Genomic DNA, 62,183 nt, shown 5'->3' with positions numbered 1-62,183 from the left:
TCTAATCTTTTCAAAGAATCTGAAGTCTCTGGAAATATGGAGTTCTTACAAGGACTAACAGGCAGAATAACCCCAACTATGGTGGAGAATCTGGATGCTAGCTTTACACAAGAGGAAGTGAAAAGAGCCCTTGATGAGATGCACCCTACCAAGGCACCTGGCCCAGATGGTATGGCTCCTTTATTCTATCAGAACTTCTGGTCAGTAGTTGGTCAAGATGTTACAGATGCTGTCCTTTGTGCACTTAATTCTGGCCATTTCCCTGCTGTGATAAATCATACCTTCATTACTCTTGTCCCAAAGAAAAACAAACCTGAATTTGTCTCGGATTATAGGCCTATCAGCCTCTGCAATGTGATTTATAAGCTTATATCCAAGGTGCTAGCTAATAGACTCAAAAGGATACTGCCCTCTATCATTTCCTCCTCTCAAACAGCTTTTGTTCCTGGCAGATTAATCACTGACAATGTGTTAGTGGCTTATGAGGTGATACATTTTCTGAGAAGGAAGAGAAGTGGAAGAGATGGTTTTATGTCTTTGAAGTTGGACATGAGTAAAGCTTATGACAGAATTGAATGGACTTTCCTTGAAGAAGTGATGAAGAAGATGGGTTTTAGTCAAAAATGGCTGAATCTGATCTTGCTGTGTGTAAAGTCAGTATCATTTTCTATTTTAGTGAATGGAAAGCCAACAGGTCATATTGTTCCTTCTCGTGGGTTGAGGCAATGGGATCCTATCTCACCCTATCTTTTCTTGCTTTGCACAGAAGGTCTTATTTCTTTGTTGGATCAGGCAAACACTTACCAACAAATTGAAGATATCCGAGTATGCAGAGGAGCCCCTAAGTTAAATCATCTATTGTTTACAGATGATAGTGTCATTTTTTGTAAAGCAAACTTACAAACCTGTTTAAATCTTCAGCATAGGTTGGGAATATATGAGCAAGCTTCAGGTCAAAAGATCAACCGTGAGAAAACTTCTATGGTATTCAGTCATAATGTACCAGTTTCTCAAAGGGAGGCAATTATGCAGTTTTGGGGTGTTCAACATTACCATCAATATGAAAAGTATCTAGGCCTTCCTCCTATGGTTGGAAGAGGGAAATATAGAGCTTTTTCAGCTTTGAAGCACAGAGTTTGGTCTAAGTTGCAAGGGTGGAAAGAAAAACTGCTGTCTCAAGGAGGGAAAGAAGTTCTGTTGAAGGCAGTGGCCCTTTCAATTCCTACCTACACTATGAGCTGTTTTAAACTACCTAAGTCCCTATGTTCTGAGCTAGAGGGTATGATGGCAAATTTTTGGTGGGGTCAAAGGAAGGAAGAAAGGAAGCTGTGCTGGGTGAGTTGGCATAAAATGTGTAGTCCTAAAACTGAATGAGGTATGGGATTTCGCAATTTACAGATTTTTAACAAGGCTCTCCTTGCAAAACAAGGTTGGAGAATTTTGTCAAATGAAGTTCACTTCTCCATAAGGTTTTTAAGGCAAGATATTTTCCTACATCTAGTTTTCAGAACTCTTCTTTAGGGAGTGCCCCTTCCTATGTTTGGAGAGGTATTTGGGAAACAAAGAACAGTTTGATTCAAGGATGCAGGTGGCGTGTGGGAAATGGCTTATCTATAAAACTATGGTCTGATTACTGGCTGCCAAATCACAAGCTCATATCTCATCAACCTGGTTTTGAACACCTAAGGGATTATACAGTGGCTTACCTGATGCATGATGATCAAAGAAGCTGGGACATTAACAAGGTCAGAAGCCTACTACCAGTTAATATGGCCACTGAGGTTCTTAGCATCAAAATTCCTTCAGAAAATGTGGCAGATAAACTTGTGTGGAATTATGAGAAGAGTGGTATCTATAGTGTCAAGAGTGCATACTCTTTTTTCACTAAAGTGGAGCAAAATAGACAGGAAGCTGAGAGCTCAACAGCTGCAGATCAGAAGCTGATATGGAAGAATATTTGGAAGCTTCATGTTCCTCACAGAATTAAAGTTTTTGCATGGAGGGTGTGCAAGAATATACTCCCTACTCTCAGCAATTTGAAAAATCGAAAATTACTTGTGGATGACAGCTGCATTTGGTGCCAAGAAGAAATGAAAGATGTTAATCATGCTTTGGTTTACTGCCCTTTAATTATAGATTGTTGGATGCATCTCTTTCCTTCCCTCAAAACATCTATTCAGAGACAGGACTTTTTACAACTTGTTCTGTCTGTTATCAGAGGACAATCTGAGGGTGAATTGGAGAAGCTATTTCTAATGGCATGGGGCTTCTGGTATAGGAGGAATCAGTGGATGTATGATGACAATTTTTTGACACCAAACCAAGTCATAGAGCATGCTTTATCTTTATTCCAGGAGCATAAGGCAACTGCAGCAGGGCTGAAACTTCGTTTGAGGTATCAATGCAGATGGAAACCACCTCCTTCGGGCATGCTAAAGCTTAATGTAGATGGGGCACTCTTTAGTGATCAATTCAGGTCAGGTATTGGAGTGGTTTTACGAGATGACAGAGGACAAGTCTTGTTTGCAGCTAGTAAACCAGAAGAAGCACTTGCTGATCCTATGGAAATTGAATTAATTGCTATGTTAAGGGGCCTGCAATTGTGTATTCCCTTAGGCATATCAGATTTACAGATTGAAACAGATGCTTTACTTGTTGTTCAGGAGCTGCAAAAACAGGATTACTCTTCAACTTTGTGGAGTACTCTTGTAAATGATATAAAGCTTATTCTTAACAGATTCCCATCATGGAAAGTGCAACATAAAGGGAGGGAAGCAAATGGAGTGGCTCATTCTTTGGCAAGATATGCTTGGAATCTTAATGATATAGTTGTTTGGTGGGATTCGGTCCCACAATGTATTTCCCAAGCTATATGGGCAGATTTATCTTTGTAATGTTTGTTTCTTGCTTATTTGAATAAAGTGCTTTCGTGGTTATCAAAAATAAATAAATAAATAAATAAAATGTAAAATATTTGTTTTTGTTAAATATCAATCTAAACGTAGCCTTATATTTCTCTCTCTTTATTAATTGTTTCTCTCTCCCACCTTTCATCTATTTTTTTATTATTTTTCTCTCCACCTTTTCTCATTTATTTTATTTTTAAAATGAAAGATAAATGATATTTATAATCTTAAAATGTATAAGTTTTGCATCTTTTTTAAAAAAAAATAGATAAATTTAGAATTTATATAAAAAATATTTTTTAATAGTAGACCTCACTTTTTAAAAAAAAAAAAGTCTTGCACACTCTCTTAAAAATTAAAATTAAAATTAAAAAAATTATAGATAAATCATTAGAAATGCTTTTACATATGTTCCAATTCAAACCAAATTATGATCCCATAAAAGAATAATTCTCTTATATTTTTTTATTCATTCAATATATAACAACAACCTGTTCATCTTGTTAAACATTGCTTTTAAAAAACTAAAAAATTAAAAAAAAAATTGTAAAAAATCTATGTTCGAGTTTTTAGTTTTCCACTAGTTTCGCTTAGATTCCTGAATGAGCTCAACTCATCTCAATTGAAATCTATTTTGGACCTATTCTAACATCCAAATACAACTCTCAAATAACATCACTCAATTCAAAACATCTTTACATGTGAGACTCAATAATTTTTTTAAACTCAACATCTCTTTATCACGTGGGATCCATAACATTTTTCAACTTTTTATAAATACATCTAAACTCATTTTAGGTGAACTCTATAAAATTTACTCCATTATCTCAACTCACTACTATGAATTCAATTCAACTCAATATTCAAATAGAACAAAAAAAAGAGAGATAGAGGAATTGAAGGAGGAGATAGAAAAAATCAAATCAAATCCAAATATGTATTAATTTCTTTTCTTTTCTTCAATACCAGTCTAAGTTTCGTCATCTAATCATTTACTTCGGTTCTTGTGATAAGAAACACATGCCAAAATATTTTTCATGAAACTCAAAACAAAACGTATCTTAAAGACTGATGTAGTAATTCGTGAGATTTGATATTTGTTTTAGCTAATCTCAAGGACTAAAAGATGTTTTAAAATGTTCTATAAGGTAAAATGCATTTATTAAAATGATCATTATTCTATCTAAACTTCATTATTCATTAACAGAACAAAAATGCTTGGGACATGTGTTTTAAAATTAATATATATATATATATATATAATTTGTGACGCCCCCAAATTTCATTTGGGATTGGACGGACATTTGAAGCGTCGAGACATGTAACACAAGGTTACCTGCCCCCGTTCATGACATATAAGATGCAATGTTCCTAACATGCATCTAACATTATGCAATATTCGCAGCGGATAAATTATTTCTTTAGCAATACTATGCACCAAATTGAAAATATCCCAAATGCTTAAAATATACTTGATATATAAAGACTCATTGAACAACTAAGATCATAACACTAGTCCAAAATGATTATGATTCAAAAAGTACTGGAGATGCAACTCCATCGTACAAGTAGTAATTTACATTAACTACTATATTAACATTGACGTCGCATCGTCGCTCAGTCAACTGTGTTTAGTTGGTCAGCTCCTGATTCTCCTTCAGGTCCTGTAACAAGATCTACCATTCGGGAGGAATGGTAGTTGGGACTACCACAGTGAGATTTGATTACAAATCTCAGCAAGTTAACAAAAAACTTCCACACAGGCTAATGATGCATGGATGACAGTAAAAGCATAAATGCATAATCAAATTCATAAGTAATTAAAGCATAACTTGACATACAACATAGCATAATTGACATAACTTAAATTGAAACATGAACTGAACTTGACTTGACATGAACTTGATTTGAAATTTGACTTATCATGAACTTATTCTGAAACTTGAATTAACGTGAAAAATACATACTCCACAGTTGTTGTGGCCCCATGTATTCTACGTGTAAATACATACTCCACAGTTGTTGTGGCCCCATGTATTCTACGCAAACTTGACTTAACATGAAAAATACATACTCCACAGTTGTTGTGGCCCCATGTATTCTACGTGTAAATACATACTCCACAGTTGTTGTGGCCCCATGTATTCTACACATCACAATGCTGTTAAATACATACTCCACAGTTGTTGTGACCCCATGTATTCTACGTGTAAATACATACTCCACAGTTGTTGTGGGCCCATGTATTCTACACAAACTTGACTTGAACATAACTTGAAATACATGACCAACTTGAGATAAAAACATTTCATAACATGGTATAACATATAATAGACAACATATTTAATATGACATACTTGCAACAGTGAATATTACATGACTTGATATACATGTAATAGATGGCATACTTAGCATGACGTACTTGTAATGTATAGTAATACATAACAGAATATATTATGTAACAGATAAAAATTGATGACAGAATAAATTCTGTATAATAGATAATTACGTAATAACTTGGCATGGCATGACATATATGATAACACACATACATACACTGTAGTTCCTTTACTTAGCACACATACACAGTAGACTGCTAGTAAGTTAAAAGCTAACTTACCTCGATCTCCGCGTTTCTTATAAAACCTTAAGCGCGATCACGAGGAACTGTAATTAGTGATTCTAAAAGTTAGCACTAAATCACTAATAATTTGAAATATGGAAAAATACTAACTTAAAGAGTAAAATTTCCATTTTACTTTCTACATGTAGGAAAATGATCGTTTTACCCATAACTTAAGGATTTTGCATACTAATTCCAAAAGTTACCAAAATTTACATGCCTCATGTAAATTTTATCCTCAACTCAAATATCAATTTAGAAAAATTTAAAATTAATCACAACCATTAAAACTCCATAGGGCCGAAATTCTCATATGCTATTTTTATTGATTTTTGTTTCCAACTTGTTTTGATCAACCTTTTGATCTATGACTTATAAATATGTGATCTTCAAACCAAACCATCACATGGTTTAAAAAGATGTCCTAAAACATATATAAGCTTCTAATTCAAGATCACATGGTTAAAAATTAACCAAAACATAAATTTAGCCAAGAACATCCACACTTTGGCTTATCTGAATATCTCTTTACATAAAAGTTCATATCTTTGAAACTAACATCAAATATCTTCAAAATAATAATATAACATGTATATAAGATGATTAGGATCCTCCAATAAAATTATCAAAGTCATTAGAATATGTTTAGACCACCAAAGAGTTAAACTTTCTCAAAACAAAAATTGTTTTTCCTCTTCCAGTTTCTAAGTTTCTAAATCTAAGAAAATCTTTCATCAAAACCTTTAATCATGCAAAAATCCTCAACCAATAGTCATATATACATGTTAACAATACTCTATAAAAATTTCGGACCAATATCTATCCATTAGCTTGGTCAAAAACTCCAAACTATAACATATTCTCCAGTTTATCTCCCAGAATGACCTTTCTATAGTTTACACAATATTTGACTGACCAAATGATCTTCAAATGGGGCAAATAAGATATCCATGTAAACTATACTAAAAAAGGAACAATTTATATGAATGAGACTTTATGCTAAAACACTTACAACAGTTTCGAAATGGGCGTGCAAAAGAACTCCTAAAAGCTGTCCGAGAGAAAGTGTTTGATATTCTTTTAAAGGAACGTGTAAATGAAAATAAGTTCGTAGGTGATGGATAGAGATGCTTATGGACGAGATAAGGGAGATGATAAAGCTGGAGTTGAGAGTTGAGTGTGGTTTTCTCCTACCCAAAATATCTATAAAAGATTATCTCAAAATATTCTATCCAATAATATCTATAAAAATCAGCTCAATATATTTTCCAAATGTGGAGTAGACTTGGAAGAGTAAGGTGGCTAAAATCTTTCCATGTGTATTTTAAATCTCTATTCTTAAGATATTTTCCAAATGTGTATTTTGCTTAGGTGTCATGATCTCACACCTTGATTTCCTTCACAATTCCATCTAATGGTTTCTCTTTGTGCCAAGTATCTAATACTATTCATTATGTGTGGTTAAGATATTGCCAAGTGTCCAAATAAAATATCGTTAACCTAATTTGGACATTTCACATTGTGATTTTGAAAACACTGCGCTTAGTACATTTACCAAGGTTACTATTCACTCCAAAAATAAACGTAATAAACTTAGTACTGAAAAATCCTAAATATTCAATTAAGCCTAGTGGTGTAGACTATAATGTATTCTGACACTTTTAACTATCTCAAATAATTAAAATCGCATTTCTGGCACCATAGTGAGTGATAATACTAACTATGTTGACAGGCTAAAATTTATGCGATTAGTCGATTCGTGTAAACTTACAGAGTTTTCACGAGGTTCCTAAAGTCAATAGAAATTCCTTAATTCAATTTCTAGCGGGCTGTTACATAATTACAATTGAAACATTGTTATTTTTTAAAATTGACTAAAATTATAAAAACATAAAAAATTAAGAAACTTAACATTAAGAAACTAAAAACAAAACATAAAACAAATAACCTAATTTTTTTTTTTTTATAAAAATATAAACAAACTGAAACAATTTTCACAAAACACAATACTAAATACGTTAAAAAAAGGAAAATTTGTGGTTTAATGATAATTTTACAAGCTAAAAATAGAAAATAAAAACCTTTTAAAAATCTCAAATAAACAAAACTTAATTTTAGATATTTTTCATGGGTAATAATACTCTTACGCCTCCTTTATTATTGTTTTACTACCACGTTTCTATTTTCCTTATGCTATTTGAATAAGGATTAAATATTTCAAAATATCATCTTCTTATATAATTTAGAAAAAAATAAATTCAATCAATCAATATAATCATATAAATTAATTAAAAATAAATTCAATTTTATAAAAACTAACTCAAAAAGAAAATGTCAAAATAAAATTGAATTTATTTTTAATTAAATTATATGATTACATTAGTTTATTAAATTTATCTTCTTTTAGACTATAGAAGAATGTCATTTTCTGAGCGTTTTAATCCAGATTTAAAGAGAAAAATGAAAAAAATAAAAAAAAAAGTTAAATATTAAAACAATAGTAAAGGATGTATAAAAATATAATTAATTAATTATTTATTTATTAAAGGCGACGCACCAGCCACAGGACAACCACGAAATGGTCGTAGCTGACAGCAGTCATATGACACACGAGCCTGAATTATTCACCTCTGGTCCTCTACATTAAACTCACAACGAATGTTCCGTCCGGGAACTTCCACCATAATAGTTATGTCATCATATATGGGGATGACGTTTTTGCAACATTTCAAAGTTTTTTTCTTTAGCCTTACTGGATTGAATCGTTTATCTTCCTTCTCCAGCATTTAGCGGCAAAGCTATCCCTTCCCCAGCAGAGAACAGATTTAGAGTCGATTAACTATAACAAATACAGATTCGAGCATTTAAGTTGCTGGAAGTCTCTAGTTAAAGAAGACCATGTAAAGGGTTTGAAGATCGCGAAGCTTTGGATCCTTTTGACTATTCTGTTTATGAGAAAGCACGTTATGTCCATTGGCATCCTATTGTTTGTAATCTCTGGCAAAGAGTAGAGAAAGAGATCCTAAATTTGCAGTACATGTTTCTTAGTACTTCTGAACCTCCTCCCTACAAGAATTGTCTGCAGCTAAAAAGGGATCCTTGTTATCTGGAGATGTTTTCCACATGTTGCACATAAACCATGCAAGGCAGAGATTGGAAATAAGCTAGCCATTCAATCATATCATATTTTCCTCGAGAATATTTCTGGGTTATTCCCAACTGGATTTGTCAGTGTGAATGGAAGTTATATGACAAAGTAAAGGTCATAGCTCCTCATGGTGGCAACATTTAAAATTTTGCACCCATTCATTCAAGTATGTTCCAATTTTACAACAATGGTTAATACAATTTTGCTGAGCAAGCAAAAAAGCCACGATCAAGGATTCAGAAAGGGAGGCCAATGAGATTAAATACTCAGTGAGCAGAGACATTGGATCCACACCATACTAAATAGATGAAAGATCTTCATATATGTTCTTGATACCTGGCCTGTCCGAAACTGATCGTATACATCGCAAAGCTATTCCAAGAACCTCCTTCATTCCCTTCTCAGCTGCCGGATTCCCCATTTCTGGAGTCATTGCAGGATCAAAACAATCTGAGCCACGACCTTCGGCTACCCTTAACTGCACCCAATCTGTCAAATCAACCCCTCCATCTTCACCAGAGATAACATCACCAGCACACCTTCCTGTTAAAAGTTCCAACAGTATCACTCCAAAGGCATAAACATCAGACTTGAAGGACGGCAGTGGTTTCTTGGATGCAGCCAACTCTGGTGCACGATAACCCAATACACCAGCATCAAGAATCTGTTCAATGGTGCCAGCTTGGGTCATTAGGCGGTGGAGGCAGTAATCAGCAATGCGTGCATTCAGATCAGGCCCATCTAACAGAATGTTTGTTGCTTTAATGTTGCCATGTGGTACAGCACGATCAAAGTGGAGATAATTTAGGCCCCGTGCAACATCAACTGCTATTTTGAGCCTTTGGACCCAGGTTAATTGTGGACCTTTTCTTCCTGGCCGATCTGAACATAAAGATACATCAGAAATCTTAAAAAAAAAAAACTAAATAAGCATGAAAAATAAAAAGCATGAAAAGCCAAAATTGCTCTGAAAGTTTAATGAACAAGTCATGTGACCTTAGCTACAACCTATAAGGTGCAATCGATTGACCAACAATGCTGATGTTCTAATATAATGGTTTTGGACAATGGTTATACAAGAATTTAATGAGCATTCATGCCATTCAGCCACACTAAGAATATCTTTTACGTAGTGGAAAACAACTAGTTCAGCCCAATACGATATACAATTAATTAACTAAATCAGTGAACTTAGTAAGAAACAAATCATGGGATGAGTCTAGTCGATCTTTTAAGAATACCCTGCCAATTGTTGTGCCACACTGCTATATGACACACCATGAATCAAATTTAGCACATGCCGAAATCATGCTAGTGTGCCAGTCAATTAAGATCGCATCTCACTTGAAACAGGAAATATTACTGAGCTCGTACATATTGTATCAACGGGTAGAGTTAAGTTTTCCACCCAGAAGAAAACTAAAGGCATATACGCACAGGACTAACATAATTTTCCCTTTTGAGGTGTTTTAGGTGTAAGTTTTCTAACACTAATTTGATAATGATGTGTAATTGCAAAAGGGAAAAAAAAACTTCTGCACTCGAGGCAGATCTCCTTAAATATTTAAAAAACCCCACCACAAATTCTTGGATGAGAAAGGATACAGACAGCGCTTTTGGACATGATCTCTACCTTCAATCTAATCTATAGTTCACTAGCTTAACAAACTTGATATTTTTGTAATTACTTCATCTTTATTTATTTCACCAGATCATGAAACCAAGTGCAAGATTATTTTTAGGACTCAGACAAGGTCCACTACAAAGCGTTCCGATGTGTACACCAAAGTCTATGTTTAGATATATAGATTATAAGGAGATCATGGGCTTTGTGCACACCCCTCATTGTAACCGTTCTAAAGATAGCTCCACCTTTTGCAGATCATAATGTCCATGACTAAATACATCCCACGACAACTGTAGAATCAAAACAAGGTAAAGGAGAAAATGTTACCATAAAGAAAGCTTGCAAGACTTCCAGGCGAGACATAATCTGAAAGAATGAGCTTTTCATGTTGTGTGGGCCCCCAATAGTACCCTCTCAAACCCACCACATTCGGATGCCTGATGTTTGCAAATTTTTTAGCCTCCTTAGCAAACTCCTTTCTCTGTTTTGCTACTCCTTCTCTCAACCACTTAACTGTCAAGAACACCCCATTATCCAGAGTTGCCCTATACGAAGTCCCATGGCTGCTTCTCCCCAATACTTCTGCTGGGGCCCTGGACAGCTCCTCAGGTGTCAGTGTGATGGTATCATCGAGAAAATGAAGCTCACCAACCAATCGATCTGGTGACCTCACATCTAACCTTGCAAAGTGCTCAGCAATGAACGAATCCCCAGACTCTGGTGACCAAGAGAAGTGGCTAGCCTTTGATGGGGAGAAGCCAGTTACAGCAGCCATTTTCTCATCGGGACTGATTATCCCAGATGTCGATCCTTTCCGTGAAGCCACAAGATCCTCAGCTGAAACTACCAAAGCACCACCACTCTCTGCTCCAGTAAGAGCGGAGGGGTTTGGTTGACCTTGCCGGCGAATGTCTTTATCTATTTTGTGTTCTGGTGGAGGTCTCCTTGATATACGAATGTAATGTATGAACATAACAAGAAGGATAAGAATGAAAACAGCAACCACACATGCAACTATAATTATCACTTTGACAAAAGTGTTCATTGATCTCCTCTTGTGATTTTCATCTGGATGATTGGCTCCTCCAGAAGAACCTCTAGGAAAACTTAACTTATTATTTCCAGGGTAGAAAGAAGAACTTGGGAACTTTCTCAGGTTTTCAGGGACAAACCCTGAAAGATCATTATATGAAGCATTAAAGCTTACAAGGCTGTTAGGCAAGTTGTTTGGTAAAGAACCTGTAAAGTGATTCTGTGATATATCCAATGAGCGTATTGAGCTCATGTCAGCCATCGAAGTTGGCAGAGAACCAGAAAAGTTATTTCCAGCAATATTGAGTACTTGAAGTCCAGTCAATGACCCAAATTGATCGGGAAAATAGCCACTAAACTGGTTACGAGAAAGATCAAGAATCTGAAGATTGCTTTCTCCAGGGGAAGGAGGAGAAAACTTAATATCACCACTCAGTAAATTATTTTCAAGATGAATCTCCTGCAGAGTGGGCATTGTCAACAGATCAGCTAGTAGATGACCATTTAGCTGGTTGGAACTGAGATCAATAACTCTAAGCTTTGGATAATGTGTGATAACAGTTGGAAGAGAGCTCATAAGAGAATTATGGGAAAGGTTGAGATAATTTAAACGCAAAAATTGAGGGGTAAACTCAGGGATTGGCCCTGTCAATTGGTTCTGACTGAGATCAAGGAATTCAATGTTCCCCCATTTTACCATCCTGGTTAAATTTCCTTCAAATTTGTTATTTGATAGATCAAGTACCGCACAGCTTCCAGTCAGCACAGGAAGCTCGCCTGTGAGCCCATTTGAGGAGAGATTAAGAAAGTGCAGTGTTGTCGACGTAATCATACTTATCAGCCCTGAAAGATGAACATGACTGTGAGAGACTCAATAGTTTATATCACATAATAGCAGTGCAGACAAGAACCATTCAAGCGAACATAAAATGTATTATGAATTTCAGTCTGAAAAAACTAAATTAGCTGTTATAAGTACCTGACAAATTATTTGCACTCAAATCCAGTTCAGTTAATACCAAAGAATCTCCTTTCAACAGACCATTAGGAATGAACCCTGAGAATCCGTTGTTGCTGAGCTTCAGGACTTGGAGATCATAGACAAAATTAAATCCAGGCAATTCCCCAGAGAGCTGATTGTAGCTCAGATCCAGCACCTTCAAGTTTTCAAAGACCTGTGGCTCACCTCCACTCACCAGTGATCCCTTGAACTGATTGTGGCTAAGATTCAAATACTTGATAGTCTCAGAAATTTGCGGTAAAAATTTTTGCTGCTGTGAACTAGAACTAACTAGCATGTTACCACTGAAATCAACGTGGGTTGCACTTGATAGAAGCAAAAATTCCACATCCAACTGACCATTGAGCATATTTCCATGCAAGTCAAGCAGCTCAAGACTATTAATTAGCTCAAAACCTTTAGGTATTCCCTTGTTAAAGCCATTTGAAGATAGATTTAGAGATACGAGGTTGTTTAATTTTGTAAACGCTGATGGCAGTGAACCAGAAAAGGAATTACGGCTCAAGTCCATAGACTGGATTGAGGTAAGACCAAATATAGAATCTGGAATCGAGCCAGAAAAGTTGTTCCCAGCCAATGAGAGGTTCCTTAGGCTTGCTAACCTGCCAATCCCCGTTGGCAAAGACAAGGAAAACAGATTATTAGATATGTCTAGAAACTCAAGGCTTTTCAAGTCTGCAATATTATTCGGAATCGTGCCCGTCATGGAATTGTTTGTCATGGAGAGTCTCACAAGCTTCGTGAGATTTGAAAATACACTCAAGTCCGCATCAGCTGAGAGACCCAAGTTATTAAGAGCAACCCCAGCAACATTTCCTCCATTACATGTAATTCCGTACCAAGAACTAGGGCAGCCATCAAAATCAATAGACTCCTCATTCCATGAATTCAGGACATAACCAGTGGGATCATGCTTGATTCCCTTCTTGAATTCGAGCAGCGCCAAAATGTCCTGTGAAGGAAGCTGCCCCATGGCAGAGAGAAAAAACAGGGATGCAACTAAAAGCTTGATGAGCTTCATGCTAATCCTATCAATGGCTTCACCTAGGCACGGAGAGAAGCTCTAGAACATAAGAAAGCTTTTCAGCTACCAACTCACATATTTCAAACAGACCCAATTGATTTCCAGACCACTTACTGAAAAAAGAAAACAGAACCCACGACACAGCAGCTCGTTCTTCAATATTATGAGAAACAGCCTACAGAAAGTAAAGAAAATGGCTCTTTTAAGCGCTTAAAGACGCAAGTTTTTTTTTTAAAAAAAAAAAAAAAACCGACTAAGCTTCGGAAAAGACAATAGACTTGCAACAACCTTTCTTCAGAAGCATGAGTAATCTCCACTTAGGCAAACAAAACCAAGAACTTAGGATAAACATTGGAATCAAAATCCCTAAACGTATTCACCAACCGCATCTTACCTATGATTATGAAGAAAAAGAAAGTGTTTTCCATTTTTTTAAACCGTATTATACTTCTTGAACAAAATAATTCTGTTTTTCACTTTTAGCTCACAAAAAATTAAATGTTTGGAGACCATAGCCTCAAAAGATTGATCCTTTTTTCCGGAGGTCAGAAATACAATACTCATTTAGCAAAGAACAATTTTTAAGGGCACAAAGCAGGACCAAAGCATTGAATGACTGAAACGCACTACGCAAACTGAGACATTTTCAGAGATCTAACAAGAGCAAATGCAGGATTTTCTTACCAATATCCCCGCTTGATGAACAATGTAGCTTAAGTAACTATTCCAAAGATTCAATATTTGAAGCAACAAAAACAATTCCTTGCACGGCTCAGAGCTTGGAACATTCTGACGATGATATCAACTTCCAAATGGATTACAGCTACAAAAACCAAACCCATGAATATACAAGAAATGCGTCTCCAGCAGATTGACAAAGAGACTGCATTAAAGCCAAGGGACCCAGAGATTTTTTGGCCATAAAAGTTCTACTGGAAAGTACTTTAAGCTCCAAAAACAGTCCAAAGCCCTAATCTTTCTTTAATGGAGATAACAAACAAACCACTCTTAAAGAAAATGCCTTTGTCACTTTTCACTATTCTCTGTTGAAAATGCATGTGAAACTGAGGACCCCAAAAACAAACAAACCCCATTCTAGTTTGTTTGCATTGGGTGAATATGGGAAAAGAAGAATAATTATAAAACAGAAATGATTTGTGCAGTAAATCATTCTTTTGAGGGATCTGAAAGTGTCAGCTAGTGAGAACAGTAAGCGGGAAAATCTTAGTCTTTTTGGTATAATTTAGTTCGAGTCGCGTGGGATTTACCCGCCAAATTAAAAATTAGAGAGAATCTCTCTCACTGTCTCACACACACTTTCCTAGTGGACGTCAAAGGATTTTATCAAATCCGCTTTTAAGATTTGCGCTTTTCTAGAAGTGAACAATAAAAAATAAAAAACTGTATTAGGGCGTGGGGAAAAGTGTGGTGGTCAGTGACAACAAGGACATCGGCCCCACATATGCCCCTCTGACCAGGGTCCTTCGTTTCATTTCTCCTCAAGTACCAATAAGGCATTGATGCAGAGGTGAAGTTGGTGGAGGCATAATGAAAGGATGTGGGAGTAAGGTGCCCATTTGGGAACAACCTGTCATTTTATGACACGTGTGATAGTGTACCACAGTTTGTAGTAAACAGTCCATATCTTGGTGGCCAACGAAACAGATGGGAGAAAATACTGCATAAGATAAGGGTGGGTGCCCTAACGTGGGTTGTAGTTTTCTGTTTTGTTTAGGGCTCATCATAATGTACGAGTTATCCTAAAGAAAGTTTTTGGGTCTTCCTTTCTACTTCATAATCAACCACTTTTTGACCTTTTTGTTTTCTTTTTAACTTTTGTCAAATAGTTATCATAAATTCTTAATCACCACTTCTATACCGTTACCACCAATGACCAAAGTACACGAGCACCACAACACATTTGCCATTTGGTAGGAACTGGGAATTTAGAAAAAAAAAATAGGCGCAGAAGTAAATACCATTAGAATATATGAGAAGTTCTTAAGCTATAAATATCTTATGAAAGTAAATTTTTAAAAATTCGTTTCATAGTCTTCTTAAATCTTTCATGCATCCCTCCCCAATTAACAGAAATTATACAAATCTTTCTTTTGACCCTTCTAAAATAAGATTGGGTTTTGATTCTGACGAAGTCGAAAGTCAACTCTAACTTTCGATTCCGATCATTAAAAGAGAGAAGAAAATCAAATAAAAGATAAAAAAAAAATGAATAGAAGAAAAAATAGCATCTTTCAACTTGTACTATGTTGGAATAGTATCGACACATTCACAAACAAAAATTTTAACATCTTACAAAATAGTCTCCCAATAAAAGCCACAATAACAAACGAAGAAATAGAACTTTACACAAAAATTATAACAAAGAGTTGTTCTTTTCCTTTCCCTAAAATTCTCCATTACATTTTATGTACAAAGAAATTAACTAAAAAAAATTGAAACCCAAAGAATAGAAAATTTCTAAAGATTGTAGCTTTTAAACAATAAAAGTATTGGAAGACAAGGAAGCCATGAACGAACGTATGTACATACGTACTACTTCTGCTTGCATGGATGCTTGCTTTATGGACTAGCACTTTTGCTTTCTTTAGTGTTCGACTGCCGTTCTTTGTAGTGCTGGCCTCGGTACTCGTGTGGGACGAGAACTTTTACTTTACTTTTGCTTGTCTAGTGCTATCCTGGAGGTGAGCACTTTTATTTTTCATGGTGCTTGCTCGAGGTATGAGCACCTGACATTGCTCGTTGAGGTAAGTAATTTTATGCTACATCCAAGTTGTTCACTAAAGCCTAGGCACTTTTTGTTGATAATTTATATTTTCTTGTAGATTTTCCTCACAATAGTTAGTTTAGAAAAGTCATTGTGCTCACAATGCTCTCCTGAAGGCTAGCACTCTTGTTATCTGCGATGCTAGCCTAGGTGGCAAGCACTTTTACTGTCCATTATGCTTGCACGTGCAATGGCAAATTGTGTTTTTTCCTTTAATAGTTAGTTTAGGAAAGTCCTACTCCCCGCGGTGCTTGGATGTTGGCTAGCATTTACGCATTCCAGGGTTCTCACCTAGATGACAAGCACTTTTGATCTAGGGGTGCTTGTCTAGGTATTAGCACTTTTGTTCTATGTTGCGCTCACTCGAATGGCAAGCACTTTGTCTTTCCATGAATTTTGTCGAGGTGGTGAGTTTTATACTCTTTCTCGTTGCTTGCTGAGTTGACAATCACTTTTTCTCTTGCGTGTGCTTGCTTAGGTAGCGAGCACATTTGCTCTATTGCCCAGATGACTAACACAAGAGGTGGAGTGAATTGAGTTATATTAAAAAAATAACAATTATAAATCAAATATACAATATAAAATATAAACAAAATACGAAATAGTAATAAATATAAAGGGTAAGGATAAGAGAGGAGCAAACTCAATATGTTAACGAGGTTCGGCCCCACTGCCTACGTCCTCGTCTCAAGCTACCCCTCGTGAATTCCCAAATTTACTATTCAACCTCTTTCAGGTGGAGATAGAAACCTATTATACCTTTGAACAATACTGTTACAAAGGATCCATGTAAAACACTCTCTACACTTGCAATCACCTTACACGTGGTGATTCAACTATTCCCTGTGTAGAACACTTTCTACACGCATAAGGGTTATACACATCCTTTTACTGATATAAGAGTTGATAGTGGGTAAGTAATCAGAAAACACTCATCAATGAGTGGAATAAGAACAATACAGCGCAAACTATATCTCTCAAAATGAACAAGAATTAAGGCTCAATATTTAGAGAAGAGAGAATGAAAGTTTTGAATGAATGTTGTATGCTCTTGGTGTTATGAATGTGAAACTCTCAAATGATCTATTTATAGGCATATAAGACTTCATATTCAAATTTAAAAAGATTCGCATGTCAAAAATAATATCATTCACTTTTTCAAAAAATTCAAATAAAAGATTCTTCTTTTTCAATTGTCAAAGACAACATCATTCATTTTTCAAATATTTCAAATCTAATCTTTTACTTTTGACATATGATAAAATGAGCACACTTTATTCTTCAAAAAATTCAAACCTAATTTTTTACTTTTTGCATATGAAAAAAAGAGCACACTTTACTTTTTAAAATTTTCAAACAAAATCATCTACCTTTTGCATAAGTAAAAAAAAATATTAATCACTTTTCAAAATATTCAAATAAAACATGCACATATGAAAGATGACAATCAATCATTTTTAATATTTTCAAAATTCAACCCTTTAATCAAGGTATGCACATGTGAAAGATGACAATCAATCATCTTTCAAAATTTTCAAATTTAATTTTCAAAATATTCATGCACATGTGGAAAATGTATTTTAATGCTTTATGATAAAATATTAATTTTGAGCCTTAATCCTAATTTCGAATTTTTAAGAGATTTACAGCATTACTCTATGACTTTAATGTGAACTTGTTCCCTTCTTACTCATGCTTGTTTCCTTGATGTGCTTGACTCCATTGTGTAGATAACTTGAACTTGAGATTTCTTTATTCTTTGAATTCATTTGTTATCATCAAAATCCATGTGTAGATATATAATTACACAAAATTTGAAACCTTGGGTTCAACAATCTCCCCTTTTTTATGATGACAAATACTTGATAGAACCTGAAGCCTGTATTAATACATAAACTCCCCCTGAGAATGTGCGTTAGTTTTTCAAGCAAAAGTATAAATATAATTCTAAACATATATAACAAGTTTAGCAATTCAAATAATGTTAATGTTCTAGTCTAACACTTCTCCCCCTTTTGACATCATTAAAAAGGATCCGCAGCAAGTAAATAGACTAAAGAAAACGGTGCGTTAGTAGAAACTGTAGATAGTTGAAAAAATGGATCCGTCCGTGACCCGACAAGTGTGGCTGAAGATTTGAAAAAAAACACCTGATGTTGTTGACAAACGAGATTGAAGGCTCCGACTTTTAAAAAAATGTCATTTTCACCGATCGGTAAAAAAAAATCACATTACTCTTTGACTTGGATGATAGCTCTTCTTGTTCTTTATGCCATCTCTATAAAATCAGTTTTAAAGTTCATCCAATCCGCATCAACTTTTCTTCTCATCTCTATAACTCATCTGCATTCCTTCAACATTCTAACTTTAAGCCTTCTATTCTTTTCTCAATGGCTCATTCTTCTAACATTTCTCTACATCCATCCATGAAGCATTTTGCACCTAAACCTTCTATCTTTTCTACAGCTGTCATCAGTGCCATGTTGCAGCAAGAAAATAATTTAGCTAATAAGTCAGATTTCGATACTATCTATGACTTGGTGAGTCTTAGGACTCGCCACTCTTCCTCTATTGTTGCTTTTTCCCAATGGCTACAAGTCAGAAATCATGAAGTTGAAAAGCTCAAAGAACAAATTGTTGTAATTTAACGAATTGTTCAAGAGTCTCACATAAGGGAAGGAATCATTCGGCAGAAAAATAAATAGTTGAAATCTTTATTAGATTTTTCATTCCACTTACCGGTTCCCATGGATAAGAATGACATGATATTGTATGAAGAAAATGAGCGTCTCAAATATGAGGTTAAGAATCTCAAGTTTATGTAAAAGTATTTAAAAAATCTATCTCTATTTTTATTGACTCTGGTCTATCTTTTAAGAAATATTCATAGCATGCATCATACCTATTTCTCTTCTGATCATACATAATCTATTTTCTGGTAAAGGTTTTGTAAAAATATCTGCTAACTGATCGTGTGTATTTGTGAACTCTAATACTATATTGCTTTTCTACACATGATCTCGAAGAAAATGATATCTTATTTCAATATATTTAATTCGAGAATGTTGTATTGGGTTTTTTGAAAGATTTATAACACTTGTATTATCATATTTGATTGGAATGTGATTATACATGAGTTTAAAATTTTCAAGTTGTTGCTTCATATAGAGAACTTGAGCACAACAACTACCCGCAGTAACATATTCTGCCTCAACAGTAGATAATGCAACAGAATTTTATTTTTTACTAAACCAAGAAACTAGTGCATGACCTAAGAAATGACATGCTCCACTAGTGCTTTTTCGATATATTTTACAACCAGCAAAATTTGCATCTGTGTAACTGATTAGATCGAAAAATGTGTGCTTAGGGTACCATAACCCTATGTTAATTGTACCACTAAGATATCTAAGAATGCGCTTAACTGCAATTAAATATGATTTTTTTGGAGATGATTGAAAGCGTACACATAAGCACACACTAAACATAATATTTGGTCTACTGGCTGTTAAATATAATAAGATACCAATCATACCTCGATATATCTTCGAGTAAACTGGCTTACCGGATTCATCTTTATCAAGTTTAGTTGATGAGCTCATTGGTGTTCCAATTTCCTTAGCACCTTTCATCCCAAACTTTTTCAGTAATTCCTTAATATATTTTGATTGATTGATGAATGTTCCACTTTTTGCTTGCTTAATTTGCAATCCGAGAAAGAATGTAAGTTCTCCCATCATACTCATATCAAATTCTTCCTGCATAGTCTTAGCAAAAACTTGACACATATTTTCATTAGTAGTACCGAATATTATATCATCAACATAAATCTAAATAAAAAAATATCATCTTTTTCATATTTAATGAAAAGAGTTGTGTTGATTTTTCCTTTTGAAAATTTTTTTTCAATCAAAAAACCATTGAGTCTCTTGTACCAAGCTCTAGGAGCTTGTTTGAGTCCATATAGTGCTTTTGTGAGTTTGAAAACATGATTTGGAGAAATATGATTTTCAAAACCTGAAGGTTGCTCAACATATACCTCTTCATTTATAAAACTATTTAAGAAAATACTTTTAACATCCATTTGAAAAAATTTAAAATTTTTATAACAAGCATATGCAAGTAGCATTCGACTAGCTTCTAATCTTGTGACTGGTGCATATGTCTCATCATAATCGATTCCTTCTTCTTGATTAAAATATTGGGTTACAAGTCGAGCTTAATTTCTAATAATGATTCCGGACTCATCTTTTTTGTTTTTAAAAACCCATTTTGTTCCAATAATAGTATGATTTTTGGGTTTATGAATAAGTGTCCAAACATAATTTCTTTCAAATTGATTCAACTCTTCTTCCATAACTAGAATCCAAGATTTATCAAGAAGTGCTTCATCAATATTTTTGGATTCAATCTGAGATAGAAAAACAGTATGATTGCAAATATTTCTAAGAGATGATCGAGTACTTACACCTCATGAAGGTTTTTCCAAAATTTGTTCCATGTTTGAAAGTTTGGAAATAAGTTCCATGTTGGCATGACCTAATCTTCTATGCCATGGCCAACTAGTTTCATTTTGAGCTGAAAAGCAAATAACATCTTGCGAAGTAATTTCTTCAAAATCAATTGTATAAACATTGTTGCTTCTAAAAGTAATAAAACAAATATTACAATCATGATCATCTAAAATAATGCACTTATCTATTTTGAAAGTAACTGTAAATCGTTTATCACATAATTGACTTATGTTCAAAAGATTATGTTTTAGACCTTCAACAAGTAGAACATCTTCAATTATGAGAGAAAATTCATTACCAATTTTACCTATTCCCACGATCTTCCCTTTCGAGTTGTCTCCAAATGTCACGTGTCCTTCTTCTTTAGATCTAAGATAAAAAAACTTAGTCTTGTCTTCCGTCATGTGTCTTGAACATCCACTATCTAAAAAAAATTTAGTTTTTCTTGTGGATGACTTCATGCATACATATAAAAATAATTAAAATGATTTTTCTTGATACCTAAATTCTTTGGGTCATTTATTTATTAGTATTAGAAGAAACAAGATTTTTAGGTACCCATATGGCCCTAATAGTCATTGTATGATTTCTTCTAATGGGACAAGTATGATAATTATGACCATTTCTATTACAGAAATTGCAAATAGTACGTGACATATATGAAGAACTTGAATGATTATAATAATATCTTTTTTTGACTGAATTATTTTTATGAAAAGAATTTTGAATATTAGTATTTGATCTAGAAGCATTATCAAAGAAATTTTTATAAGGTTTGTATTTTTGTTTTGACATATATCTCAAACCTGTCTTGTCAAAAACACATCTTTGACTACCAAGAAATTTTTTAAAATTTTTTTTTCCATTCGTAAAGTTTTTAACAATATTTTCTAAATCGGTTTTCTTCTTCTTTAACTCAAGATTTTCATCTTTCAAAACGATACTTTCTTTTTTTAAAATATCAATTTCGTTTGTTAAAGAAGAATTTTTCTTTTTCAAAGCAATAAACTTGATACCTAATTTTTCAAATTCCTCATATACCTCTTCTAAAATATTTTACAATTTTTCATATGAAAGATCTTCAATATTATCAAGATTTGTTACCTCAATGTCATATTTAGTCATAAGATAAAGATTTACTGATTCTCCATTGCTTGCTTCACTATCTGAACTACTTGAATCATCATCTCATGTATATTTCATTACTTTTTTGTCCTTGTTTCGATCTTTCTTTAGCAGAGGACAATCTGGCTTGATATGACCAGACTTATTATATCTATAACAAATTAAAGTGTCATTTTTACTTGAATCTTTCTTGGAAAACTTTTTGAAAGATTTCCTCGGAGGATTTTTAGTTTTCTTTAAGAACCTTTAAATTCTTCTTGTTATCATCGTAACTTTTTCATCTTTGTCTTCGTTTTCCTCATCTTCATCACTTCCACTTTCATGAGGAACAGTTTTAAGTGCCAATCTCTTTTTTGGCTTTCCTTCTTCTTCTCCTCTTTTCAATGTGTACTCGTGAATGATAAGTCACCCGATAAGTTCATTCACTTCGAGTTTCTTGAGGTCTCTAACTTCAAGAATCGCTGTCACTTTTGATTCCCAACGTTTTGGTAGAGAGTTAAGAATTTTTCTTACTATCTTCACCTTGGAATAAATTTTGTTAAGAGCTATCAAGCTGTTTATGATGTTAGTAAAATGAGTGTGCATACTAGAAATAGATTCATCATCATTCATCTTAAACATTTCATATTCATGAGTAAGAATATAAATTTTTGATTCCTTAACTTGCGAAATTCCTCATAAGTAACTTTCAAGTTATCCCAATTTTTTTTGCCGTAGCGCAAGCCATTATTCTATTAAATTCATTTCCATTGAAAGCATTAAATAATAAATTCATAACAGTTAAATTCAAAGTATAAAATCTATCGTCTTCACGATCAAACTCTTCTTCTTCCTTTTTGACCTTTATTCCATCAACCACTTTTGTTGGAATATAAGGTCCATTTACATATATTTCCAGATTTTTCGACCTTGAGCCTGAAAGAATATTCTCATTCTAACTTTCTAAAATGAGTAATTATCTCCACAAAAGAGTGGAGGCCAACTGCTAAATTGATCTTCACCAAATGAAGCTGCAATGTTAGCCATAAGATCTTAACTCAAAAGATAGTTAATCTTATAATAGAGCTCTTAGCTCTGATACCAATTGTTGCCAGATGACTAGCATAAGAGGGGGGTGAATTGAGTTGTATTAAAAAAATATAACAATTATAAATCAAATATACAATATAAAATATAAACAAAATATGAAATAGTAATAAATATAAAGAGTAAGGATAAGAGAGAAGCAAGCTCAGTATGTTAATGATGTTCGGCCCCACTACCTACGTCCTTGCCTCAAGTTACCCCTTGAGAATTTTTCAATTCACTACTCAACCTCATTCAGGTGGAAATAGAAACTTATTACACCTTTGAACAACACCGTTACAAAGGATCCGTGTAGAACACCCTTTACACTTACAATCACCTTACACGTGGTGATTCAACTATTCCCTGTGTAGAATACTTTTTACACGCACAAGGGTTATACACACAATTTTACTGATACAAGAGCTGATAGTGGGTAGGTTATCAGAAAATACTCCTCAATGAGTAGAATAAGAACAATACATCGCAAACTATATCTTTCAAAATGAACAAGAATTAAGGCTCAATGCTTAGAGAAGAGAAAATGAAAGTTTTGAATGAATGTTGTATGCTCTTGGTGTTATGAATGTGAAGCTCTCAAATGATCTATTTATAGACATATAAGACTTTATATTCAAATTTAAAAAGATTCACATGTCAAAAACAATATCATTCACTTTTTCAAAAAATTCAAATAAAAGTTTCTCATTTTTCAATTGTCAAAGACAACATCATTCATTTTTCAAATACTTCAAATCTAATCTTTTACTTTTGACATATGACAAAATGAGCACACTTTACTCTTCAAAAAATTCAAACCTAATCTTTTACTTTTTGCATATGACAAAAGAAGTACATTTTACTTTTTAAAATTTTCAAACAAAATCATCTATCTTTTGCATAAGTAAAAAAAACATCAATCACTTTTGAAAATATTCAAATAAAATATGCACATGTGAAATATGACAATCAATCATTTTTAATATTTTTAAAGTTCAACCCTTTAATTAAGGTATGCACATGTGAAAGATGATAATCAATCATCTTTCAAAATTTTCAAAATATTCATGCACATGTGGAAAATGTATTTTAATGCTTTATGATAAAATATTAATTTTGAATCTTAATCCTAATTTCAAATTTTTAAGAGATTTACAACATTACTCTATGACTTTAATGTGAACTTTTTTCCTTCTTGCTTATACTTGTTTTCTTGATGTGCTTGACTCTATTGTGTAGACAACTTGAGCTTAAGACTTCTTTATTCTTTGAATTCATTTGTTATCATCAAAATCCATGTGTAGATATATAATTATACAAAACTTGAAACCTTGGGTTCAACATGCTCTCTATGACGCTCGCTCGGGCCAAGTACTTTCCCTTTCCATGATACTAGTGGAGGTGTTTGCCTCCATCTTTTAGATTAAAAAAACCGTAGAGAGAGAGAGAGAGAGAGAGAGAGAGAGAGAGAGAGAGAGAGAGAGGGAAACAAGAAAGAAAATATAAGTCTAACCCGAAGCAAATGCCAAAATTTATGCCCTAAATCTACCCCGTCTCTCAAACCAACAATCAGGTGCAGATGACCACACCAAGACGCACACCATCATACCGAGATAAGCTTTAAGCATGACTCCATAATACCTCTTCTTTTCTCCATGCCAACGAAATCGTAGCATCCAAAACTAGTCGTTGAATGAGTGAATGAAAGCTTTGATCAAGGTAAATCTATTGACATTCAAATTTTTATGGTGAAAATGAAAGAAGAAAGAGAAATGTTAGGGACGTGTTCCACTCCTAGCCATAGCCCGCTACTTGGAACTTGCAAAGATGGTGGCCAGTGTGCCTAATGCACATTTGATGCCTAAGTGAGTGATATGTAGAATGTGATACCACTAAGATAGTGATCAAGAAGGATTATGTTACACGCACATGTTGTCGTCTTATTTTATATATAGACGTAGGTAGTTAATGATAGATGCTAAGGACGATCATCTCATTGGGTCTTATCTCCATGTTCTTTTAATTTGATGCTCATTCCTAGAATGTTGGATTCATTCCAACTTCCTGGATCAATTATCCATTCTTAACTCCTATGGTAATTATGAGATCGAGTCGTATAGGTCGTAAAGACTCCAACGACCCAATCCTCACCACTTGCTAAGTTGGGCCTCCTCCTTACCAAATGCAATTCAAGCTCTTCTAATTATCCTACTAATTTCTTTTGCGTGAGTGCAAGGGAAATAAATTGTTGACGATGCTACCTTGCTGGTCAATTGACCCTTCCCCAATATGAGCTATAACGGCTAAATCTTGGCAAACGTAGTGATCATTTAGTAGGCACTTGACCGACACCCTCAATGGGAGGGAGTCTAGTAAACACCCCGCTTGGCGATTTATTTTCCCAGGCATCGGATATTTCAGACATCAATGACTTTTTGTGACACGCGTCCCTCTTACTTACATCTCCAGATTGTGCAATGATGATGATATCAGTCCCCTTTGATCTTCTTTACTTGATCGCGTAACCGTTGCTCCATTACTCCTTCATAGTCATCCTTCTGCCATCATTCATTTTCTACTCTTCACATTAGCTTATTCTTCCACTTGTATTTCTTCTTCTTCCCTTATCGTGAAACCCTAGACTTATTAAATAATGGCCTAACAAAGTTCTTCAAGACTTTGCGAAAGGACTCATGGTGCCTCAAAGGGCGAGGAGGTCAAATGACCCCGCGACCCCTGTAAACACCATATGCGAGCGCTAAGTCTTGCGGTGCCAAAAGGGGTGTGGAAGGTAGATGACACGCGACTCCTCCAAAAACCCTAGGTGAGCCCAAAGGCTCACATTGAAAAAGGGCGCGCAGGACACGAGATCCTGCGACCCATCTCCAAACTCCACAGGGGCAGATAAAAAGCCCATGTAGCAAACACTTAATGAACTGAGCAAGACACAAATAAACACAAATGCAAATCACAAAGCATTCATACATTGTCTCAAATACGTGCAAATGCAAACAACAAAAGCATTCGTACATTGTTTGATACACAATCCAAGTAGTACAAGAGATAACAGATACAAAAATCCTTTAAATGGGGAATAACGGATCCGACATCTTTGGAGGGGGTGGCCAAAAAGGCATCATGCATGGTGTTGCACCCCACTGTATAGACGAATTGGTGAAAATCAGATCAGGCTTGATTGACTCAAGACTCAACTTCTTTAGATTGACATGGGGGTTCACCAGTAGGAAAGGTCTGAGCCTCGCCATGCCAGCCCTATAGTCATAACCAAAGGCAAGGTCACAACAGACCTGGTTGCCCCAATTTGCGGCGACACAAGTTCTTTCTTAGAAGCTGCTAGCACCGATTTTAGTTCCAATATTTGTTAATCTCGCCTTTTAACCTTCTTGTTGACATGCAAGCGGGAGTCATCCAGCTTCTACTGGTTCACATTCACCCACTCCCGATCCTTCTTCATGGTGGAATGCCTCTGGGAAAGCTCCTCCAAAGCCCCCCGCACTTAAAAGAGCTCAAGTTCAGCACGCTGCTGACATTCTCTAGCATTCACCGCTACCTCTGAAAGCTTAATGCAGTGTTGCTTGGCAGCTGCAACTCCTCTTGGGAGGAATTGAATTCCTTTCGGAGACTAGTTGACTGAGCTTGGACAGAATCACTCTCCTCCCTCAAAGCGTTAGCTTAAAGCTATTCTGGACATTGACTTTCCTTGCCACGAAGGTTAGACGCCTCCTCATGGAGGATTTCCACATCACCCACTAGTGAGTGGGCATTATTGTCTACTTGCTAAAGGAGGATCCCTACTTTAGCCCTCTCAGCTTTCTACTGTTTGAACTCTTTTTTAGCCCATAATGAAAAAACACGTCTTGATCGAACCTATTCTTCAAGCTCAATGCAACCTGCCACAATCCAGGCAGCCAGATCATCTACGCCTTGCAGCAATCGGCGCACATAAGTAAAAAAGGAAAAAAAAAAAAAAGACAAAGAGAGAGGCAGGAAGATGACAAGTCATACCGGAAAGAGAAAACCTCACAATTCGCTAACCATGTCCTCGACAGACCCCTTATTAGAGGGGTGGGAAGGACCTGCATGCCCCTCCACTTGAGACCCTAGCACTGGGCCATGTTGAGGCCCAAGGAAAAAAGAGCTTGGGGTGGATGAAAGGAAGTCTTAAGCCATATGCGAAAGTGCAAGCTAGCAAGACTACCTTCTCGACAAAGCCTTCGTCATCAATAGCACCCTGAATAGACAATTCCTCATCTTGCTAAGATCCCATAAAAATTCCTCATCTTGCTAAGATCCTTGGTGGTGAGAACAGAGCGCTAATCAACGCCCTCAAAATAAGGAACTTCTCTCTGAATAGACAATTTTGGGGCATCCTGAGTGGAAAGTCATGAAGAGCTTTGCTAGGCCATTATCGAAGGAGGCTATGATTTTGGCAACAAGGGAAGAAGAAGAGATGTTGGGGGAAGAATAAGATAATGTGAAGAGGGAAAAGGAATGATGGCAGAAGGATGACTATGAAGGAGTAATGGAGCAACAGTTACATGATTGAGTAAAAAATATCAAATGGGACTGACAGCATCACCATATCATGCATATGGTGATGTAATGGAAATGAGATATGGGCTAAGTGAGAGGGACATGTGTCACGGACAGTCACTAACGTTTGAAATGTTTGATGCCTGAGAAAATGAATCGCCAAGCAGGGTGTTTACTAGACTTTTGCCCATAGATGGCGTCGGTCAGGTGCCTATTAAATGATCACCACGTTTGTACATATTTAGCTGTTATATCTCACATTGGGGAAGGTCATTAAACCTGCACGGTAGCATTGTCATCAATTTAATTCCCTTGCGCCCATGCAAAGGGAATTAACGGAATAACTGGAGGGACTTGAGTTGCCCTCGGTAAAAGGTGGGCCATCCATAGAGGCCCAACCCAGAGAATGGTGAGGATTAGGTCATTGGAGTCTTAACGACCTACACAATTCCATCTTGTAATCACTAGAGCAGTTAGGATGGATAATTGATCAAAAAAGTTGGGGCGAATCCAACATTCTCAAGATGAGCATCAAATCAAGAGAACATGGAGATAAGACTCAATGGGATGATCATCCTTAGTATCTATCATTAACTACCTATGTCTATATATACAGTAAGTCGACATCATGCACAGGTAACATAATTCTTCTTAATCACTATCTTGGTAATAACCCATTCCACATATCACTGACTTAAGCATTGAAGGTGTATCATGCATATCGGGCCATCATCTTTGTTAGTTACAGGTAGAAGGTGCTGGCTGGCAGTGGAACACATCTTTAATAAGAAAAAAAAAAAGAGATTACCATAAGTACGGTCTACAGCTAAAAGTGATAAATGCGGTGGTTGGATGGGCTAGCAGTGCGAGTGGTTGTGATGGTAGTTGAGAGAGAGGAAGAAGAGTGTTAAAGACATTTTTGAGAGAGTGGGAGAGAGTTTTGAACTATATGTTAATTCCATCAATAAATCAACACGACGCAACCAACATTTGATGTTTGTAGCCATGATTCCTGGCTCAAATTAGCTGCTATGCGATTATTGGAGAAAGAAGTAAGAGTGTGAGGATTTGTTGGACGATAAAGCTGGTCACACAATTTTGCTAAAAGTTTGTTCATTCCAAATCTTAGAAGACCAAATATTTTTTAAGTGCAAAACTTTGACTTTATAAAAGATTTATAAGCCAGCATATTCACATGCACTTTTGTACTGTGTGTGTGTAAAGTACTCCTGATGCACAAATTGTCTGAAATATAATAGGACATATTGTGATATCTCATTTAGGTAAGTGAAAAAGGATTAGTGATGTATAGGATTTCACATAATTTGAGAATAAGAAGTTCTTACTTTTTATAATATTTAATGGAGTTTCAATTATATCATTGATTAGTCAATTTGGATTATAAGCCATGTGACTTTGGCCTTCAAGCGATATAAATATATTGATAATTATATTTATTTATTTTAATCTTGAACATCTTTTAACAAATACTTCACATAAAATAATATTGACTAGTTGATTATTACGTCACCCAGTTATATATACTTGACTATGAAATTAAGGTAGAGCATAATGGACAGCCACAACAGTATCCTTGACCATGCAGAAATTTTGATGTTGCTCTACGTAATTTATTTTCTAGACTAGTTCGTCCAAGTGGCGTAGCTAGGAATTCATTTATATATTTTATGAAAATACAACAATAAATATGAAAATATAGTCGATATATATATATATATATAATATCTTGATGGGTGGTACTGATATTATGTAGTAACTTTTAACTATTCACACTAAACAAATTCTGAAAAAGATGGTACATGGAAAACTTTGTGGGAGGCATCATGATGAGGAGCACGGATGAGTTTTGATCATCACAAATGCCAAACACGGTTAATATCCACTTCTTATCTTTATTATGAGTCGAGGATCAGACATGGCTGGTTCTAAAACTTAGCCTGCCCCTGCCAATTTCAATAATAACTGTAACATACATCCATTATTTTTTTTTTCTCAAATAACATACATCCATTAATTGATTTTTTATAAGCACTTTGAGATTTGTAAAGAGATTTTTTTTTAGTTAATTGCAAAATCGAAATCAACATGAAAAATATATATATATATATATATCAAAACAAACGCGTAACATGCCAATACCATATGGCAACCTTACCCATTACTTTTCAAATATAAGATTGGTGGATGCCTTGGATTACAAAAACAACAGTCAAGTATTTAATTTTGCAAAAGTTTAAAAATTGAGGTCACAAGTTGTAATTTTTTTTTTTTAATTAACACCAAGTGTTTGGAACAGCGTCCCAACTAACCCAGGAGTTGCACACACTCTCAATAAGGAGTTTGTCGTTAGTGCACTTTAGGTAATTCAAGAAAAAAATCTCTAAATCTAATAGCTCCTAGAGATTGTTTACACTTAGAATTTGAACCTTAGATCTAGAGGGAACAATGAGCATATCCTCAAGCCCAAAGCCTTCACCACTTGAGCCAACCCTTAAGAGTTGTCACAAGTTGCTATAAAAGGTCAGTCCGGACCCGAAAAACCAATCGGACCGACTGGTTTGGCTCGGTCCGGACTGGACCGAGAAATATGGGGTTTGATTTCAGTCCATGATTCCTTAGACCAAACTAGTTTGGTCTGGTCCACGGTTCCTCGAACTGAAGTAGACCGGATCGACCGAATTAAAAAATATATATATATTTTTATTTTTTATATATATTATTTTATATAATAATTATATAATTAATTATGTAATTTTCATCTAACCTATTCCCATTTATAATATAAAATTTTAAAGATATAATTAAAAAATAATATTCTATTAATTAAGTAGTGTATATTATCAATTAATTTATAACCAATTCACCATTTACTAATTACTAACATCTACATCTATATCTAATTAAAGTTATTAGATAAACTTTTTGTAAAATACCTAAGTTGTAAGTAAATATAAAGTAATTGGTAAATTATAAATTAACTAACCTAATACCAATTCCCCATTATTTATATAGTATATATATTATAATTTATATATATATATATATAATTTATAATATGTATTATGTATGTATATATAATTTATAATATGTATCATTGACCATATAATTTTTTTTAAGAAAATTCTTCTTGTCATCCTTACACTTCACACACCACACTTATTTTAATTTTTTTTATTTTTTCTATAATAAATATGTAGTATGTGGATGATAAATAAAATAATTTTAATTAGTTGAATAAGAATAAAATGAAATAAAAAATAAAAAAATAAAAAATAATATTTTAATATATAAAGTGTGATGCGGAATGATATGTAGCATTTTTTTTAATAGTTAGTTACATAATCTATATTAATAATTTACTTAATTTTAATTTAGTAATTTAAATAAAATATTTAATTGATTTATTTTAAAAAAAATAAAAAAATAATTAGATCGAACCAAATGGACTAACCGAATGGAATTGGACCGACTAGATGTTTGATTCAGTCTGGTCTAGAAAAAATGATGAACGAAAAAATAATAAATTGAATCAGACCGGATCGAACCTGACTGGACCGGATTGTTTTCACAAAGTGAAAAACTCAAACGACTAGTTTTACAATTAACTCTTTAATTTTCAGATTTGAGGACCTCGCACTTCAATTCAAGTTCAGCTTTAGCATTTGTTCAAAGCATCCATCCGGCAATGAAGATCACCAGAGATTTAAATAAAGTACTTATAATTAGAGTATGCTCAAAATCTGTTTATGCAAATCCTTAGATATCTCTAAAACCATTTTCAAACACATTCGACTTGGTTCAAATAACTATCAACTATCGAAAAAATTTCTCTATGTACTGAGATCATTAGATTTAAGTTTAACAAACATGTGCTTCCACAAACTGCACCAAGGAATACAAGTAGTTCGTACTTCTTTTTATCACCTCTTGGGTGATAGGTGATAAAATGTTTATAAATATAAACTCAAGAAAATATCCAACTCACCAGAGTAATTAAACGGCCAATTAAAAATATATCATTTCACTTTTTCCCACCTCCGGAAACATTGAATTTGAAAAATATTACGTCTGCATCCTGAACCACATAAGTTTTTCCCTCCTGTCTATATTTCCCGGCCGCCTGCAAGAAAAATAAAAAAAAAATTGCAGTATGCATTAGTTTCCCAACTAGAAACGATCAAAGGAATTCAGTGATGAACCTCACACGTAGCACCCTCGATGATGCCACGTGGTAGATTTGGGTAGCAATGGCAAGGTGGATGTAAATATTCGTAACCATATATGTTGACATCTGAAGATTAAAGTGTATACCTTCACAGCTGACTCGCTACCAAGCTCCTTTAGATCATCAAATTTCATTACCTAAATATTATCACATTATATGCAAGTAAATATTAAGGCACATCAAAAACAAATAAAACAATAAAATCAAGTATGTATCAAAACGGGAAATGTTTGGACAGCGATAAGAAGTTTTTGTTCCCAGTCATGCTTTTAGAGCTATTTTGACAACTACGAAACCCATGTAATGCCTTTTGCAATTAACAGCATGGTAAAGCAAACCATGATTGATGAAACTTCAACATCAACATTACTTCTTATGTTGATGCTAGCAGGGAAAGAGGTATGACAGTGGTAGTATAGGAAGAGGTCAAGGCAACGGCTAAAAAATACACGTATTAAATGGTGGCACAGAAAAGTAATGACGAGAGTATCTATAGCTACGTTTACAATGGTCATTACGTGAAAGCTACTTTCGAAGCTTGTTGGAAGAGAAGGAAAAGAACCAGCAATAATTTAAATAAGGACAACATAAATACATATGAGCAAGGGACAACCTCGGCACAAATGAATCCTCTCTCAAAGTCAGTATGGATGGTCCCTGCAGCTTGAGGAGCCTTTGTCTGCCGTCTAATTTGCCAGCATTTCACCTACAAAATGTCATTATTTGGACATTCCACCATTAATGCTTCCAAGCAATGATGAGGAACACAGTATAACAAATACGTGCAAATCATTAAAGATGGGTGATGATGGTGGAGACTCTTTGGTTCAATAACTTCAGATACTGAAAGTAAGACAGATGAGAAAAAGACACTCCAACAATAAAGTCACTGTTAGAAAACGGACAGAGACAGCAGCAAACAAAAGAAAAGGAAGTTACATATCGAAAAAATAAAAAGGAAGTTACATTACCTCATCAGCTCCTGCTGTGAAGAAGTATATCAAATTGATTGCAGAAAAACCAGTCTTTATGATCTTTGGAAGGGCACTGTAGCAAAGTAAAACATAGTTGTCAGTTAACTACGCATTTACTATTTATCTCCGCTGCATGACCAGTAAATACTATTTCAGGAAAGTTGAAGACAAAACATGATGAGCAAATAATTGGAAAGAAAAACCAGATATGGCAAGAATGTTTTAGACAACTGAGAAAAATTTTCAAACTCCAGCCGCTTGCAATAATTTCAAACCCATTCCAAGATTTCTTTAGGGCAGTGAAGCATATTAGATACCGACCTCCGGAAACAAGAACACTCCAATTCAAGATTTTCTAAACCAAGATCAAAAGCATCATTCGAAATACGTAACCATAATGAGCCCCTTCTCCACTTGTAAATACCTATCATTAATATTGGAGCCCAATTTCATTTTCATAATGTCACAGTTCCCCTATATTTCTCATAGGAAAAATGAACTAAAAACAAAACACTACCAAAGTAAGATTTGTCTTTGGTACTCCACTTTACAATATGCACCCAAAGTTGTAGTGCGGTTACCCACTTCAACTTTTTTTTGATAATTAAAAGAAATTTGATTAATACGAAAATAGCCCAAGTACACAGGAAGTATACAAGAGAATGCGTCTAATTACGAAAAATGGGCATAGCCCTACTTGAAACTTCAACTTTATTATGAGGGAAATAGAAAGAATTGAATAATTTATGGGAAAGTTAGTAGGAAAGTACAGGGTCCCTTTAAAAATAAGAGAGCATAATAGCAGTAGTCAAATACTAATGGGTTTACAATGGTCATTCAGCACATGACCAGGCTCAAATTCATGTTAAGTTTGAAACACAGACCACATAATTTTGTTCCTAACATTTACATCAAATGTTAGCAGTCATCTGTACCTCATTGACACACATCTTAATAGGTTTGGACTAACCTTTGTAAGTTGTTCTCCTCACAATATTTTGTGGCTTCGTCTGCTGGCAAGTCAGCAAGATTTCTCTCTAACACACAGCTGAAAGGAATAATCGGTTCACCTCCATGTTCCTGCACCCTGATAATAAACGCAATTATTGGACTCTGATTTCTTTCAACAAAAAGCAAATCTTGAAGAAAATGAAGAACATAAAAAAGTAACATGGCGGCAATAAAGAAGAAACATATGAATTGGCTTGCAACTATCAAGTAGTTGAAGGAAGATAAGGAAGCAATATAAAGTGTAGACAGAATGCACTAAGTTGCTTCCCAGACTTTTCTACAAGTTAGCAAGTTTTAGGTCTGTTAAGATGCAGTAAGCTCAGTGTTAAAATGGTCAGCTCAGGAACATGCTATATGGTATTTTGGTTTGCCTCTGACAACTAATTCCACATGCATTCTTGTTGCTTGAATATTTCATATTTCATAGACAGTTAATTAATACACAGTATAACAACATACTTCCTAGTCAAGTTCCTGACATTTAAAACTCAATGAAAGGACTGCATTGGGTAGACAGCTTGCATTATGCCCTATAGTGTGTGTGAAGGCTAAGACATACTAAATTGAAAGTCAAGAGGACCACATGATCACACCAAAGGCGAATTATGATGAAGAAAAGTGGAAACTGGAGTCTCTCTCTGGGCATTTGAAGTTTGAATATGAAAGCAAACCAGAGGTCTAATGTAAGCAAAAGAAGATGATAAATTAGCTCTATCAATACAATTTTACTTGTAAAAAAAAAAAAGAAAAAAAAAAAGATAACAAATTAGCTGCCTATCACCCCGAGAAGGTGCCTACTGCACTGACCCAGCAACTTGAAGACAGCTCTGAATCATGACATTAATGCATAACAAACCATTCTCCAACCTTAATTCTGCAGTTAATGGATCACATGAAAACTGTATAGTCTCGACTTATAGCTGAGTTATTTTATAAAACCAATTGTATTACAAGTGCAAGTGATGAGTACAAGATATGGATAGTTGCAGTGTAAAGATGTTTCGTGGGCAAGCTAAAGCTTAAGACTCCACTAGGACCATGCCTCACAGGCAAGCTAAAGCTGAAGACTCCATTAGAACCATGTACAACATTTTTTTGGGTGGTGCTACTGTGCCGCTTCCTTTTTTTAATAACTAACCACGTGGCATGCCAGATTGAGCAGTAAGGTTGATGGGGGCAGAGTAGCATTTTCCCATTTTTTTAACTCAGAATATCTTAATCATTTTTGCTGGGTTGATTCCAACCATGTTTAGAATGGGTTACTTATGTTACCAAATAGCAGCATTAGAGCACATAAACACAATATACTTTTATCTTTTGAAGAGAACATAATACCTAAGTTATGATGAGACATCTTGAGAGTATTCAGATAGCAGAACACAGGCAGAAACACACCCACAAGTGCATGCACAAACACAAAGGAGAACACATTGCCTAGTTCTTGGAGAGAAATCTTAAGGGTACAAAGAGATGTGCACAACCAGGTAGCCACACAAAAAAAAACAGAGAAAGACGCCTGGGGAGAGAGAGGGGGGGGGGGGGGGGGGGGGGGGTGGGGACCATAAAAAAGATAAGCTTACAAAAATCAAGATAATAATTCAAGAAAAATACAGGACATACCAAGCATGAATCTTTGGCAAGAATTTGTTCTTTTTTCTTTGGTAATCTTTCTCATTCATGTTAACCTGTAGAGAAAATAGGATATAATTATGATCACACAAGATTTTCATTTTCTAAACTAAATATGACTCAGTTCATTCCCAACATATAATACACAACAATATCTCTCTACTATGTTTTAAATCTAAGAAAATACGGAGTACTTTTCCTTTGTAAATGCTCGCCTGATAAAAGAGATGCTACAAGGCAACTATCTTTTCACCTTGGAAAACCTTATTCAGAGAGAAAATTACTAATTTAGTTTTACAAAGCAAACCATGGCACTGTTCTATTCATGAAACATGATTTGCGATTCAATTGATATTTTTACTTGAAAAATATATTATCTAGTTGGTGTGAGATTTCTTATTGATTTTTTATATCAGTAAGATCTCTTGTTGAATTTACTTGTATATCCCGATATTCATTAGCACTCAATCCAAGCTTTTACTTTTTATTTGAAATTAACCATATGAATTTCCCCACAAAATGACTAAGTTCCACCTGTGCCCCTTGTTGTAGAAACACATAATTGATGGCTAGCACGTCTTGAAATTACTATATATATAAGCAATTTGCACCCACACAAAAATTACAGGGAATCAGGAGCCCAGATTCTGTTGAACGTATAGAATTGAACACATAAAGAAAATCAACTTACTAGACAAACTTAATAGGCACACAAAAACAGACTTTTAGTGGACCAAATAGATCGAGAAGGGGTTACTTTATTTGGATTGAGATGTGTATCACCTCAAGTTTCTAGCACAGCTTTTTTTGATAAGTAATAATTTTAAGTTTCTAGCAGCTTTTTGCCTTTGATATAGAAGATGGTACAAGGAATCAAGAAACCTTTAATCTAGCATGGGAACTCCTCCCCCAAGCCCACAAGAACATCAGTTGTTTCATCTGCTAGGGAAGAAGTAGCAGAGAAGAAGTATGCCACATATTCACCTAGCTTTCCTTTATTCCAAAAAATACAATCCATAAACATTTTTCTATGGATAAATACAATTCATACAACTGAAGGGAATCAAATTCATGGCCTCACCCTCAACACGTTGTTTATGGTGGGCAGGGAGACCATTTAGGCTTCTATTCGCATGAATAGTCCATGATTTTGTAGTCATATTTTTCAGTCAAAGCCTAAACTAAGCAAAGCTGATTATGAGCCATCGGAACACTGGCTAGATTTTTTTTTAGGGCAGGGTGAGGGGCTAGGACTTGAACCTAAGTTTACTGAGCCAAGGCCTAGGTGCAAAAAATAGAGATATTAGGAAACAAACATAGCTCACTTAACCCAGGACCATTAAAGATTATCCTATTATCATGAAGAACACAACTCACCAAGTAAACAACAGGCTTCGCAGTAAGCAATTGAAAAGTATTTAAAATCTCAATATCAGCAGCTTTCCATTCCCCAAGACGGACATCTTTTCCATCCTCAAGCCATGCCTTGACCTGTAGAAATGAACACCGCCATTTTGTTACGTACACCATATAGAACGAATTCAATATTCTATAACACCGTGTGCAAATAAACTTGGAGAATACAGGCATGCTTGATTACTACAGAAATTAAAGCCTTTAGAAAATCTTAGAGTATAATACCCAAAAAAAATACAAAAATGCTAAAAAAAGGGGAAAATTATTAGGTACTTCTGGGGTAGAGATGATGTGGTACTACCATCCTATCACACGCCATGTAAATAAAATTGCTTATATAAGCATCAATTTAATTGATGCGGCATCCTATGATAGGAAAGAAGTGCCACGTGTCTATACTCTGGGAGTATCTAATAATTACTCCCAAAAAATGATTGAAGAAATCAAATTCCATGCTTTAACAGAAAGCTTAATTGGCATCCTCTAAGATACTAGTGGTTCATTTAATGTTCTAATTCCATTGGTCTCAAGTAATCAAGTACTTGAGAGTCTCCCAATGACCACACCCACTGTTTTTACTCTTCAGAATACTGTCCATTCATGTCAACATAGTTGGACCATGACCCTTTTTGGAAAGTAATGCAATCACATTTTATATATAGATGCTTAAGAAATAAATTTAAACGTAAATGGTTACAAGTGAATACATACAGCTGTAAAATAAATAAACAAAAAATTAATTATCTAACTTGGATTTCATGTATACATCTTGTGTACTGGGGTATCATCCTCTTTTATCTTTATGGGTACCATCCTTTATCTTACTCATAAAAATTTATTTAACTCAATCTGCAAAGAAACCATCGATAGCAGTGGATGACAATGACCAATAAGAGTTAAAGTAAGACTGTGTGCTATCAAAACCTTTTCAACTACTTCAACATTTCCAAACAAGATATACAACTTGTTAATACACAAACAGAAAGGTTGCACATTCAAGTATTGATACCTATTTTAATCTATCAAAACACAAACCTTGTCACAGAGATCATGCTCTATTTTTAACTGCTTGTCATTGCTCCTCTTCATGCTCTTTTCAAGATCTTCTATCCTCTTTTCCATAAACTCAAGATCCTATGGTTAATTCAAGAAAAAGAAGCAAGGTTCAGAACATTTGTCTCAATGTAAACATTTTATTCCAAATCAAGAAACATGGCAGACAATTCAGAAAGACACTGATGGCAACACTACAAGGATATTGAGAAAAGATACCCATTGAACATAAAAATCATAATTAGTAGCAAAAAAAACTGAGACAATAAGAAATTAAACATAAAGTACAAATTTCAGATCATATTTAATCAAGATCTGCATTCTGGTGACTTCAAGATGTTTTGGTGTCAAAACATTTTTTTTTTCTTTTAATGACAGGGGAACTGCCCCACGGAGAGACCTTATGACTCACCCATGGAACCTAAACCCCCAGGGAGACTAGCACAGCAACCCACCACAATGGCCTCCCACTTAAATTGCAATTTGATCCTAGGGGAAATTGACCCTGTGACATGGGGCTCATGCACACAAGTTTGCCCGTACCACTTGGGCTACCCACGGGTGGGTTTTGGTGTCAGAAACTTGCTTATGTTTAAGAGAGTCTTCTTGGGAAATGATTGGGGCATAATGCCACGGAGAGGGAGGACTTGTGGTGATTGGTTGTGTATGTCAAATATGGTAACATGCGGACAGGGCCGTGTTCTAATGGCATTAAGGGGTGTCAAGCTTTGGATGCGGAAATATTTTTTTTCATGAATGAGAAAAATTTTAGGAGTGGGATGATTTCCCTCCTTTTGGTGGATTCAGGGTGGGTGATGGGTCCAACATATTTTGGCATGATGTGCGATTGACCTTTTTTTTTTTTTTTTAATCGGTAAACAAGATTTTATTGATCAAAAGAGTAGGCAAAGGCCCAAGTATACGGGACATACACAAGAGCAAAGCCTATGCGTGCTTAGTTTAGAGATACAATGAAATCATGAAATGACAAGCCATGAAAATCAATTACAATCGACCGATGGATTAAAGTATTGAAAAACAGACTTCTAAGCTCTTCCATTGATCGCACGTGATCTTCAAAACTTCTTTCGTTCCTCTCCCTCCAAATACACCACCATAAACATATTGGAACCATCTTCCAAATAGATCCAATATGAGAATTACCTTAAATGGCTTTCCAAGAAGCTAGGACGTCCACCACCCGTCTCGGCATCACCCAAACTAATCCCACCTGAGCAAAACCTTCATTCCGCAATGTCCTGGCAATCTCACAATGAAAGAGTAGATGGTCAACCGACCCTTCACTCTTTTTACACATACAACACCAATCCAAGACTATGATTCGACGTTTCCTTAAATTGTCTAGAGTGAGGATCTTCCCCCATGGAAGTCGTCCATACAAAAAACTTTGCCTTTAGGGACGCCTTTGTCTTCCAAATACTCTTACATGGGAATGAATTTGTACCATGCATTGTCAATGCATGGCTTTGTAGGAGTGTACTGAAAACTTCCCTATCTTAGAAGGGCACCAAAAGATCGTATCTCCAACTCCCGCCAACAACCAGGTGGAGTACAATAGATTAACTCCGAAAAAGCCTCATTTTCCCATTCTTGTGCATCTCTAGGGAATGTAACATTCCATTGTGGAGTGCCATTAGAGAGTACGAAGTGGTCTGCAATTGAGGCTTCTTTCATGCTTGCCATGCCATAAACTTATGGAAAAGTTTCCTTGAGCGGCATATTGCCATACCATACATCATGCCAAAATTTAATTTTGGATCCATCACCCACTTTAAAGCAGGTATATCTTGAATATGAGTCCCAACTTCTTCTTACATGTTTCCACAGCCCCACACCATGGGGCCCATTCACCTCCTTGGTGCACCATCCTCCTCATGGTTCCCCATGCTTCAATCCAATGATACTTCTCCACAAAGCCCCCCTCTCATTGTGATATCTCCAAAGCCACTTACCAAGCAAAGATTTGCTGAAAAACTGCAAGTTCTGAATACCCAAACCTCCTTGAATAGGAGAGCAAATTTTGGCCCATTTCACCAAGTGAAATTTGAACTCATCATTGATCCCCCACCCCCATATGAAGTCATGTTGGAGTTTCTCCATGCGATGAGCCACTTTGATGGGAAGTGGAAATAATGATAGGAAATAGGTTGGCAAGTTGGAAAGAGTCCTTTCATTAGGGTGACCCTACCACCTTCAGATAAATACATCCTTTTCCAACATTCGCAAAGCTGTATCTCTTGTCACTAGTCGTTTAGCATATCTTTTTGTAAGGAGACTTCGGTGGGCAGATCATTTACAACTCTCTGATAACACTTCACAGCAGAATGTCACCTTTACTATATCAATGTCACCTTTGTTCCTTACTCTATAGTATTCCCATGGGCTGAAGAAGATGGCAATGAAAAAATTTGTTGGATTCTCTCCAAAAGATGGACTTTCAAGGTCAGATCTATTTATCACATGCTTCACCCCTCATTAGCCCTTCTTTTCCATGGAAGGGTATTAGGAGATCTAACATACTTTCAAGGATAGCATTTACGTATGGTCAATAGCCTTGGAGAAGATTTCAACTTTGGATACCTAGAGAAAAGCACGTCATACAAACGGAATAGTGCTGCAGAAGTCCATTGGAAAGTCATGGCAATTTAGCAATCTAGAGGATGGTCCTCTTGTGCTCAACGTTATGTATCTGGTGGGAAAGCAATGCTCACAATTTCAAGATTGCGAGACAAAGGTTATAGAATTAAAAGCCACTTATAACAAATCCCTTTCTGTATGGATGGTTGCTAACAATAGCTTTTGAATTTGGTTGAAGTGGTACAGAGATGAGAAGGGATTTGATAGATATGAACTCATATATGATGTAGTATATGTTAGAAAAGAACTTTTTTATAGGTACATATGCTAGTAAAGAACCTTCTACTCGTACACCATAAAATAGATTCCGTTGAGTACCTTACACACCATCTAAGAGTGCAATTCATTCCTAAAATTCATAAATTTATCCAATCCCAAACAATTAATTAAAATACCTTTTGTAATGCTACCAATAAAAAAATAAAAATTAAAAAAAAAAAATCAGTTAGGGATTTTGGACAAAATAAACCTTCTAAATTCTACAAATAACAAAGTCATAATGCCCCCATAAGTCCAAATGTATAAATTATAGCCATCGGTAACATAGAGCAAAACATGGGACTACACCATCCCACCATGATCTCACTCTGTTTTTTTTTTTTTTTTTTTTTTTTTTTTTTTTTTTTTTTTTTTTTTTTTTTTTTTTTTAAGTAATAAGAGGTTTTATTGAATCAAGTAAATAGACATAGCCCAAGTACATAAGAAGTATACAAGAGAAAATCTCAACCTGTTAACAAGGCAATGTTTGATAACCCCTGGATTTTTAATCATTTTTTTTAACAATCTTGATCAAAGGACTTCTAGACACTATCACGTCAACAGAATGGGATAATGGTGGGATCTGGAACAGTGGGGTAGCTTCTGACATTTTCCTTTAACAAATAATTGCATGAAACAAAAGAAAATCATTTAGTGGAGTTGGAATGTGTTCCTCTCTCCCTTTGTCTCATCTCTCTCTCAAACACACCATTGTTTAAGCATTCATAGGACACCCATCACCCACTCATATCCTTTCCAAGCCATGTCTCTTTCTCCTTCTCTCACCATAGAAACATCTTGAGAACAGCAACTTTAGCCTTCCATGAAATTTTTTTCATATTTTCATTGCTTTTCGTATTTTCATTGCAACACAAATCATGAAAATTCAACCAATGGAGGGATTAGCCATATCTACATGATGCCATAATAAAGCTGACCAAATAATAAAACTATCAGCTACGGGCTGCAACGATTAATAAGACTCTAATCAACCCTCCATAATTGAAACATATTTACAAGCATTTGACAAAAATCACTTATCAAAAAAATTTGACAAGAATTATGGAGGTGGAAGCCATAGATACCTAACTCAAGTTAATAGAAAATGCCAAAACCTCAGAAAATATTAGCATACCTTTAGTCGCAATTCTGCACTAATAACCTCTAGATCCCTCACAGGATCTACAGAGTCATCTACGTGGATAATATCTGGATCTTCAAAGGCACCTAGGGGAAAAGAAAAAAGGGATCAGGTAATATGATTGTTAAATTACACTAGATACATGATTTTTTTATTTGATAAGTTACTAGCTAAATGAAAATCAAAATATAAAAGCTAAAAAATAAACCATTCACAAAATTGATATTCCAACTAATTTCCAGTGTTATTTCAACAGCATGCAAATAATAAATCAATGGTACCACACAATATAGATAGGAAAACTTGACTACACTTTGCTCCACTTACCATCTGTTAAGGTCAGAACATACAGGTTCACTATGTCGAAATATGTATCAAACCTCTTAACCTCAACCATACTACTAACTCAACTCATTTACTAATCAAGCCAAGCCCAATCTTAGATAAGCTTTCTTGTAGATCACAAACCTATTTATATTTAATTAACTATGCTTTGATATAAATAGCAATCATTTTATTATAACAAAGATTTTCTCTAATATTTATATTTATATAATTGTGCCAGGCCCGGGCTTGAACTCAAGCATGGATTAGACTTGTCGAGCTCAATCTTGTTAGTTGAGCAAAGCTCTTTTGTCACCATAGGTCTCACAAAGGAGTACGAACAATAAAGAAAATTGCTCTAATCAGGTAACTATACTATACCCAAGACTATAGGCTGAACTATATGCCAACTCAAATACCAAGTAAAAAAACATTTCTATGCTTGCGACCCATGAATATTTCTTATCGATAGTATTCATTATCTTGTTCTTATTCTGTCATTTAAGCTAGTGAATTACTTCTTCACACCCACACACACACACTCACCCACACCCACACAAATTGAGTCAGCATTCATGTATGTACTACTAAAAATATAAGCATCTTACGTAAAACATGGAAGATGCCATCAACTGCACGTATGTGAGATAAGAAACTATTGCCCAACCCTTGTCCTTCATGAGCACCTCTCACCAATCCAGCTATATCATGGATTTCTAAAAATGCTGAAACCTGAACATGAAAATAACTTGAATAAGCCGTAAGAAGTACAAGCTCCATTATTGTGCACAAAACTTCATGAAAAAAAGTATATATATATATATATATATATATTTCAGAATCAGGTTTCTGAGTCAGATTCTGGACAAACCCTTGGTCGTGGGACACTCTCATAGATAATGCTACCCCCTCCTAACTTCCATTCTCTATAGGCCTCAGAATTTTTAATTTTTAAGGAACCTAATTGATGAAGGACAGAGCAGGGCTTTTTATTTTTTTATTTTTTGCGCTATCCCTTTTTAAAGCTATAGATTATTCACAAAATGTAGAACTCAATAATCATGGGCATGAAATTTCAACATCCTTCACTAAGTAATTGTGGTACTCTTCCCATCAATACATCCTATGCAGTATTTACTTTCTTTATTCTGGACTGTTCTTGTCACCAACATCATCATTTAGGACAGTCACAAGAAATAGGAGTTTGAATCTCAAATAAAGAGCATGCAGAATCAACAAGACCAACATAGATACATAAATACTGGGGCTAAGCTCAATATAACTCGAGGTCGATATATTAAACATGATGCATAACTAAAAACTTTCCATGGAGTTGTAGATAATGGATTTTGGCAAAAACACCTCACAAAGCCACTCGTGCACAGCATATGCTAGATGTTCCTATGCCGGAAAAAGATCTGGTAGTACATACAGCTTTCAATAGGAACGAAAAAATATACCAAAACACACCTCCCACAGTTGCTATTTACATGAAAAGTGCTGGCAGTCTCTGTAGCTCTTATTAGAAATGAAAAAAAAAATGCCAAAGACGCCTCCCAGAGTTGCATATGTACATCTCCATAAAGTATGAGCAAAAGGCTAAGTCACAAACCTCGCTTTTGGGCTTATACAATTGGCAAAGCCATTCAAAACGCTCATCTGGGATGTATACCCGCGCCTCATTTGGCTCAATGGTACAGAAAGGGAAGTTTTCAGCAGGTATTGAGAGCTTTGTAAGTGTGTTGAACAGGGTCGATTTTCCAACATTAGGTAATCCAACCTAAAAAGAAAACAAAAATTCAAGGCTCATCAACAAATTATAAGTTGTAGATTACTAAGAGTAGCAATGATTTACATTCAAACAAAATCTATAATTCAATAAAAACGTGAACTTGTAGGGACATTTCAGCATACTGGGATCGGATATGAAACCAGAAGGGGCAGATATACACGAAGAAACATGCAATTAAGGGACCCAAAGACCAGCAGAAGTGGAATGCAACTGAATTCCAATTCTAAATAGACCAAGGGCGAAAGTCTAAAATAGGGGTACGGATGAAAGTCTAAAATCAGGACATTCATTTCTTCTGTTTTACTCCCTTTTCAGTGTTTTCAAGGAGACCAAACAGAAAGAACAAAACAATTAATTTCGAAATGGAAAGAGGACGTGAAAAAAGAAGAAGAAACTTACAATCCCAATCTTGAGGTGAGATGAGAATCGGCCAAGGATGGGCCTCTCTACTGGTGCTTCCTTCGACTTCGAAGCTTTGGGCGGCATTGTTTCACTGAGAGAAAATGGAAATTTCTAGGATTTTGTACTAAGCGACAGCGGACGTGGTGGTGCCTGAGTTATGGCTGCAGCACTTGTACTCTCCAACCCTAGTCAAGTCCTCGCGTCGGCCGAACGCATGGCTAGCTCTAAAACCCTATCGTGTTCCATTTTTTTATCTCCCTCCCTATTTGTCCAAATAATACGTTTTGCAAAAATCTATTCATAATCTTAATTCTCATCATCTTATAATATATTATTAAATAATAAATTTATAAATAAAATATAATAAATAATTCCCAATCATCTAATACTAAATCATAAAATAATAAAAAAATAATAAAAATAAAAATGATGAATAGCATTACTTATACATTTTTCTCTTCAAAGTTCAAAATTTTTGTAGAAATTATAGTTCCCCTCGCGCCCCGCCTCCGAAAAGAAAAACTATCGATTTTTTTACTTTACAGTCTAAACTCTAAAAAATTTCAATTTATATTCCAAATAATTTATTTTTGGAAAATAAAAAGAAAAAGTGAATAAAAATATTATAAAATTAAAATATTATTTGAATATAATTTTTTTGTACTATTTTTATTTTAAAATTTGAAAAAGTTGTATTATTTTTTTTACTTTTATTTAAAAGTTTTGAAAAATTATAATAATAATTAGGTATTTAATAAAAAAAAAGGTTAAAAATTTACAATTGAAAAATATTTTATGATATCACATCTAAGTGCCCAAATATAGCGAAGTATAAATTAGGGTGGACCGATGTTAGCAACTTAGACAATTGCTTAGACTATCTCACACTTTGTATAAGGCCTCCAACCATTAAAATTGATGTTAAAACAGTTAGGATTCCTACTATGCGAATTTAATATCTTTAGTGGAGTATATATTACAAATGTTCTCTTTTGGTCTCTAAGTGAAGAAATAATATTGTTATATTACTACTAGATGATTCTATATTAATAGATTAATTAATATAATACTATATCAAACCCAAGTAGGTAAGAAGATAAAATTTTGAATTGCGATATTTTATTTTTGTGAAATCCCTGTTATTTTTTATTCTGCTACTTCAAGATCAACAATTCCATGAGCTAGGGCTTATGTTGTTGACATAAAAACATCTTTTTCAATGTCTTCGGATACAACCCGTAAAGGTTTGCCCGTTCTTAGTACATAAACCCTTGTGATGGTTTCGTGTAACTTCACCAGTTCTTTCGCTTCCTGGATAAATTCTCCCGTTTGTGCCTCATAAAAAGAATTAACAGGTTCATGGATCATTACCTAGAATATATAACATACAAAATGATTATTCTATCTCAAAGATAAATCAAAGAGAAGAAATCAAATAAAGAAGAAAGATTTGAATATTAATCTCATCGATCTCATAAGTATCATATCAAATCCAATCAATCTAATCAATTTTTCAAAAAATAGAGATATTTAAGTCATAGAAGTAAAGAGATCTCTTCATTGAAAAAAAGAAAGTGAATAGTGATTGGATTGATAATAAAATAGAATCCTAGGTCTTGAACAGAGATTTGATTGATGATAAAGAAAAAGAATTCTTGGTTTAGTTCTCTACCTTAATGATAGAAAAAATGATTGATCAAATTATATTGAGTCTAACTCATAGTGAATTTTTCAAATAATGACTCTGGTTATCAAATAATTCAAAAACCTGGAGCAATTTACTTATGATATTTAGTTGACATTCATAAAAATTTTCTAATGAATTATGAGTTCAATACATATTGTTTAGTAGAAAGAAGAATATTCCTTACTCATTATCAGATAATCACTTATTCACAAACCTTGTGTGAGGTTGATTGTTTTCATTTCCCATCTCATGGAAAACCCTTTTTACTCTACTAATTATGAGGATCTTATATTTCCTCAATCTTTAAGGCCAGTCGGGAGTTACATTTAAATGAACTATTTATATAGGTCCACCTCTATAGTGTTGATTCTCTCTAATCCTATGAATTTTGGCACAGATAGAATCTCTCTCTTTCTCTCTAATAAGTGTTAGTTCTCTCTAGTCCTGGCATTTAGGCTATGGTATATGTGAGTGTTGTTCTAATTTTTCAACATGCAGCACACTCTATTACCAAGAATGATGATTTTGGATAAATAACACTCATGAAAAAGTTTGTGAAACAGCCGTACTTGATCCATGATTTGTCGCTCAAGATAAATACTTTCATTGTACTATGATATATAATTTCTAATAGAAACATTTGGTGAGTAAGAAAACCAAAGGCTAATAATGACTTAACGAACTTGGCAATAAAACACTTGTCTAGCGCACAAAGCATTCATTAGTTTAAAAGTGACTAACAAAGAAAAATAACCAAAATTTTGAGAAAACGAGTGATGTTATTGTAAAGCTATGTTTTGGTTTAGAAGAAAATATAATCCCATATAACCTACTAATCACCAATTGTGGTGAAAATATCCTCTCTTTTTTATCCCTTTTCTTCTCTTTGAAATTGTGGCTTAAGGCCCATTAGGTGTCTGCCTAGTGTTAATACCAATAAGGACTTAATAAAGATCGCTTATACTGGCTTGTAGCATATATTTCTGACAAACTAAAAACTTGAGGAAAATAATTTAGCTACAAATGGATTATACAACAGTAATACTACAAAATTTAAACATGTTGATGTTTTGATACATTTTCTTAGTAGGGGCTTGACATTCCATGAATTTTAAGAAGTAACTTGGATAGGTTTGGATAGTGAGATGAGAATTTTTAGTTTTAGATAAAAGTTTAAAATATTATTTTTTAATATTATCATTGTTTTGAAATTTGAAAATGTTGAATTGAGATTTAAAAAATTTGAATTATTTATTATATTTTGTGTGAAAGTTTAAAAAAGTTATAATGATGAAATGAAATAAGATGAGAATTTTATGTCTTTCATCCCACTTGCCAAACCTGCATTGTTAAATATTTTGATATGAAGCTTTGCATTTTGAAAAATGATATTTGCTAATACATTATTGAATCTAATAAAATATCATGAGATAGGAAATGTACCTCTCTCAATTGTAATTTGCTAGATGATTGACTTATTGGTGAGGGGAGAATTGCCTTAACAACTTTTATCTCAAATGGTTAAAAGTCCAATTATTTTATATGTGAGATCATTTGAAAGAAGAAGTCTAGTTATTATTGTGAGTTTAAAAGGGGTAAATATTGCATTTGAGAAAGTGCAAAGTAGGAAAGTTATTGGACCTGGAAGGTCTAGTTTGGTGTTTTATTTGTTGATCAAAATTCCTTTTGAAGGATTTTAGAGCACTGGTATTTGCTTAGCCAAATGCTAGTGAAATTTACAAGTTTCTTATATTACATAAAATGTAGCTGATTAGATGAGGCAACTTAACATAAGGTTGGCTTTGAACTATAGTAACTCAGGGTCTAGGGTTATGTTTGGCGAGTTACTTTCCAAACGTATTGTTTATTATTTTCTCTTATGTCCAACAACCCTCTCTCTCTCTCTTCCCTCGATTTTCTCCCTATTTTCCACCAATATCTTGGCTCTCCCTTGATTTCTTGGTTTTGTCTCTTCTCTCAATTTTATTTTCTCTCTGTTTCCCATCGTGAAAATTTTCCTCCATTTCCCATTCGATTCCTATAATTTTCTTTGCACTTTTTCCTCTCTATTTCCTTAACTGCACCCTCAGTTTACTTCACACGGCAAGCTACCAGTCGTCACTCATTTTGTAGGGCCGAGAATCAATATTCGGAAGGACTTTCCAACGAGCCCTAAAGTGCTTATGTCCCTCATTTTTGCACCTCTTGTTGGATACGAATCAAGAGTAAAATTCTAGGACCTATTTTTCTTTATACTATGGATTCTTTTTAAACTTGTGGACCTGTGGTTGGTGATGATTTTGATAGACTATAGTGATTATATTGTTTGTTTAGTAGATTTATTATAAAAATTTTTAATTTTAGGATTTGTTCAATATGTATTTAGTTTTGTAAAATTTGGAATGGGTTTCTTTAAGATGTGTTTAATTCGGTTTGTGGTTAAATTGTTGTTTGTGATTGTGAGAATGTAGGTTGTGGTTTGTGATTGTGGTTGTGGGCCTCTCTCTAAACAAGTGCTAGCTCATGGCCTTCAATTTTTCTTCTATATTTTTCTTATGTGAAGCTACATTATAAGAATGAAGTCACCACAATTTCCTCGTCTATGACAACAAATGTAAAAAAATAATAATTAGAAAATCAAATAAGAACTTAAAATAAAAGAAAATTGAAATTATGTTTTTATTATGGTAAAATACTCTTAGTTTAAATATAGAGAATTTATTAAAAAAAAGTTAAGCTCTAAGTAGGCTTGTTCATCCAACTCGGCCAAGCCCAAATTTTCAATATTTCGACATGACCCAAATGAGTGCACTTTGGTGAAAAAAAATTCTGTAACCGTTTTCGTCACCTGATTACTCGACCCAATTATTTTTGGGTTTTTTTTAATAATTTTTTTTTAAAAATTTTAAGCAAGAAGTGAAAAAAGAAGACAAAAGGTAAAAAACTAACCGAAGTGAAGAAAAGAGAAACAACGTTCAAGCCAAATCAGGAATATCAGAACACGAGCCTTATTCTTGAAAAGACGAGATTTGGATTTTCATTCTACCAAAAAAGTCTAGATTTGTTAAGGCCAGTAGAGGGAGGGCTAATTTTTGTGGCTTCTATGCACCTTGATTTGTTGAGTTTCAAATTCGTGGCTTCCTTTTTCACTTTAGACCCAACCAATTACAAAGAACCAAGACACAGAGCAACAGGTTGTTGAGGGACCTAGATTCCAAAATTTAGAAGATATGAAATCAAATTTGCAAGTTATTTATTTTATTGGTTTAATCTCAAAATTGAATATTTCGGCCCCCAATTTTCATGTTGCCTTATCGGTTGCAATTCCTTTTCTATCTTCTCTCTCATCCCAATTCTTTTGGCATGAGAGATATTTCCTAGGACACCAACGTGGTGACAATACTTAAGAGCTCTCTGATTGGCAATTGCGACTATTTCTTCTAGTTTTCAAATATCCAAGAAAGTAAAGTTAGTCTTGTTTCGAGTAATGGGTAATACTCGATAAAGAGCTAAACGGGTGCAACAATTCCATTTTCGATTTTGAACACAAACGGGTTTGGTTTTCAGGTCGGGTGAGTTTAAAAAAATTGGAAGGGCCGGGTTAGCTGGTTTTTTTTCATCTCTAGCTCAAAGAATAAAATAAAAAAGACATTGACAATTCCTAGAGTATATCTGCATAGATAGCTAGCCATAGTGAACTATTTATTACCTGCAAACCCAAAGTTCTAAAACAGTCGCAAATGCTTAAATCTTCTTTGTTAGAGCATTGGCATCAGTTTGTTCAAACTACTTTTCATCTTCAAATTTGACTGATATTATCAATAAAAGCCCTACATCGGATTAGTCAAACTCATTTCATATAAATTATGAGTTACAGTATTTTCATCTTATTTTTCAAAGATGAAAAGTTTTGTAGCATGTTCTAATACATTGTTTATTAATTTCGGCTCCTCTCTCCCGCGGTTCTCTTCCCTCCCGCGTATCACATCCATTCTCTTATTCTTCTAGTTTTTTTTTCTTCTTTCTCTTCGTCTTCCTTCTCCCTTGTCTCTCCCTTCTTTCTCTTCTTTTATTTTTTTTCTATTCTTTCTCTTCTTCTTCCCTCGTTCTCTCCTACAGCTCCTCTTTCATCTTTCACTTCCTTCTCTTGAGCACGACACCGCCACGACTTCACTCCAACACTGACACCCAACAACATGGTAAAATTCGAAACCCTAACCTTGATTCCTGCTCTTGATTTTGGTGTTTAGGTTTGATTTTATTGATGTTGTTGAGATTTTTTTGGTGACATTTTACTCTGGTTTTAAGGACTAAGCATACCCATAGATTTGGATTTGTTTGGTCCCATTTGTTTGGATTTGTTTGGTGATATTTTGTACATCTTCTCTGCGATCCTATGATTTGGGAACAACCTGTGTATTGGGAAGGGTCTTGATTCTGAGAAATGACAGAGGGAACAACCTGTGTTTGGATTCTTTCTCTTGATCCTGTTATGTTTTTTCCTTTAACTTTGTCTTGGATTCTACATGATTCCCTATTAAAACAGGTTCTTGACAAAACTAATGCTTCCATTTTAAATTCAAATTAATTAGGATCAGATCAATGACTTTCTTGATGAAACAAACATATTGAAAGAGTACTTGTGATTAGATACTCTGGAGCAGCATATCTGAGGGTTCCCAAAACTCTAGAAGATACATGGCTTTTATTTCCAATTGGTCCATCCCTAGCGAGCCCAAAATCAGAGAGTTTTGCATTGTAGTCTTGTGAATTCAAAGCAACAAAAACTAAGTTTGATTGAATTTTAAAATCAAGTAAATATGATCAAGCATGCTTCCAAACTACATATCAAATCAAGCAGGATGTTGGAGGTCTTAAAATCACGATATATAACTTCCAAAGAGATGACCTTCCATGCTTCCCTTAGGCATGAACTCGTATAACAGAAGCTGGTGCTCATCCTCTATGCAGTAACCAATCAACTTCAGAAGATTTGGGTGATGCAGCTGTCCAAGATAGTTGATTTATGCCTATATGCCCAAAAACATAATTGAAAATGAACTACTTCACACATTAAGAATAATTTTCTAAATGTTGTGGCATTTGGCAAGTTGCAATCTTGCCAAACTAAGAAGCACCCACAAAATATATGAACATCCAATGTAAATTGATTTAGCAGTCAATAGTCAATCTTATTAAGGCGACAAGATCAATTCATAAACCATCCTTATGTGACAAAGCTCCTCACATAGAAACTAACAAATCTGGCCAACAATCATTCAATTTTCCTGAGCCAGTTAGTGCACAGTGAGCAAAACGAAGAATGAAGATAGGGACCACTTACAGAGCAGTTCAAAATACACTAGCCAAAATGCTTGCAATACTCATGTAAGTAGTGAAAAGTCTGCATGATGTGTAGAATAGACAAATTTATTAACTTCATATTATTGTATATAACTAAGCATATCTTGAGCCATTATACAATAAACAAAATCTTTAAAAAAAGTGTCATAATTACTTTCTGATATACAAAATTTGGTTGAGCACACTGATATCTCCTCCCCTCCCCATACTCTTTTTGGTTTGTATCCAAGTGATGAGAAACCTTACAAATTTTGTTTGAGTTAGAGAGAGGGACCAAGAACACTTTAGATGGCATGCAAAAGTTCCATTGGCTGTCATGAATAATACTTATATATATATATATTTTAATTTTCACCTAATAACTTTAACTTTTAGTTCTTTTTTCTTCCTTGTTTTTGGTCATCTACAAACAAATATAAGTGGGATATATAAGAATATGCACGCAGATAAATGGGTTGATGTCAACCTGAGGCTTTTATAAACCTGAGGCCTGACCTTAAGCATGACAGCTTCACTCTCATGCATGCAGTTCCATTGCACAGGATAGAATATCATAATATTCTTTTCAGAATTTAATTAGTTTGGAAGCAATGCTCTCTCCCAAATTTTCATAATATTCTTTTCAGAATTTACTTTTCAATACTTCCATTTGCAATTATATGGCATAGGTATAAATCATAATTTATAATCATCTCATAATTTTCATAATTCATAATCATCTCATAACTTTAATTAACACAGAGTTGAACCAAAATGATACAATTATGTGCTGAGCTGAACATTACACAGTTGTCTATGTGATTTCAATTATGTACTAAGCATTACACAGTTGTCTATCTCAAATCATACAACTATGTACTAAGCTGAAATTAACTATGCATGGTTTCTTTAAAGTATGATTGCAAATGTTATGGTGGAATAGATATTAGAATGAACTGTTTGTATGTTATTAGTTCATACAAACTTTGGTTTCTTCATGTTTGTATGAACTGAATTGTTTGTATGTTATGGTTTCTTCCTTATTATTAGTTCACATGTGAATATTTAAAATATAATTCATGCATGGCTGTTGTATGTTATTTTGTATTAAACTTTGGACAACACTTTATGTATTGAGTTGTTATTGGAGTTATGAGTCTAGTCATGATTTTGTACATGAATATTTGAATCAATGATGGACACTACATTTGATGAAGATCCCTTTTTTACCACTCTATTGAAAAGTGGTGAACAGGGAATCTCTAGTACCCTAATGACTAGCAGCCATGATAATGTTGGACTCCAAGCAACTCAATTGATAGGTGAAAAAAGGCCACTTAGTAAGAAAACACAACGAGGTATGTCTTTCATCGTAGAGGAGGACAATTTCCTCATGTCAACTTGGCTCAATATTAGCGTGGATGTTATTCGGTGGACAGATAAAAAATATTCACAAATGTGGAAGAGAATTAGTGATTATTACAATGAGTATAAAAAACCTAGCATGTCAAATCGTTCTGGAGGGTCATTGACCAATCAATGGTCGGTGATCCAAAAATGTACAAATAAGTTTTGTACTGCTATGGCCCAAGTAGAATCATTGCATTCAAGTGGTGCAACAAAGCGGGACAAGGTATGAGTTTCTAACTAAATTTGGTTCTGAATTTTTTTACTGAAATTCTATTATCACATTATCACTACATTCGCATATTTAGATTGAAAGAGCCAAAATCATGTATAGAGAGACTGAGAGACGACACTTTAGATGACAACGTATAGGTCATTTTTTAGATACCTCCAAGCAAGAAGGTTGCGAAAGAAAGTGAGAGAAAGAGGAAAACTGGAGAAACTTATGATGCTGAATTTGCTAAGGCCTTAAATGGCATGAGAAATGACAGAGCCATATACATTTCTGAGAAAAGACAAGAGATTAGCAAGAGTAATTCTGTGGCATACGATTTACTAGTGGAGAAAAAGAAGAAGAATGATATGTTAAAAAGAAAGATCGATATGAAGTTAATAAAATTAGATCTTGCTAGGATGAATAGAATGCAGCAAGAGTATTTCTTGAATATTCAAAAAGAGATTTTCGAGGAATCACAGAAGCGATTTTTATCTACATCTCCACCTCCATCTCCATCTTTTGATTTTGAAGATGTGTAGTCATCTTTGTTTCATCCTGTTATTATCTACTTAATATTATTTTGTTAATACAAACACAATTGGATTTAGTAGCTGGGCAGCCACATGTGGTGTTAAATACATGTGGCTGGGCAGCAACTATTGCTAGCTATTTTGTGACTTTTGTTGGACTGTTATGTAGGACTGTTGGACAGACTTTATGTTAGAGATATTGTTATTTTGTAGGGCTGTTGGGCTGTTATTATGCATATAGATGCACACAAGTGATTGTTGGAGTTAGAATATTGTTAAAAATATGATGTTGTCGATGCACACAAGTTGGGTTGTTATTTTGGGTAGCATTAAGTTGTCACATGTAAATGTTGGGTTGTTATTTTATTATATACTATTAGGCTGTGATTTTCTCATATGTTATTTTATAATATTTTGAGTTTATTATATTATAGATATGAGATTATTATGATTGTACATATGGAATTTTTATTTACATATAGATTTTGTCATCTATATACATATAAGATTATTATATTATACATTGTTAGATTATGAATATGAAAAGGAATATGATTATTGGAGGTTATATCACATTAGAAAAATAAAATAAAAAAGTAATTAAAAAATAAAAATTAAAAAATAATAATATTTTATTATTATAGAGAATGTGATGGCTAATACAATGTTGTTTTTAAGAGTTAAGTGATTAGTTAAAAAATAAAAAGTTACATATTTTTCAAATTTTGAAGATTAGGATAGCCAATCTAATGCCAATGCTCTTATTTTCTTTTACTCTAGATTCACGTGTATATTGGGCACTGGGAGCTAGCAACAATACAAGATGGATTCACCTTCAAAAAGGAACATAACATAAACGCTTCTTTGCAAATCTCTAAGAGCACCTATCCAAGAAATTTGACCTTCAATACCCCCTCCTCCTTAAAAAAAGGATAGGAAAACAAGGATAGACAAAGATATGCAATCCCTTCCAAATGAGTACATGATTTATTTCGAAGAGCTGAAGGCAACAATGCTCGAGTCAAAAAAAGAATACAAACTCCTGTAGCTACTTCAACTACACTAATCGATAGAAGATCAAAGTATAATAACAAAATATTACAATTTGTCACAATTTTTCAAACATAATATGGTTTCACATTGATATAGAATCCTTGAATCTTTGAAGTTTTATACCTTGCTGGACAGTTTGGATTGGGCATGTAACTAGATTTTTTAACATATGTATATGAATGCTTTGTGGTTATGGCTGTTTGTACATGCTAATTGGGTGTTTGTATATTTAATTGGTAGTTTGTACATTTAAGTTGTTTGTCAAGTTGCATGGCTGTTTTATTGTAATATTAGGTTGGTATTAAAATTGCTTGATTCCTTAAAATTATACTCTCTTTAAGGATGAATAGACTATTTGATGAAGATCCATTATTCACTACTCTTTTACAAAGTAGTGGATACCATATTAACAAACTCTAATTGATAGCATACATGATAATATTGTATTCTAAGCATTGCAGTTCGAAGGTGAAAAATGACCACCCACTAAGAAATTCTAACGAGGTGTTTCTTTCACCATAAAGGAAGACAATCTCCTTGTATAGGCTTGGCTCAACATTAGCATTGATACTATTTGAGGGACTAACAAAAAATTCAAACAAATGTTTGAGAGAATTTCTGAATATTATAATAAGTATTAAAAATGTACAAATACGTTTTGAGTTGCTTTAGCTCAAAAAGAATCATTGCATCCAAGTGGTGCAACAGAATAAAATAATATATAAATTTTATTTGTTCTTTAATTTTCTAATTGTTTGGGCTGATCATTTACATACTTACATTCTCACTTGAATTTTTTAGATTGAGAAAACTAAAATCACGTATAAAAAGATTGAGAAGGCCAATTACACTATAGAAAACTGCTGGTATCTATTAAGACACTAGTCAAATGGTAGTAACATATGTTTACACTGTCAACGGGAAGAAAACCACTTAGAAAACGTTAAGTTATTGTGAACTCAACTCCACTAAGAGACGACAATATGGATGACAACGCCAAGGTCATTGTTGAGCGACTTCCAGGCAAGAATGTTGAGAAAGAAATGGAAAGAAAGAGGAAAGTTAGAAAAGTTTCAGAGGCTAAATTTAATGATGCCTTAATTCACATGACCGATGATAGAACCATATGCATGATGGAGAAAAGACTAGCAGACAACAAGACAGAGAATAATAGAATTGAATTACTTGCACTAAAGAAGAAAAAGATCGATATAGAGGTTATGAAATTAGATCTTGTTGACATGAATGCAGTGTAACAAGAGTATTTCCAAAATCTTTAGAAGAAAATTTTCGAAACTTCAGAGAATATGTCTTCATCAACGTCTACATTTCTATCTCAACTTTTTAGGGGTGTGTAGTTGTTTGTTAACACTTTTTGGACTGCTGTTATTAAAATTAATATAGATATGAAACACTCTTTTTTTATTTTTTTATTTTTTTTATTTTATTGTAGTGGTTATCCAATCACATATGTTGAAAATATGTGACTGGATAGTAACTATGTGACAAATATTGGGTTGTCTTGTGATATATTTTGGATTGGACAACCACTATTGCACTTTTTTTGGGTTGTAAAGCTGAGCCTAAATTGATGCGTGGGCTGTCAAATAGTAATTTTATTTTATTTTGACTGTCATGAAGGGCCGGAAGATGTTGTAGTGTGCTAAATAAATTTATAAACCTACGTTGTTTTATATAGTACGTTAAATTATAAAATTATTTTTATTTACAGATATAATATATCATATAAAATGATGTTAATTTATAAATTTATTTTTATAAGATCTCTTTATAACTATAATACTTTTATTTTTGAAATGCTGGAAGACGTTGTTTGTGCTAGAATCTGTTATGAATTGTATTGTATCGTGCTGGAATCTCTTATGAACTAGAATGATTTAATACAACTCATGAGTTGAATTGCATCAACCAGTTTTCAATGCAAATTTACCTGACATTTGGAACTGCACTATATACGTATCAGGAGAGAGTTTGCAACATGAGTCATGATGCTTTCGTCCTTAAGATTAACGTTTGGGCTATGTTTTTTTATATTTACCAAAAAGTTACTTTCATCACGTAAGTTCAATGACCGGACTCGTTTGTTTTTGTATAAGAAAATCTCTATGAAATCTTAAGATATAATTTGCAATGGCACTCTTTAGTATAAAACGGTTAGGCATGTTCTTTCTAGCGTGTAAACAAAGGTAGGTTGGCCAGGAGATGCTCGGGGACCACACTTCTTTAATTAAGTAGCTTGCTTTGAATTTATTATCCATGCTTTGATTACCACATAATGATCTCGTCGACCTTTCAAAAATAAGCAATTATGTCTGACAAATTGACAATATGGACAATCAACCACTGCTTTAATCACTGGCTTTGTGTCTGTGTCCAAGATTAATCAGACATGCACAAACAAAGCAAAGCAACTCGGCGGTGTAGCTAGGAGAGATCACAACGGAAGAAATGTTTGGTCTACAATGAAATTTTACGAAAGTAAATTTACAGACTTGGTGCAGCTATACGAGGATTAATCGTGACTCACTGCATGATTTATAAACAAGCTTGGTGCCTCAACTATGTGTATAGCATAATGATAATGCTGATGCATACTTTCTTTCTACAAGTTGGGGAGAGCCATTTTGGAGTATTCTGTTGAAAAATTTGTGATGCAGTCTGCCATGATAAATGCAATCATGATTTTGGCTAAACAATGAAACCAGCCAACTTAGCCAGATGATTAGGAGGAAAAAAAAAAAAAAAAAAAAATGAAACAGAACCCCCCTCAAAGATATCTTTTCAAAGCAATTGCACACAACACAAACATCATTGAGATTTGAGAGAATAAAACTAAGGATGTTAGTGAGCGTTTTGCTTATGGGGTAAGTAAGTAATTAGGATACCAAAAATATGACCCAAAAAACTGAATCCAACGTGGCAGCATAGATGTGTACAATTTTTGAAACACTGAAGAATCCCCTCCTTATTTACTCCCTCACTAGTAGGCTAACATGAATAACAGGAAGAAATAAAGATAATATTGAATTTAAGGGAACAGATATGAACGAATTTATGAAGCAATGTAATTGAATAAAATATGTAGTCCTCCCTGATCATTTAAGCTGTGAGACCCTATGACACCAGTCGTGGAAGAATTCCTCTTGGTGCAGATTTTTCCTTGTTCACCTTTTGCTGTCTAGATCAATTTCCTCAATTAAGCTGGGTGGTTCTTGCCTCTTTTCTGCTTCTCCCTCTTCTAAACCCCCCAAAGCTTTACCAGTTGAAAAGGAACTGGAATTTTCTCCACTATTGGTGGACAACCAAGCTTGGTGGAGTTGCAAGACGTACTCCAAATGCCATAAAACTTCCCCCATTGTTGGCCGGTTCTTTCCCTCATCAGCGAGACATTTTTCTGCTATCTCCCCAAACTTCTTCATGGAATCTGGACAATAATTTCCATTCAGTTGTGGGTCAATAATGGTTTCTAGTGATCTCTGTCGTTGCCACGTCGTTGCCCACTCAGCGAGATTGATCTGATCTTTAGGCAAGCTTGGATTTATAACAGCCCGGGCACAAACAACTTCAAACAATACTACTCCAAAAGAGTAAACATCAGATTTCTCAGTCAAATGCTGTCGTCTGAAGTACTCAGGGTCCAGATATCCAAAGCTTCCTTTGACTGCAGTACTAACATGGGTGTGGTCCAAAGCAGGACCATTTTTTGACAGCCCGAAATCTGACATTTTTGCTACAAAATTTTCATCTAAAAGTATGTTGGTTGTCTTGACATCCCTGTGGATTATTCCACGCTCTGCTCCTGTATGAAGGTAATGAAGTCCCCGTGCAGCACCAATGCATGCTTCTAATCGCTGCTTCCAACTTAGTGTTGGGAGGTCATTCCCAAAGAGGTGACTTCTGAGTGTCCCATTTGACATATACTCGTAAACCAAAATCATCTCATTTTGTTCTTCACAAAACCCAATCATGGAGACTAAATGCCTATGCCTGAGCTTTGAAAGCATCTCAATCTCCGTTTCGAATTCAGCAAGCCCTTGCTCAGATTGTGGGTTTGCTCGCTTAATTGCTGCACGGGTGCCATCTTCAATCTCTCCTTTGTACACCTTACCAAATCCTCCAACTCCAATTACTAAATTTTCATCGAAGTTATCTGTAGCTGCACGAATCTCTGCAAATGTAAACCTCTTGCCAACCCTAGTAGGCGCCATAGACCCATATGGATTTTGGCTACCAGCTGAACCCTTGGCATTAGCAATGCTGTCTAAATTAGACAAATGAAGTGGCCGCCAACTAGGAGAGTTGCTTTTGGTATCGGCCATTTTGTTTCTCTGGCTTCTGCAGAAATAATAGGCATAAGCAATTAACACCACAGGAATAACAACAGAAGCTCCACCTGCTCCGATTCCCACCCAAAGAATTCTATTTTTTGAATTGTCCACTGACTTCCCAGTAGAATCATACGATTCTACATAGGCAAGATTTGCATTTCGACTCAGCTTGAAAATCTCCAGCCCGTTCAAGAGAGCATCAGTTCCTGCAGCACTAGCTGCTGTGTCAGGACCGAGTTGAATCCAAAGTGTATAAGTTCTGGATGACACAGCATCAATGTAATCATGATGATATGCTCTATTCCTTCCTCCTGCTCGTGCAAAAATATCGAAATTATCTGCCGCAGTCCTGTTATTTATGTAGATTCTGAACATCCGCTGGTTTGTTGAATCATAAATCAGCTCACAGAAATGTAATCTGATCAAATAATCGAAATCGGGATCGACTTCAAATTTCCATGACATATTGAACCTTTTCTCCAAGACTTCAGTGTTGGACATTATTCTTGCTGTTTCATAAACAAGAAAAGGAGCCACCGTGGAATCATTCTGTGAAGCATAGGTGATGCTTGAACTGTTTTCTATCTCTGAACCAGCATCTACTGTAATCATGTAGCTGGAATCCACTTCCCAGGTTCTCCAAAGATCTGAGTCTTGATTGGATTTAATCTCAGAACCTCCAACATTCAACCTATACATAGTCTGGATGCCCCTTCCGGTCAAATTCAGACTAGCACCATTACCACCCACTTTACTTACTGGGTCTGAAAAAAACTTATTCACCACAGGGACAATCTCAATGGCATTTATGAACCCGAATGATCCTTTGGTTGGAACGAACTCTATTACGAGAACATCCATATTGATAGGTAAAATGTACTCTTTAATAAAAAAGAACGAACTTGAATTACCTCCAGAACTCTGCAAGTACGAATTCTTGTGTGATATCTCCCCAGGAACATTGAATTCTGACACCAATTTCAATCCATTTGCCACGATACTGAACGAAGCCTCATTCACATTATAAGTCTCAGAGGAGAAGGGACAGAAATGGAGCCTAACAAAATAGTTGCCCCGAATTCCTTCAAATGTATAATTTAAACCATCAGTGAAAAACCGAGCAGTTCTGTACAGTGGTCCAAAAGTTGAACTGCCGGTGGATGCAGGAATGCCTGGAGAACTGAGGGTGAGGTTGCCATCGGGGACCAAATCACCAACCCATCTCCTACCATCCACATTAACGCTAGAATTCGTGCCACAATTTATCAGAACAGACTTGTATTGAGCTTCTCCCGTCACAAAAAAGACACAGATTATTACCAGAGACATTAGACCAAAGACTCGGACATCCATTACCGTTCTTCCTAAAAATATTATACTCTTTTCAAGGGTAGAGGGAAAGATTCTAATGGAATAACTACAATCACCCGAGGTTCAAGGGCATACAATCTACACAGAGCATAAAACTGCGGTTCCCAAATCACAATAACTACTACATATCCTTGAAATCTAACTACGATGCATAAGAAAATGCATAGAACAACTAGGTGTCCCGAAAGTGCAGCAGAAAATCAAGTTACCTTCATCAAACCCATCTGGGCATTTCCATTCCTCGTTCATTACCGTGGGAACTCTGAACAAAGAATGATTTAGAAAGCCCATGTCCAAGTCTTTATTGAATCAAACAATCTCCAGAACATATCTTACTAACATGCAGATCTGACCAGTCAAAGAACAAGATACGGAGGGCAGAACAAAGGTAGCAATGGAATGCAATCGATTCAAAGACAACAAATTTAACTCACTGGTGAGATTGATTAAAACCCAGGAAACGTATCCAGTAAAAGAAGATGCTTGTGAGATGTGGTTATCTCTGATAAGAGAAATCTAGAGAAAAAAAAAAACATGGACTGGGTTGTTTATGGGAAACAGATTGGAAAAGTTCATTTCACCTGTCTTTATCCTGTACTTCTACAGAAGAGCCAAAGAACCTGACAGAGAGTTTGTACTTTTTTTTTAATTATAAATGTAACTGTTGTAACAGTTGGCATTCTTTATACAAATCAATTCAAGTTTTGGTTTTTTATTACTGTTACATTTTATGGGTGTGATAGAGAGAGAGAGAGAGAGGGAGGCGTTTATAGGTGCCAGAGATGGAAGGGGGTTTCCAGAAATTGTGAGGTCACATGCCAATGTCCGGAAGATGATAAACAGTGCAATTATTATAGGAGTTATAAGAGCATTGGCATCGGAAGGATGGTTTATTATAAAAATATAATTTTTTTTTTTTTATGTAGGTTTTAAAAATTTATTTATTTTTAAAAAATAATTATATAACGTTTCCAGGTTCATAAATATTTTTTTTATTATACTGAGGCCGAAAAATTACCCTGATTTGCCAATTATTAGAAAAGCTGTCTGTACCTTTTTTTTGTGTCCTTGCCGTACCAAGAGTACCCCAATTAGGTCCTTCCTTAGCAGGACTTCTATATTCATCATTTCCATCGACCCATATTATTTTTATCTTATTTTGATGTAATAAAGTTTGTATTTCAAATAAATATTATTAGGAGATCGAAGGGTAGGAGCTCATTGCATAAAGGGATTCATCCTAGTCATGCATTTAGCAAGGTTTGAATTGGCTACTTAAAACTTAGGTTAAATTGTTGTTTAAAAAAGGGTTAGATTAGTGAGATAAAATATATATGCAAAACTTCTTATTTAATTTAAAAATTTTATATACAGTTATTTTTATATATTTTTACATAATTTATTAATGTGATTGACTGTATATTTTTTTAATATAAATTTAATGTTGAGTTTCGCCATATCAATAAAATATATAAAGAATACGTACGAATGACTGTACGTAGCATTACTTTATTTAATTTTGATAACATTAACTTTCTTTTGAAAAAATTGGTTATTTTATTTATAGATTAATTAAGATATAAATTGTGAAGAGGGAAAACGCTATGAACTTCCCAAAGAAATCAAAAAAATGATGCCAACATCATGTTGACTTGATCTCATGCATGCATGATTCCTTGATATTGTAAGATCGTGGGGGAGTCATGCAAATATTTACAATACCATTTAATAGATAAAATTATTTTGTTGATGCATTATATACCTAAAGACATGTTTGTGGGTATCCTTCAATTTTTATTTAACATATGGATTGATTTTTTTGTCATTATGGTCCTCTTAAATCTCAATAATCTATCTCGCCCTGTCTTTCGTCAAGGAGTTGATTGATGCTAACAATG

The 62,183-nt window shown here is 34.6% G+C and overlaps 3 protein-coding genes across 5 annotated transcripts; all 3 read right to left on the bottom strand.

Moving 5' to 3' along the window:
• Positions 1-8,805: 8,805 nt before the first annotated feature.
• On the bottom strand, positions 8,806-14,543 carry LOC122276433 (LRR receptor-like serine/threonine-protein kinase GHR1). 3 transcript variants are annotated; one of them, XM_043086138.1, is made up of 5 exons: positions 14,066-14,543; positions 13,496-13,556; positions 12,316-13,401; positions 10,632-12,179; positions 8,806-9,559 (listed from the first exon to the last, which is right to left on the bottom strand). In XM_043086138.1, the coding sequence occupies exons 3-5, from the start codon at positions 13,376-13,378 to the stop codon at positions 8,976-8,978; spliced, it is 3,195 nt and encodes a 1,064-aa protein (XP_042942072.1). In that variant the 5' UTR covers positions 13,379-13,401; positions 13,496-13,556; positions 14,066-14,543; the 3' UTR covers positions 8,806-8,975. The 3 variants fall into 3 exon arrangements, with proteins under 3 accessions (XP_042942072.1, XP_042942074.1, XP_042942073.1); XM_043086140.1 differs by lacking the exon at positions 13,496-13,556 and having other exon boundaries at positions 12,316-13,420; XM_043086139.1 differs by lacking the exon at positions 13,496-13,556.
• Positions 14,544-31,238: 16,695 nt separating this feature from the next.
• LOC122277161 (obg-like ATPase 1) lies at positions 31,239-44,587 on the bottom strand. The gene is made up of 12 exons (XM_043087054.1): positions 44,326-44,587; positions 43,747-43,914; positions 42,743-42,866; positions 41,805-41,896; positions 37,736-37,834; positions 36,662-36,775; positions 35,276-35,340; positions 33,615-33,731; positions 32,642-32,717; positions 32,284-32,376; positions 31,757-31,807; positions 31,239-31,565 (listed from the first exon to the last, which is right to left on the bottom strand). Exons 1-12 carry the CDS (start codon positions 44,410-44,412, stop codon positions 31,467-31,469), a joined length of 1,185 nt encoding a protein of 394 aa, XP_042942988.1. The 5' UTR covers positions 44,413-44,587; the 3' UTR covers positions 31,239-31,466.
• A 12,856-nt stretch (positions 44,588-57,443) lies between these two features.
• LOC122276649 (probable receptor-like protein kinase At1g30570) lies at positions 57,444-60,986 on the bottom strand. Its single transcript, XM_043086524.1, has one exon. It carries the CDS (start codon positions 60,265-60,267, stop codon positions 57,751-57,753), a length of 2,517 nt encoding a protein of 838 aa, XP_042942458.1. The 5' UTR covers positions 60,268-60,986; the 3' UTR covers positions 57,444-57,750.
• Positions 60,987-62,183: the final 1,197 nt, after the last annotated feature.

Source organism: Carya illinoinensis, chromosome 9 (assembly GCF_018687715.1).
Source record: "Carya illinoinensis cultivar Pawnee chromosome 9, C.illinoinensisPawnee_v1, whole genome shotgun sequence".
In the NCBI taxonomy this organism is placed as follows: Eukaryota; Viridiplantae; Streptophyta; class Magnoliopsida; order Fagales; family Juglandaceae; genus Carya; species Carya illinoinensis.
This window is presented reverse-complemented; position numbering and strand designations above follow the sequence as displayed.

Coding starts and splice junctions, on each gene's coding strand:
- LOC122277161 (XM_043087054.1), bottom strand. CDS start 44,412: ATGCCGCCCAAAGCTTCGAAGTCGAAGGAAGCACCAGTAGAGAGGCCC. Junction 43,915..44,325: donor CTCACCTCAAGATTGGGATT/GTAAGTTTCTTC, acceptor TTTTCTTTTTAG/GTTGGATTACCTAATGTTGG. Junction 32,718..33,614: donor GAGGAGAACAACTTACAAAG/GTTAGTCCAAAC, acceptor ACTTTGCTACAG/TGCCCTTCCAAAGATCATAA.
- LOC122276433 (XM_043086138.1), bottom strand. CDS start 13,378: ATGAAGCTCATCAAGCTTTTAGTTGCATCCCTGTTTTTTCTCTCTGCC. Junction 12,180..12,315: donor GAGTGCAAATAATTTGTCAG/GTACTTATAACA, acceptor TTCATCTTTCAG/GGCTGATAAGTATGATTACG. Junction 9,560..10,631: donor TCTTGCAAGCTTTCTTTATG/GTAACATTTTCT, acceptor CTTTATGTTCAG/ATCGGCCAGGAAGAAAAGGT.
- LOC122276649 (XM_043086524.1), bottom strand. CDS start 60,267: ATGGATGTCCGAGTCTTTGGTCTAATGTCTCTGGTAATAATCTGTGTC.